A 72,089-nucleotide genomic window follows, 5' to 3' on the forward strand; every position below is an offset into this window, starting at 1 on the left:
CTTGTGAAAAGATATGATAGAATATTTAGGGTATTATTATCCTAGTATTATATATACATGTATTGAAGCCATTGTGATTAAGGAAATATACAGAAGTATTATTGATGATTTGTGCTTGGTTTAACATGGTATCAAGAGCCTAGTTAAGGTCTAATTTTTTTTTTTCTGTACGTTTAATTTTCATAATTAACGCACGATTATTTTTGAGAGTTTGTGAGAATATCTTCTCGTTCAATTTTTTTTCCACTTTAATTGAGTCGTGAGTGATGGCGGGTGACTCCGGTGCTGGCGGCTCTGGTGGTGATGGTGGTGGAAAAATTAAGGTGGACATGGCTTATCACCTAGGTTCAAGTGATGGACCCGGGAACATTATTACTCCGGTTCAACTTCGGGGTGAGAATTATGATGAGTGGGCGAGGGCTATTCGAACCTCATTGAAGGCTAAGCGCAAATATGGTTTTGTTGATGGAAGTATCAAGAAACCTCAAGACGATGATAAACTGGAAGACTGGGAGGCTATTCATTCGATGTTGGTCTCGTGGATTACAAATACGTTGGACCCTTCGATAAGGACAACGATTGGGGAGTATGACGATGCTCATCTCTTGTGGAACAATTTGAAAAGCCGCTTTTGTGTGGTGAGTGGCACTCGAATTTGTCAGTTGAAGATGTCCTTGGGTGAATGCAAGCAAGGAAAGATTGACTCGGTGGCTGCGTATTTTGGCAGAATTGCAAAGATTTGGGATGAATTACACACGTATATTACCGTACCTTCTTGTTCATGTGGTGCGTGTAAGTGTAATATTGTGGCTCAAGTTGAGAAATTAAGGCAGGAAGACTTCCTTCATCAGTTTTTAATTGGGTTAGATGACCCTTATGGCTCGATTAGGGGTCAATTGTTGGCTCAGGACCCTTTACCGTCAGTTGATAAGGCGTATCAACAAGTTATTCAAGCCGAGCGCTTAAGAGGGGGTGAGGTTCGTGAGAGTTCAGCAGTGGCTTTCAAACTTCAACATGACACCCCTGCTAAACCGCAACGCTCAACGAGTGGCTCCGATAAATTGTACAACCATTGCAATCGAGCAGGACATGATGAGACGGACTGTTATCAGCTCAATGGCTATCCACCTTGGTGGGGAGACCGTCCTCGTGGAGGTAGGGGTCGGGGTCGTGGTGACTCGGCCTCTGGCAGAGGGGGAGGCAGAGCAGGGGGTCGAGGCGCTGCTGGCCAGCAGGTGCACGCCAACAAGACAGTTGGGCAGTCGTCCTCCAACTCCACCCAAGGCGGCGGTGCTACGGTTTCTTCTACCCAAATTCAGCAACTTATTGACCATTTGAACAATATGAAACCAAAATTGCAGGGTAAGGATGAATTGGGTTGGATCGTTGATACCGGCGCATCCAACCATGTGACTTGTGACTTGACTTTGATGACGAATGTGGTTAATGTGCAACATTGTCCGGTTGGTCGGTCTTCCGGATGGGAAGAGTGCTAATGCATCTAAGATTGGCACGGTTATTTTACAAGGGGGATTGAAAATTAATAATGTTTTATTTGTGCCCCAATTGAATTGCAATCTGATTTTTGCAACTCAATTATGTGATGAATTGAATTGCACTTTGCAATTTACTAACAAAATTTGTGTTATACAGGACCTCATGACGAGGAAGGTGATTGGAGCGGGTGAACGCGTGGATGGACTTTATTATTTCCGTGGTGTTCCTGAGGTGAAGGCTTTGAGGATAGATGGTGTTCAGTCGACAGAGTTGTGGCATCAACGAATGGGACATCCGTCGGAAAAAGTATTGCAACATCTTCCGGTTGTGAGTAGTTCTACTAAAAGTTCTAAAAATAAATCTTGTGATGTATGCCCTAGAGCAAAACAACATAGGAGTAGTTTTCCCATTAGCAATAATAAAGCTAGTCGTATTTTTGAACTTATTCATATTGATTTATGGGGTCCTTACAAGACTCAATCGACTTGTGGCTCTCATTATTTTTTAACTATGGTTGATGATTTTTCAAGAGGTGTGTGGACGTATTTAATACGGAATAAAACTGAGGTTGAATACATGTTTCTCAATTTTGTTGCTTTGGTAAAACGTCAATTTGATTGTGAAATTAAAGTGGTCCGTAGTGATAATGGCACAGAGTTTAACTCCTTGAAAAATTATTTTTTGTCTAATGGGATCATATTTGAGACTTCTTGTGTGGGTACGCCTCAACAAAATGGGCGTGTTGAACGGAAACATCAACATATTCTTAATGTAGCTCGTGCCTTGCGGTTTCAAGCTAATTTACCTCGAAAATTTTGGGGGGAATGTGTGCAAGCGGCATGTTATTTGATCAATAGAACTCCCTCTAGATTGCTTGATTACAAAACCCCGTTTGAGATCTTGTTTGGTAAACAACCTTTATATGACTCCATTAAAGTATTTGGGTGTTTGTGTTATGCTCACAATCAACAAAGCAAGGGTGACAAGTTTGCTAGTAGGAGTAGAAGGTGTGTATTCTTGGGATATCCGTTTGGGAAGAAAGGTTGGAAGGTGTATGATTTGGAGACTAAGGAGAGTTTTGTTTCACGTGATGTGCAATTTGTTGAGGGTGAATTTCCGTGGTCTAATCTTGCTCTTGACAATACCCGAGGCTACACTCATGTGCAAGCTTCGGAGTTTGTGGGAATTGATAGTGCAGGGGGCAGTGATGTGGACAGCGTGTGTGAGGAGCATGATGAGCAGCCCCGGGCAGAGGAGGCCACAGGTGGCTTGCGGCAACAGCAGCAGCACCGCAGCCAGCTTGTGGCAGGGTCTGCCGAGGCTGCCCAGGGCGCTGGGAACCCAACAGCAGCTGGGTGCGAGGAGCCCAGCACTGCCAAGGCTGCTGGAATTCCAGTGGCAGCTGGGTGCGAGGAGCCCAGCACTGCCAAGGCTGCTGGAATTCCAGTGGCAGCTGGGTGCGAGGAGCCCAGCACTGCCCAGGCTGCTGGAATTCCAGCGGCAGCTGGGGTTGACCCTCATGGCAGCGAGCAGGCAGCAGCTCCGGAGGGTACGAGTGCGAGTGATCTTGAGATTCTCGAGCATGCTGAAAATACAGAAAATATGGGTAAAGGCAAGCGACAAAAATTCAAGTCGAGCAAATACCGTGATTTTGTGACACACACCATTCGGAATAAAAGTCCATCTCCACCTCATCGTTCACCTGCGACATCTTCCTCAGGTACTGTTTATCCCATAACACATTTTGTTGATTCTCACCGGTTTTCTGTGAAACATAGAAAATACATTGCAGCAATTACAGGTGGCAATGAGCCAAAAAATTTTAAAGAAGCTATGAAGCATGAAGGTTGGAAGAAGGCAATGGCCGATGAGATTCGAGCACTTGAAGAGCAAGGCACCTGGGTTTTGGAAGATTTACCTCGTGGTAAAAAGGCACTTGGGAATAAATGGGTCTACAAAGAGAAGTACGACGAGCATGGGAATCTCGTAAGATTGAAGGCTAGACTTGTGATATTTGGCAACCATCAAGTTGAAGGTCTAGATTACAACGAGACATTTGCTCCCGTGGCAAAAATGGTGACTGTTAGAACATTTCTTGCGGTTGCAGCAGTGAAGAATTGGGAAGTTCATCAAATGGACGTTCATAATGCCTTTTTACACGGTGACTTGGAGGAAGAGGTGTACATGCGAATTCCACCTGGTTTTGACAAAAATAATTCCGGAAAAGTATTCAGAATGAAGAAGTCGTTGTATGGCTTGAAGCAAGTTGGGCATATATGATCCGTATGCTCCAACTTGAGGGGGGTATTGGGGATATTCTAGTATATCTAGGATATTATTGTTATGATATTATTGTGCATATTTTAGGAAACATATCTTGTGAAAAGATATGATAGAATATTTAGGGTGTTATTATCCTAGTATTATATATACATGTATTGAAGCCATTGTGATTAAGGAAATATACAGAAAGTATTATTGATGATTTGTGCTTGGTTTAACAAAATCACCAAGGGGAAACACCTCTACATAGAGCAATACGAAATCAAGATATATACTTGACAGAAACATTGCTCAACATTGACAAGATAATATATTACATCAAGGACGAACAAGATGTAACTGCCATGGATCTGCTGGCACATCTATGCAAGGAAGATAGAGCATGGGTATGTTTTTTCTCTTTTCCATAACTTCTCTAAATTGACAAGCATATATGTATTTAGAATGAAATGAGGAGTATCCACCATTGCACCAAGGATGTTAATCAAAGAAGGAAGGAAAATTTGCAAATTACAGCCATTTAAAACATGTATTTTGCAAATTGCAGCCATTAAAAAAAAATTGCAAATTGCAGCCCAAAAGTTGTTATAAATTGTAAATTATAGCCTAATTCAATTTTTCATCGGTTTGCGTGTCAAAAAATGTTCGTTTAAGATTTTAGGGGTCATTTTAGCTCTTAAGGGTCCGAATTGAGCTCAGAATCAGCAAAAAAATAACGTAAGTGCCTCGTTTTGTGTAACAAAAATGTATCGATTCATGGGCAACTATTTTTTCCTTGTAAAAACGAGGCACTTACGCTTTTTTTGCCAATTCCGAGCTCTATTTGGATCTTTAAGGACTAAAATTTCCCCTAAAACCTTAAACGAATATTTTTCGACACGTAAACCAATGAAAAATGGAATTAGGCTGCAATTACAATTTATAACAACTTTTGGGCTGCAATTTGTAATTTTTTTTTAAATGGCTGCAATTTGCAAAATACGTATTTTAAATAGCTGCAATTTGCAAATTTTCCAAGAAGGAATAATGTAAATACCTAATCTACATAAGTAGGTATAAAATCACCAATACATATATGTGTCATTTTACTAAAACATGCATGTATTTCCTCCCTTTTTTATATGCACCACTTGTTAATATATTTTTCTCTCTATCTTTCTCATATCACATTGGTCCTCTTTATTTTTTCTATCCATGTCTCTCTACTCCAAAAAATTGCATAGTAGTCCATGAATTAAAAAGTGATGCATCTTTAAAAAGTGATGCATCTTTTTCATATCACATTGGGCCTCTTTATTTTTTCTCATGTCTCTCATATCAAGGTTTATTCAAGGTATAAGACCTTTTACATGCATGAACATGATCTGATCTAATGGTGGTAATTGATTCAAAAAGACATTATTGCTTAATTTGTGCAAATTGTTATTACAGGACCTCATGTGCAAAAGAAACGGAATTGATCCAAGTATAAAAACAACATATAAGACAAATCTGTTAGATGTGCGAACATCATTGTTTGTGGTAGCAGCTCTAGTGACCACCATTACATTTACCGCTGGATTCACTCTCCCAGGTGGATTCAATCAAAATACGGGGGAAGCAATTTTGGGGAAGAAGGCATCTTTTATTGTGTTTTTGATATCAGATACATTAGCCTTGTGTTTTTCAATGTTGGTGCTAAGTTGTCTCACATTGTCCATGGTCTACGAACCTAGTAACTCGTTTATATTGATAGATCGAAGCATGGCGTTACTACTCAGGATGGCACTCAACTTCACCTTAGTCGCATTTATGACTGGAGTATATTTTGTTAAGTCCCCGAAGTCATTGCGGGCAACCATCCTTATTATCTTCATCACAAGTTCTCTTATAATAATTTCAATCGACAAGAATGTGTTGTTCAAAGTCATGGACAAGTTCTTCCCTGCTGCAAATAAGGAGTGCAAAGATCCAATGCGATTGGTCGAACTGGTAAGTACTAATGTCCTTTTTTTTGTTTTATATTGTATTGAAATCACTTGTTTCAGTTGATGATCTGATTTAAGGCTGTGTATAGTATTTTGTACGGAATATGTGAAAGGTTAATCTCTGAATTTTGTGAAATTCACTTTTTTTTGTGTTTTTTTTTTTTTGGGGGACAAGTGAAATTCACATAATTTGATGTGTTTTTTTTTTTTTTTTTTTTTTTTGGTGTTCTACCCGTTTCACCTTTTGGACTAATTCAGATTCGGGATCAATTTAGGGTGGTTAGATTCCAATCCCCTCCCAATTGTTATTGCGGGGGATCGAACACGGGTTTTCCCTACCAAGTGTAGTCTCAATCACCACACCTACCGTCAATTAGTACTTAATTTGATATGTGACACTGACAATGTGTGATTTGATTGCAGGGGTACAGGAGTCATCAGGAATAGCAGGATTCCCTTCTCGCTATTCATAGTGAGCATGCGTAATACAACCCAAAGCATAGAGCCTCAAGCCGATCAACTTTAAGATCTACTTAATCTAAGCTTGTGTGATGCACATTTTAAGACTTTTTTTTGAAAAAAAAAATAATTGTGTTGAGATCTACTGGATTTAAGCTTGTGAGATTGTATTCATGGCCATGCCATTGCTAGGAAGGCTATCTTTTAGTCATAATTATTTCAACCTTAATTCATTTTAGATATAGTCCTATCACCCTCATCGTTGTTTGTCCTCGAGTAAAGCTATAGGCCTGTAGTAGGTTCACGCTTGCATGTTCTTGACTAAGCTGCAGTGATCACACTGTTGACTTAGTGTTCGACCACTTGCTTATCCATATTACCACATTGTAACATAGTTGCTACCAATGACTTATTTAGCACTCTTAGTTTCGAAGGGCACTTATCAATACAAAAAAACTATATAGACAATAAAACTACTTTAGGAGGCATTATATACTATACTCCGTATTATCTTACCTATGTACATCCCTCCCCCCCTGTTGGGTTTGAGAAGTGTGGAGAACGGTTTAAGGCGGCTAAGGGGTTGCACAGTTTTGGTGTTAAGCTATGGATTGTTTGCTTGGTGCAAAGCAACAATGAAAAGTAGCATCTGACTTCAAATGGGCATATCTCAAGATCTAGAAGTGATATTGAGATGATTCAAGTTGGAGGTGATAGCTCGTCTCAAGAGCTTTCAAAGGTTCGATCGAACCTGTTGTAGAAATTCATTTGCAACTGCTACTGCCTCGAAGGTTTGAACAAACCTCTGGAGGGTTGACCAAACCACTCTTGGTTCGGTCGAACATGGGGTAGGTTCGGTCGAACCTCGTATGTGCCCTGTTTTTTACGATTTTGCGACTTAAGCGATGTGGCTTATTTAAGACCGTAGGATTGTTTTATTTAGCCTAGCACTATATATACTCATGATTTGTCATTGTAATAGGATTGGAGTAAGAGGATGAAGGGAAAAGATTTAGAGTGAGAAAGCCTCATGTAAACCCAAACACTTAGGGTTTGAGTGTTTGGGAGGGTGAGTTTGGGGTGGGAGCTTTAATGGTGATTGAAGCTTGTAAACTACATTATTCTTCATCAAATTGTTACTCCATAGTGGATTGGTGGGTTTTTCTCCCGGTTCTCGGGTTTCCCACGGTAAATTCTCCTTGTCTCGTTTATTACTTGTTTTTCCGTTTTTATTATTGTTAATTGTCGTTAATCGCAAACTAGCTAGCACATTCGTAATCCCTTTCACCCCCCTCCCTCCTTATAACTGTTGGTTAGTCTAATAAGGAAAACTATTGAATTTCATAGGAGTAATATTGATATTCTCAATTTTCCACATTTTTTTTTCCATTAATTTTGAAGGGAAAAGTATGAAAGTTAAGTGATACAATTGTAAGGATTTACTTACATCTGAAATTTTAAACATTTCCACACTTTTGCTTACTTTCCTAGTTCTTATGTTACCTCATTATTAAAGAGCAGCAAACCATATTTGATCATTGAAATTCTTTGGTACTGTAACCTTCACTTGCAAAAATGTAATCCCTGGTCTTCAAATGCATTGAACAATGATACCAAAATTACAAGTACAAAATTTAATTTGGTCACACTTTACCAGGATTATGCAGCACTGTAAACCATTGTTGCTTCCTAATTTCGCCTTTTACTCTTGGATAACGCATGCAATCGCCTTTCTAAAGTAACAGGAGCTAATGTTTCTCTGTCAAAACCCCTAGTACAAATATAACCTGAAACATTCCAAAAACATCAGACAGAATACATTATTAACATGCAATTTACCCATTAAGCATAAGAACATGCAATGCACCTTCATTGAAAAGGCTCTTGACCTCATCCGCTGATAAACCTGACAAGACAACACTTTCAATTAGCCATTTGATTCAAGTTCAAACATCGAATTTTCCATCCCACACCCAATTTGGGATGCCATTGATGAACAAATAATGTTATAACTTCTAAGTACAGCTCGTATGGTATAAATTATTTACTTTTATGCAGTACATTGTAGATAAACCAAGTCATCAAACAGGCTAATTATAAAGGGGTCATTTATCCAGGCAGTTGCCTTATGAAACAGATAACAGAATCAAACATGTTTCACCTTTGACAATATTAGATAAATCTCTTCCACAATACAGTATCTTCCTCGGGAGTTGCTGCAATGTCTTGCAGCGAACATCTATTGGCATTTGGCTGGTCTTCTGATCAGCAAAAACCTACATCACAACAGAATTCCACTTTGGTAGGTGAAAATTTGCTGCTAAAAATCTTTACAAACTTCCAATGACTGCACCTCATTTATCTGAAAATAAGTTCCATTTAGCGGAAAGGAGCCCCTCAACGCTGTTCTGCATGGGATCTGTGGGTTTATATGTAAGTTTTAGAAACACAAACTTGTTTATATAACCAGGTTTTAATTTAGAAATCATTAGCTAGCATCTCTCTTACCATAACTGTTCCCAGTACTGTCTGAGACCCTGCTATGTGGCTAACACCCACAGACAGCATACTATTGGCCAACGGAGGTACTGATGTATCAAAGTCATGCAATTAGCACTTAAATCTGTCATTTTTGTCTAGGATTAAACATTTAAACAAGTTGACATACCTGATTCCCATGTAATAAGAAGATATGGGGATGGATCATCAGGGTCCCGGTCATCAAACTATAACATTGCATTTAACAGTCATGATGACATAATGAAACATGTTGCCTATAATCATAGCTTGCAAATTGCCAAACAAGGTAAGATCACTCACCTGTTCTAATATTGGATGCCAATCTGGAAGTTCATAGCTGCATTGATGAGTCAATTAGTTAGAAAAGATCATCAGATAGGATGATTTGTGTGTAAAATCAAGGTAAATGAGAGTTTCAAACCACCAACTTACACAAAGTGTTGTGTTCTTGTTCGGATTTTTTTGGGTTGTTTTACAACTAAAGAAGTAGCTTTTGAGTAATATTGTCCTTTCTGTCTCATTTTCCGGGGTGGTTGATCTTTCACTGGAGTTTTAGGAGCTTCAACATTACCTTCATGGTAGAACTGTTTATGATCAATTTCCAGACCTTTCTGTTTTTCATTTTTTGATTTCAACACTTGCTGCTGCTTAGCTTTCACCGACTTTTTTTGAGTCTTAGCCCGACCCATGACACCAATGTCTTCTATGTTGATTTCAGCATAATACTTGCACTCCTTTCTCATGGGACATTCAGTACAGCTAGGTTTCTGCTTTGTACAGAAGACCTGTGCTAATTATAAACGAGACGCAGTTACTTCAAAACCTTATATTCAAGTGAACAAGAAATTCATAACCTCAATAACACAAGTTACTAAAATTACCTTCCCAAATGTAATCATGTGATAATGGAGTTCGTACCTAAAGACAAATAAGCGTAAAGTATAAGAAAGTATTGAGTCTATTATTGGCATGAAATTCATAGTTAAAGAATATCTTACAAGGTCTTTGGGTCAAGTTTGCATAACCGAGGAAAAAGATAATGATTAATCAAATCATGTAACTTGGAATCCCTACAAGCAGCACATTTAAAGTTTGTTATCAAAGCAATCAGTGGTGTTTCAACAAAGAAATAAGAGCAGAGTATTCTTACTCTTCCAAAACAGACATCTGAAGCATATCACTAGTATTTGGCGGGGCAGGAACCCACCCCAGACGCACTGTCACACGAGCAACATTCACATCAACCTTGAAAAAAAAAATGTCATCAAATTTATATTCAAAGTTCATAAAATGATCCCATCAAAACAGATTCCCTAGTAAAAAATAATCACATTGTATAAATCATACAGGAAATGCAGGTTGTTTGAGTGTTAGAAGTTGGACACAATGTGCACTCTTCAGCCCCAATCCGTATATGCTTAGAAGAAACTCCCTAGAAATAAGAAATTTGTGAGCAAGCAGCACAAAAATAACAGCATAAGAAAGCTTCGGAGAGGTTATGCAACAGTAAGTGGCAGTGATGCTTACTTCGCTTGAAGAGGGGGAACATTTCGTACCCATTCAAGGTCCAAATTTCCATGATCCTTCAATAGTCGGTCCAGAAACTCCTACATTGTTACAATCATTTTCCATTAACTTGCACTAATAACAGAAGTAGACATTTATATTTTTACTTTATTAAAAAAAAAAAAAAAAAAAAAAAAAAAAAACTTATAAGGTATTTTAAGAACTAAGTTAACCTTGATGCGCTTAGCGAGTTTCTTGTTCATGCCTCTCAATTCAATAGCATTGGATATCTCCACCATATCTGCTCGCCTGACAGCATGCCAGTCAACATAGTCTACTGCATCAATGCTTCTTTCTGTCTCCGTGTTGCTAGAATATTGTGTCTTCAAGGTTTCCCAATCAGGCTTAATTTTTTCCATAATTGCAGCCTTTCCTTTTCTCAAGGTCTCCTTTTTCTTCTCATCTAATGGTTTCTGGCTTTCAGGCCCCAACTTCAAATGTCCCCCCTTCAAATCCTGCTTTTGGCAAGAAAAGCCACCTATTGATCTCTTTTCTCTCAGCATTCTATGGTGTCGGCTATAAGTATCACAATCACGATACTGGGGAAAGCTCACACCAAGTGACATAAAAGCCGAACTGCATTGAGAATTCAAAAGGTTAGTGCTGCCACCCATCTTCACATTGGTTTCTGAAAGTACAGTTAAATATAAGCATACCTCGAATAGTTGTCACTGACCCTCTGAGTCAAAAATGCACCAATAACCGAGTCCAAAACTGATCCTTTCCATGGAAAGTATACTCTTTTCCCTGTGTTAAAAGTAAGAAACGCTGACATTGCATTACAAGAAGCATTTGGTGGTAAGCAGAACAGCTAATTAATGCTTACTAAACTATCATAAATCAGTATCTTGTTATAAAACGCTCTACTGATGAAAGAATAACATCAAGCAGTAAAATTAAAATTCTAAAATGTAATCACTCACCCTGAAAGGCGCCAACTTTACTTGCGAATAAATGCACCTTTTCATGGAAAAGCTGCAATTCATCATCCACTATGCTCTCATCTTTTTCCATCAATATCTCGCAGCTTTCAGCAACAGCTTTCTTCAGTAACTCTTTCCATGCTCTGTTTGTCTCCTTGAAGTTTTTCTGATATGGCTTTTTCTTACCTTCAATAGAGACCCTTCGGCCATGCCCTTTTAGTCCAGCACTTGTACTACTCGCTCCTTGAACTTCAACCAATTTAAATGCATTTGACACTTGTTGATTGATTGAGCGGGTGAAATAGACTGATTTCTCAGCTAATTCTGAAATTTTTCGCAACTTATCTTCCTCAAGATTAATCACAGCTTTTGATATTGATCGGCTTCGTTTGTTGGTCAGGGAGCCTCCTCTACGTGAAACACGCTTTTTCATTGAAGGCAACGGCGTCTGTGGCCCAACCACCGCAGACTTACTAATGCTTTCTTCATCCTTTGACTCATCTTGCTCCTCATTGTTTAAAGTTCCTGTAAAACACTTTTTTCAATCAATCCCAATTTGTACATATATATCATGCATTCTTTCAGTTGAAAAATACTAAGGTATATAAGGTTACGGATTAACTACATTCTGTACTATAATCTACAACATCACAAATACATTATATTATGTTTTGGAAAATACGTCATTCCTTTATGAGTCGCCAAAGAAAGAGGTAGCAGCTCGATATTAAGCAATACACTTACTTGACAACAATTACCAGTAGCTAGAAGCCTAGAAGGCATCATATACTGGTGTTTAAATGATCAAGCAATTATTTCAGAAGAAGAGATGGGAGAATAAAAGGTTTGTTCCTGATTTGTTCTGAATTCTGATAGTTGTTTTACAAAAATATAATCCCGGTCTGTTGTAAATCTTAATCCATCATGAAAACCAGAACACATCAAATTCTGCCAAAGCTCTTGCTTGAAAGTATTACCTAATTACTGCCGAAAAATGAAATGCTGAAAAGCCAAAATGGCCCAAAACCACAATAGTATATTCATTAAACCATGCTTTATGTAATGTTAGTCCTTGTGTTTATATCCAGATTTTTAGTCCGTCTTATATTTAATTCACACATGCTTGAAGCAAGCTACTGAGTGTAAAATGTACGCGCATACAAGTACTATGAGCTAAATTGCTAATGCCATGTTATATTGAGCTATAAGATCAGTAGCATACATCCATGTCATCTTATTACCAACAAAGAAGGTTTCAATATAGGTAACTACTTTAGTCCATTATAAGTTTTATTAAATTAAACACCCAAAGGAAAGTTTACATACTAGGAACTGGTAAATTTTTCAGGATCTTGTGTGCACTTGAACCTTCGCCAGCCACAGTCATTTGTGGCACCAATACTACTACATCAGCTCGACTTTTTTTGCTGATCAAGGGTGTGTCATCATCAAAAACGAGGCGTCTTTTGCAATGAAGAAGCAAAGAACGGGCCCTTCGTGGCACTGGCACATCCCAAAGACTTGCTGAAGTTGAGGACATGATTGCAGTTTTCTGTAGAAGACCTGTAAATTCCTGTAAACAAAACGCCAGCTATAAGGACAGTATCATTGAGCTATATTTTCAAAATTATGCACTAGTAACAAATATAATCATCCCACTAATCCAACACAGCATAAACTTGTCTTACTAATCAGAAAACAAAAAACATAAACAGAATTTTGATTCAAAGAGAACTCAATTTTCCCACTAATAATATGAACACAGCTTTAAATTGTTCTTCACACTTTACACTACTACACTAGTCCATCATATTTTGCTTTGCTATCCATATTATTTAATATCAGTGCCTAAAATCAATAATCTAATTCATTACTGCTCAATATTCAAGAATATTTGTTATGTCACAATGTCATTTACAACGAGCATCGAAGTATTAATTTTAATTTTATACTCCCTCTGATCCATCTACAACGAATAATGGTTACATGATCTGATCTACTCTGATATAATCCGTTATGATCTTATTAAATTTTGAAATTTAACCAAACATTGAACTTATTTGTATTTTGTAATACTAATCTTTAAAATAAAAACTTACGGAGTATCAAATGAGATATCATTAGATTCATATTAATATGTACTTTTCACATATGAAATTTTCATATATACTACATCCGTTTCATATTATTTACAACGATTTAACATGAAACTAGTGTGTGGCAAGGGCGATGCCCCGGGTTGCTAGTTTGTACTTGTTGATTTCGAGTTTAAGTCTTACTATAAACATTTTCTAGTTGCCAAACTCAATCATTACATAATGAAAACAAATAACATAATAAAACACCAATTAACTTATCTAAGTTAACTATAAATTTGTTGGATAAAAAAACACAATTAATAAATGGCTAAAATGGTAAGACTTGCAACTTAAGACTTGTTGGTCTTGAGTTCAAGTACATGTCATGTTTATAGTGACATGAAGCCCGTATTGCTGACATGTCGAACTTAAAAAGGGTGACACGTGAAACATATTCTGTTTTAGGAACGCTTTAATGGAGATAATAATGAGATAAAAGATATTCAACTTGGGAAATCTAAATGCAAATAAAAAGATAAGATATGATCTGATTATAGACTAATTGTCACATTAAATTTGAACTAATTATAACTATCTATCTGGAATATTTAACATGAATATTGATCACAAGTTTAAGTCATTTATTTTAAAGAACCCAATTTAAAGTTCCTTTAAAGTTTGATTAAAACGGAATTTTCTTCAAAATATTAAAATCACCATTTCAAAATAGTGTGAGACAAGAGTATTAGTGAGTAAAACTAATTTTAAAAGGTCATCTAAAACTTAAGATAATTCTTTCCAAAAAAAAATCACAAGCTTGTATAATAAATAAACAAACCAGCAAAAAAAATATCAGTAAAATAAAGAAAATAAACAACCTCAAAATATAAAAATACATAACAATACTCTCTACTTCAACAACACAAATTTTTTACTCTACCCATAAAGAGTAGTCTCAATGTCAACTTGCTTAGTTAGTTAAAATACGATTTTAAATTGGTATTTTTATGATCAAATTTCGTCTATATCATTTCCATTATGACTCTCTCTATACCAAAAAAATCAATTAAAAAAACAAATAGTAGTGCTAAAATCATTTTCCAAAAAACTTGAGGAATAATGTGTAGAATTTCAATTACTTTAATCCATTGAAGTACAATAAACAAAAATAAAAACCTTTTTCTTTCACAACAATTGAACACAAATTTCGATCAACACTAAGTATGTGCAAGAATATCATCATAATCATCATTTTTTCAAAAAGAAAAAATAAAAATATCATCAAAATCATCACGTTATCATACATGCAATTTGATAATTAAGCAAATAATTATCCTTAAATTTACCAACTATAGTTTGTAGAAATTTACTTGTTTGAAAGAAAGGCACTGCAATTTTCTTCCCTATGCGTCTCTTTAACTCTTTGGTTTTCTCTCTCTTCTACAGCAGTGAAGTGACAATGGTAGGAGATCGTCAGTCATGTAGCCTTTCCTTTCATTTTATACATCGAGAAACTCAATTCAGTTGACTACTCCAACTTTAGACCATCAACTAGTGTAATATTCGTGCAATTGTATGGTCTTTTAAATGAAGCTCCGGTTTAACTTTGTGATAAATTAAAAAAATATTTATCTAGTGATTAGTGGCATTTTTATAAATAAATCAAATTAAAATTTCAGTTAGTATGACATTTTTGTAAATAAATTAATATTATTGTATATAAATTTAATAAAAAGTTGCTAATTTATTTAAAGAATGTCATTAGACAAACTTTTTCAATTTATCATGAATATAAATTTGTATATACTCGATTTTTCAGGTCACAATGATGATCATGATGTGGTATGTTTGTAGTACAACTCTACAAAAGAATATTGTCTCGTGGTACGGAGTACATATACATTCTAAAGAATGTTTTTAGTGTGAAGTAAATTACTACTCCCTTGGTGTTTTAATTTAATAAGTGTTACACTTATCAAATCCGGCCGTCTTTTAATAAGTGTTACACTTCATTTTTTAGCAAAAAGTTACGTTAAAATAATCTCTCTCCACTCATGATCCCCACCCAAATCCATTATTTTTTTATTATATTTTTCTCCTCACATTCATTACTTTTCAATAAACTATTAACCTCACTATTTTTTTTACAATTTTTTTAATACTTCAACTACCCCACTAACCTCTTATTTTATTTAAGTCAATTAGATTGCCTAAAACTATGTGCCGGTCAAACTGTAACACTTAAAAAAATACAGAGGGAGTATATGAAGCATATTATAAATTAAAGATATACGGAGTATATATACATTCTTACGACTTTTTTTTTTTTGAAACAAAACAATTCATAATAAAAAGTCATCCGGCATCTACAAATGAAATCTAAATTAACAAATACATAAACTTCATCAAAGCTACGATCGTTGAAACGATCTTGTACTGTGGTACATTTCTCGCACACATCGTTGAAATATACAGTCTTTTCGGAGAGACCGTCTAACGATTTGTTGTAGCCGTGTAAGGATGATTTTCTTCTGATTCGCTTGAACGCATTTGAAAACTTGACAACCATTGTGATTCCAAACAAATCTTTAGCAACGAACTGACAATAGGGAAAAATATGATACCTTTTTGATAAACCCTAACACACTAACAAATCCTAAATATAAACAAACAACTAAATTAACAAAAACTAACGACTCTAATGATCAATTACTCCCTTTGTTTTGTAATAATCGCAACATTTTGACTTTTACATTATTCATATGCTTACTTTGATTTTACATTTTACCAATAAATAAAGAAATAAATAAATAACATAAGATGTCATGTAACATATTTTCAACGCGTTTTGTGCGGCTAGCCACACCATGTGGTCAGACAAAGTAACCCCAATAACACTAACCAAGTAAACCTTGTAACACTGATTGAGCAACCCCTAACAGTCACCAAGTAACCCCTATAACATTGATGAAGTAACCCCTCGAGCTAAGTAACCCCTCTAACACTAACAAAGTAATCCTCATAGTGGTTGGTCACACGGTGTGGCCAACCACATATTAAAGTTTGTGAAATATTTTAGATTAGTTTTTAAGTATATTATCATTTTATTAACCTTTTTATCCTTCTTAATAATACATAATTACAAATATTAATGGTCAAGTGAGTACTAACATATGCATTCCTCTTACTTTTTCTTTTGAATTGATATTTTAGTCCCTTCTTTATCTTCTTATTCGGAGGCAAAATTTGGCATAATTTCACAATATCCCCTTCTGATAGTGTGTATACATTCTGAAAAAATAGGTTGCTATCCTTTTGGATTGAGAGCTCTCATTATGAAGTACGTACGAATGGTTGCTCCCCTGTTTAACCTTTACACTATTTACATGTACCACTTTAAGTAGAGGTGTCAAAAGTTGTTCTAACCCAGTCTAACCCAAAAAAAAAAACTCAATTCAGATTTCGACTCACATGGACACAACGGCTTAGCATGACTTAGGGCCCATTCATATTTACTTAATTTCAGTTCAATTCAGTTCACTTCATCTCCTATCATTTCAGTTCAGTTCAGTACAACTCCTAATTTCCTTCTCTCATAAAATATTCATTTCATTTCAGTTCAGCTCCAATCAGTTCAATTCAGTTCAGTTCAGCTCAGTTCAGTAAATGTGAACAGACCCTTAACTTTGAAATACACCTGATCGATCTAATATACCCAAACCCAACTGGGTACCTGAATTGTCACCTCTAACTTTGACCTTCGTTATTTCTTTATTTTTGACAAGGAATAAATATAGTCAAATTGGTAGTATTTAGAATAATCATGAATGTATTTTCATATATTAATTTTTATATTTCTAATGAAACTTAAGGATAATTTTAGTCAAAGTTCCGAGTTGACAAACGTGTCAGTCAAACTACGCCATTTATAAGAGTGTCTAGTATTCTGTTTGGATTTATGACAAATTTGATTTGATCTGAAATATAATATGACTGTTAATCTTATAATCTATTTCGTTATGAATTTTCATCCAATCCTATCCGATCCATCCTCAATTAGAATTCGATTATTTGTATCTATTTAGAAAATCCAAATTAAGTTACATTGCAAATTTTTTAGCCTTTTATTGACAAAATTCATTTAAAAAAAATAAAAATACGATTTAAAAAAATATTGGTTCAAGCTTTTAATATCTATACAAGTCTTGAAACTTCAGTTTTACATGATTTTCATTTTAAAATTTCAAGTAAACACTTTATGAATAGTGTGTAGTGGACATTAAAAAGTGTGTTAATTATTAAAAAAAAATAAAAATGAAGGGAGTATTAAATAGGATTATGAGAATATTGGAAGAATTAAATCTAATCAAATTTGTTATTATGAAAATTGGATATGAAGCAATACTTTTCTTTTACAAGAAAAAAGTAACTACACATCTTAATTTTAGTACTATATTTCATATGAATAAAGACAATTAGAAAAGATAAATTGACGCAAGGCCATGTTCTCTTCACCTTAATATAATACTATTCAGTAAAAATAATTTATGTTCAGTAAAAATAGTTTCAGTTAAGTAAGAATAAGTTCAGTTTAACAAAAATAATTTCAGTTTAGTAAAATAATTTAGAAAAATCAGTTTTAAAAAACAAATATAACTAGAAATTAGTAAAAAAAAAAAAAAATCAGTTCAATAAAAATTATTTAAATTTAGCAAAAATAATTTAAATTCAATACAACAAAAATGATTTCATATCATTATAAATATTTTCAATTTAGCAAAAATAAGTTGAAGAGAACAAGACCTATGTTTGGGAAATGAATGGATTAACTTATACTACGTAGTATTATTTTTCGAAAACAATTGTAAAGTAAAATCTTAAAACTGCTATTTAATGACTTATTATTATGCTCATAATATATCTTTAGTATTCATAAATTATTGTTCTTTTGATTACAAAATCCGATCAAAACTAAAAGTTATTTTAAAAAAAAACAATAATTTTTGCAAGACATGAGCTTAAAGTTCATATATATATATATATATATATATATATATATATATATATATATATATATATATATATATATATATATATATATATATATATATATATATATATATATATATATATATATATATATATATATATATATATGTACTTTTGAAAAATTTATTTATTCAACCCATTTATGAACTTCGACTCTTAATATTGTTTGGATAAAAAGAAATTAGAGAGTAAGGGAGGGAAGGGAAAAGAAAGGGAACAAATTCCTTTTATTGAGATAGGAACGTATATTGTGATATGATATTATGAGAATAATATCATATAAGATATTATTGTGAAAAGATATAATATGTGATATATTATGATAGGTTTAGGAAGTTAAGATAATGAGGATATATTAGGGTTAGATATTCCTATTATCTATATATATCGTAATGTGGCCGAATATTATAAATGGGAAAATACAATGGAAATATAGAGAGAATTATTTTCCCCATAATTTAACACCTTTGTTTGGATAAAGAGATGTGATCCATTTTTTCTCCCTCTTCAACTAATATGGAGGGAAGTGAAGCTCCATATCTCATCAGCTTCCCCCCTTTCCTTCCCTTCTTCCTCTTTTCCCATTCCCTTCCTTTTCTCTTTCGAGTGCATTTTCATTTGTATTGGTTCGAGCGCATTTCACCAATCTGATACATTAATTAACGTTTTATTTAATAGCAATGAGTTCAATTAGAAGGTGTCTTTCATTAATGGTAGAGGTAACAACACTATCAGCAATTGTGAGAAGAAGTTGCAATAACTATATTATATCAACCATACTTTCACGAGTAGAAATATCAATGAGGTGAGGGCATAGTAGATGTTGATTTTCCTATCCCCATCCCCGTAATGGGTTCACCGCCCTAGCCAGTACAAAGCTAAAACTGTTCCACCCTTCCCCTAGCTACTTGGATATCCACACCGCCTAATCTCTAATTTCTTGGCCCAGGCCACCAACCCACCTAATCCCCAACACCAGAGGCCAAAACCCAACACTCTTCGCCTCCAAAACACAATAGTAATACATTCGATACTAATACTTAGACTTGGCAATCCTGACCCAGACCTGATAACCAGACCCGAATGACCCAATCTATGACTCGAAATCGACCTGAAACCAGTGACCTGAAATTGACCCATAACCCGAATTAACCCGACTCGACCCATACCCGATTCGAAGTGGAACTAACCCGACCTTGACCCGAAACCCGAAACGACCCAACCCGAAACGACCCAACCCGAAACGACCTGACCCGAAGTTGACTCGAGACCCGAAACGACCGGACCCGAAGTTGACCCGAGACCCAAAACGACCCGACCCGAAGTTTACCCGAGACCCAAAGTTCACCCGACCCGAAGTTGACCCGACCTTTAACTTGAATTAATTGACCTAAATAGACTTGAAACCCAAAGTGACCTGAACTAAAATTATCTTATACCTGAAATGACCAGAATCTATTTAAGCTAAAAACTTGAACTTAGCAAACTAAAATAGAAAAAAATTGCCATCAAATTGACTTAATTTTTTTAAATGATAGTAATGTGTAATATTGTAAGTAATTTACATATTTTGAGCATTACTTTTCTCGATTTCTTCGGCCTTTTATCTCTATAAGTTATTAAAAATTCATAATAACTAAAATAGACCCAACAACATCTTACATGACTACATTGACTTTCATATAATAGCTAAAAAAATGGTCAAAGTGAGATGTGTGAATAGTGCAAAATGTCAAATTGTTGTGAGTAATATGGGACGGAGGGAGTATAAGAATAATACAAAGAAATTATTACAATAATGACAATGATAATAAGAGTATTGAAACTAAGATCAATAAGAGAGTGAGGTATAACTCAATTAGTTAGAGCAACCCTCTTAGTTTCAGGAGATCCTAAAATTGATTCTCAATCTAAACACAAAAAAAGAACAAGGTTAATAAAAGTCAAACAATTACTATATTCCATGAAAAAAGTAGTCTTAATAAATATAGTGAATTTTTCGTCAATAAATAAATAAATATATATATACAAAGTTGAATTTAACCCAATGTATCACCCGAATATGACCTAACTCGAAGTTGACCCGAAAATTGGACCTGAAAATTGACCTGACCCGACACGAAAATTGACCCGAACAGATCCGACCCAAACTCGACCCGAAGTGTTGACCCGATACTCGACCCGACCCGATTATTAGTCGACTCGAAATCAACCCGAACCCGAAATGACCCGACTCGATAACCTTTTGACCCGAGCTTGACCCGACTCGACCCGAAATGACCCGACCCGAATGACCCATTTGCCAAGTCTACTAATAATACTCCACATACAATAAAATAAACACTAAACATTGAACAATTGTTTTTCTTCAACATACAATTAGGCCCTGTTCACTTCACGTTAAAAAAATAATATTACGTAAAAATAATTTCAATTCAGTAAAAATAATTCAGTTCAGTAAAATTAATTTCAGTTCAGTAAAAATAAGTTCAGTTTAGTAAAATTCAGTTTTCTTAAAGAAGAATTATAATAGAAAATCAGTAAAAATAATTTCAGTTCAGCAAAAATAATTCACTTCACTAAAATTAATTTAAGTTCAGTAAAAATAATTTAAGTTTAGCAAATATAATTTTGTTTCAGTAAAAATAATTTCAGTTCAGCAAAAATAAGGTGAAGTCAACGAGGCCTTAGTCTATTATTATCTTCACTAATATATATTATACTTAAGATTTTTTTGGATACATATACTTAAATTTTTATTTTAAAGATAAATACTTGTACAAAAATATATAACTATATAGTTTAAAATTCATGGAAGTAGGTATGAAGTGGAGCAAGTCTTATATTTGACCCGCCCCACTAATATCCCTATGCACGGCACAACTTACTTTGTACTCCCTCCGTTATATATGTGTCCAATTCGACCGATACACTTCTCAATCCATAATTTTAACTGATGATTTTTTTAATTATTAATAAGTATAAAATATTAAAAGTTGATATTTAAAAGCTATGTTATAAGACGATTCCAACAAATACTCACTGATTATATTTTTATATTACGTACAAAGTTCAAAATTTGATCAAAGTGATACACATGAATAGTGCAAAAGTCAAAATGGGGCACTTTATATAAGAACACAGTACTCCCTCCGTGTTTTAATAAGTGTTACACTTATTAAATCCGGCCGTGTTTTAATAAGTGTTACACTTCTTTTTTGGCAAAAAGCTATATTAAAATATTATATCTTTCTCCTCTCATAGTCCCCACCCAAACCCACTATTACTTTTTTTTTTTAATTATTATATCTTTCTTCTCACATTCATTACTTTTCAATAAACCCCACTATCTTTCGTTTACAATTTTTTAATACTCCAACTACTCTACTTGCATTTTATTTTATTAAAGTCAATTAAATTGTCTAAAACTATATGCTGGTTAAAAGTGTAACACTTAAAAAAACACGGAGGAAGTATTTCATTTTAGTGCAGAAATGACGTTACTACCCTGGGACAATGAACCTAATCCTAGGTAGCTGTCTATCATCTCCTCAAAAATCAAGCATATGCCTTTATTTTATGTGGATTCCATTTTTGTTTTAACAAAAGCATCCCCTTATTGTATATCTGAAAAAATAGTCATTAATTTTCCCCCCTATTAAAAATTGACACTTTTCCTTTTTTTTTTTTTATAAAAATTGACACTTTTCTTAGTTTAACAAGTACTTGCAATTCTAGCATTCTCCAAATGATGGGCCCCATGTCAGAAGTTGAACGTATTGATGCCTTGATGGCTCAAATGGCAAATAGACGGGCAGGTGGGATTAGAATTTTTAATTTTTTTTTTTTACAAAAATACGTCGTTTTTATTTGATTTAATTTAATTTCTTTTTCTGCCTCTCATTTTTATGTGATTGATCAAAGAAAAGTAAAAGGAGATCGCAAACTTTGCAGAAATAAAATAAGAGGAAGAACAACCCAATTACAAAAATTCAAAGAAAAATTAGCTTCTGTAACTTCTGGTCAACTATTTTCCATTTTTTTTTCTTGTAAAGAAGTTCATTATTTTGCTTTTCTCAAAAATTTTAAGCTAGGTTTGTTAGATTTCGATCATAATTCCAACAAATTGATTTTTTTTTTTTTTTGGAAATTTGGGTTGCTTAGGGTGTGGGATTGAATTATTAGAGAAGAAGCTGAAATTTAATCTGGGGTTTGTGTATTTTAGAGGATCATGATACATGGTCAATCAAAATCGTTGTTGTTTTGATTATTATTGTGATTGTTGTTGTTTTGGGAAGCAATGTATAGCAGTAATTTGAAGGGGGTGATATTGGCATGTGTGTCAAGTGCCTTCATTGGGTCTAGTTTCATCATCAAGAAGAAGGGTCTTAAGCGGGCCGGTGTCGCGGGCCCTCGGGCTGGTGATTTTCTCTACTATGTGATTATATTGGTCAATTTGGTGAAAACCCTTTTCCGCTTTTTACCTAATTATGCCTAAAATGTGTGTTAATTGTGTTTTGTTTGATAAATTTTAGGAAATGGTGGGTATGGCTACTTGATGGAGCCCCTTTGGTGGGTGGGAATGGGCACTAGTAAGCCACTCTTCCTTTATATTTTTATTGTTCAATGTTGTAAATTTGTCGAATTTCGTTTTGTGCTGTTGAATTTATGAAAAATGACATTCTAAAGGTGGTATGATGATGGCATTGTTGAACACAAGCTACCAATTTTGTGTTCTTTATTGTATAGAACTATGGATTGGATTGTTTTGAGTGCATTTTCATTTGTGGGCATAGATAGTACAATGGTATCATGTGATTCATGTCACATTGATTATGGAATGGAATTGATTGTTATCTTGTTCGATTATGTGCATTTAATAATTTTGTTGGCGTTAGTTTAAGTTCTTAGAGTTTTTTGCAACTTCGAATTGCAAGTAATCACTTATAGTTCCTATATTATATACTAAAAAAAAAACCCATTTGGTTATGCTGTTCAATTTGTTGTACTTTAATTATAATGCTGTAGTAATTATTGTGTCTGTTTCCACAAACCAAATTCAATTAATTTTGTGTTTAGGAGTGTTCTTTGGGGAGAATTGGTGATTGTTGGAGAAATAACCAATCTGCAGATGGCTTTTTGTTTTGTTTCCCAAGTTTCAATGTACTCATTTCTGCATTTTGGGGTTTTATATTTGGGCAGTGATTGTTGGAGAAATTGCTAATTTTGTTGCTTACATTTATGCACCTGCTGTGCTGGTGACACCACTTGGTGCATTGAGTATAATTGTTAGGTAAGTTTAAGCTGAATGTGCTGGTAATTCATCTGTTTTTCTATCCATTGCAATACAATTGTGTTTGAACTAGTGCAACTGATTTTGGGAATTGGTTCAGTGCGGTGTTAGCCCATTGTATATTAGACGAAAAACTGCAGAAGATGGGGATGCTTGGGTGTCTTCTCTGCATAGTAGGCTCTGTTGTCATTGTGCTTCATGCACCAGGGGAACGTTCAATGGATTCTGTTGATAAGATATGGGCATTAGCTATTCAACCAGGTCTGTTCATATATTCAAACATCCACATTTATGATCTTTAGAGCGTCATGATTAATTTTTGCTTATGATTGTCCACACAGCATTTTTGTTATATACGGCATCAATTGTAGCCGTGGCATTGGTACTGATCATGTATTGTGCTCCTCGATATGGTCAAACCAATATATTGATTTATATAGGCATATGTTCGATTATTGGATCTCTGACAGTAAGTATATTGCTTTGTAGTGTGTAACTTTGGTGTTTGTACGCTATATCTATTTTACTATATCTAAGTTCTTCAGTTCATATTATGTCGTGTACTTTGCAGGTAATGAGTGTGAAGGCCATTGGTATTGCAATAAAACTTACTTTGGATGGAGCTAATCAATTCAGATACTTACATGCATGGATTTTTGCGATGGTTTCAGTTACGTGTATCATTATACAGTTAAATTATCTCAACATGGTAGGCATTCCTTCAAAATCAGTAGAAATTTTATGAAGCATCTTCCTATTTAGTTATTTAGTTTCTGTGAGCACCTGGCCTCCTCCTAGAAAAGGAGAGCCATTGTTTGCATTTATGTGGTATTAGACACAATTTGAATGTAATTAAAATCCCCCTACATTGTTACAAAAAAGCTCTATCCGTCACCCTGAACTTGATACATCGTTCAAAGGAAAAATGGGGATGGGGGAGTGCCTAACACTGCAGCCGTATGCCTTCTGGCAAAGAAATCTGAATATCTTCCCTTCTTTCCAATACCTTCTTTCCTTGAAATTGGCATTTTAGTCATCCCTTAAGTTAACCCAAGTTGATTGCATCTTATTGGATTCTCTGTATCCTCCCTTCCCCTCGACCTTTGGGTGAAATCGAAAGATAACTGATACTTTGTGGCTTTGTGCTAGAAACCCCCTTCCCAAAATAATAAACAGAAAGTGAAGATCTACGTCTTGCTTAGAAATGTAAAATGCTATGTGGAACCAAGGACTCCCCTATAGGAAATCTATGTGTTCAAGCAAAAATTTACCCACCAGCGAGTTTTTTCAAGCAAAAATAGGCATGGGAGAGATATGTGGTCATGGATAAATCTATGTGTTCAAGTAAAATTTGCCCACCACCAAGTTTTTTCATGCAAAAATTTGCCCGGCCACATATCTCTCTCATGCTGTATTTATCCATGACCATGTACTTGAAAAATCCATCTATGCCATATTTACATGGAGTCGCAGTGTTGAACCTGTTGATATTGATGCTGAGTTGTGAGTAGCTGCAAAAGGATGCTTTATTATTTTGTTTAAGTAATGGGGAAATGATAGTACTAGCTTGATTTTGTAAATATTTTTGATGAGTTCAGTTGTGTTTTTCCATACTGAAATCCTGCTAGTGTAGATTTCTAGAAACATCAAAGTATCAAACATTTTTGTGCTCTGCAGATCCACAACTATCTTGAAATCCCATGTTTACTACAGTAACAGATGTAGAACAGTCGTATACTACGATTGTTATTTCATTCAAATGTCACTAATTTATTTTAGAACCTGGCACACTTCAGACAGCCAATACCTATTCATCGTTAATCTGATTTCCATTGGAAATGAATACAGGCACTTGATACATTCAATGCGGCATTGGTCTCTCCTATCTATTATGCACTGTTCACATCATTTACGATTCTTGCTAGTGCAATTATGTTCCAGGTATGTCCTTTGTACTTTCATTAGCCTATATTTAATACATGCAGACTTGATTGTTCAAAGATGCATCGATTATATCATGTCATTCTTAATTTGGCTCCGATCTATAGGATTATTATGGTCAAAGTATAAGCAGCATTGCATCCGAGCTTTGTGGATTTATCACTGTGCTATCAGGAACTGCAATCTTACATAGTACAAGAGAGCCTGATCAGCCATTCATTACAGGTATGGTTTTTCTGTTTTATTTGATGTTGGTGTTTAATTCTATTGTATGAGTGCTGAAAACTTGTATGATAACCAATTGAAGTGTAAGAAACAAAATGTTTATATTTTATTTCAATGCTACTTATCAATATAGGAGGAGTAACGGTATTTCAGCTGTAGTCTGTAGAGTACATGAAAGTTTATAATAAGGCATTTTGTCTTGGAACTTGATCCTTATAATATTGTTTGAGAAAGTATGTAACTATAAAACCATTGACAGCCGATATTTATAAACTCGGAAGACTTCTGTGCACCTGAGTCCTGAGGACAGTATCATATGAAAAGTGGTACAGAAACAGTAGTGCTAACAGTACATATTTCAAAAGTGTATCAAATCTACTGAAAGTGTTATTAAAAACTACTTTATAGCTATTTCCTGTGCAATTACATAACTTTGTAATTTTCTTTATATTGGCGGGTTAGTTATGAACTTAATGTCTATGTGCTCTCAGTTTTGTGTGCCCACTTTACTTTAAGTGTAATGGGTAATTTGTTTCGAGATGATGGACAAGTTGTTCAATAACATTAATTAAAAATTGGTTAAATTTATAGTTCTGCCAAACATAGTTTGTTGGTTACACCAGAATATTCAATTGCTGACCTGTTCTTGGTTAAATTGTGAAGCTAAGGGTTCCTTATTAATGAAACATAAGTTATTTATTACAGAATTTTTCGTTTAAATGATTCTTCAGTGTATCTTTGCCTTGGAACAGAACATTTAGTATGTTTTCAAGTGTTCTTCCATGACCATTGAATGAGTCACTTATCCTTCATCTCTATCATTAAGCTTATATGAAAGTAAAATGAGTTTTACAATGGACCAGGGCTAGTTGACACTAATGTAACATTTGCGTGTCCCTAAAAGCAATGTGTCTAGCAATTAGTACCATAATAATACATGAGCATAGTGTTGAGGTTTCATGACAGTATATATACAATTTCATCCAAGCTGTAGTGCTGTACTATTGTCTCAGGGCTCAGGGTATCTCGGTTCATAGAAGAGTGAGCAATGCAAACTTCATAGGGACTTTATTAGGCTGCATATGATAGCTGCCCCTACCTGTTCAATTATGAAAATTTGAAAGGATTAGCTGGAGTTAGGTCAGAAAAATGTTTTAAAGTTGAAATCAGTTTTATCAAGAAATAAGATATAAATAAAAAAGGTTAAAAAAAAAAAACCCTTAATTTACAATTCAAACTAATTATTTGGGGTGAATATTTGATGAGCCTATAGAAGCCTTATCCTACTTGTTGAATGTTGGAGGATTGTGGTGTCCTATAGAACTGGTGCAATCAAATGATAGGAAGAAAGGGTTGCAAAATGAGCATAGGAAGGGGATTAATTAAGTAAAGGGAGGGAATCAGGGAAAAGGAGGGAAAAAAGTGCGATCTCAGTAGATGCTCCTCTGGCAGCAAGGTGGTTTTGTTGCTGAAATTCAACTTGCAATAGTGAACCACCTGCCCATCTTTTTTTGACCTTTTTTATTTATTTTTTTTATTTTAATATATAGTTTTTATACCTGAAAAGAAGTTGCATAAGATCCTAAGCGGACATTGTGTGTGGAATACTCACTTCGTCCCACATTAGTTTTGGCACGTATCAATGCACATAGTTTAGGTGATAATTTGTTATTTGGTTAATTTGGAGAAGTTGATGTGAAAGGAGACACTGGAGCATTATTTTATCGAAAAAATAGATTTGATAAAGGATAAGTGGGTTGTTCTTATATTTAATGTAAGAAAGTGTGAAACCCTAGCTGTTTAGTCGTGGAAAGAGAGAAATGTTACTCCATTTAAAAAAAAAAAAGAGTTATTTCCTAAACTAGAAGCAAGAACACTAGCTTGGGACAAATGAAGAAGGAAAGTGTACTAATCTGGAATGGGTGAATAGCGGCTTGTAAGCTGTAGCCAGTAGTGATGGCATGGTATTGATTGAGTGTAGCCTGAATGATAAAGGTACACTAAGTGAGTGAAAGGAAAAAAAGTTAAATTAAATAATTCTTCTAGACATTGATCCTGGTATCTCAAGGTGGTTTGATTTTAACTATAGTTTGATTTAAGTTATTACTTCATTCTAGTGTACGTAAGGGAGTGTTTGGTTTGATGTAAAATGTTATCATGAAAAATGATTTTCCCATTTGCGCTCATTTTCCTTTGTTTGATTTGTGAAGGGGTGGAAAACAAATTTCCAAATGGTGGTAAACATTTTCCTTTACAAGAGAAGGGAAGCCACCTTTCTTCCCTCCTCCTTGCCTCGTTTTTGTTTTTCTTTCCTCTCATCCATCCTCACCTTTCCACTCCCATTTATATTCGTGTATAACTTTTCTTGTAAGGAAATAAACTAAAGGAAAACTAATTTGCTAATGTTCCTTGAAAAAATGTATTCCATGAAGTCATTTTTCATTAAAAATGTTTTTTGTCAAACCAAACAGAGCCTTAGTGAGTCATGTGATCCATATATGTTCAATAGTGTAGGGAATGGGTGTATTTTTTCTCGGAATAATATGCTCAAAATCAGGCTACTACAATCTAGCCAGTTGCTTTAGTTGAATGATATCAACTTTGTGAACATGTATACTTTCAAAGTCCAGATTTGACTATTACAGTATGAGCTGAATAGTTGATTGTAATTTTTCTTCCCTTCTTTAATGTTTGAGGCTCTGTAATACCGTGTTAAAGTGATACACGGGGTATCCATCTTTCGTAAGATAAAAACATGGGAGTCTATTTGAGTTTGACTTGGGTAGTCTATTTTCTTATCTGCCTTTTGTCTAACTTGTCAGTTTCTCTCTTTTCCTTTTGATGCTCAATCTGCCCATGGCCTCGGCTTATAACTGAGATGATGTAGTCACGTTATTTTCCTCTTACCCAAAACTGAATAGAAAACTGAAAACTCAAATGCATATGTGGATGTAATTAGTTGTTAGTTTCCTACTATAAAGAATTAAATATAATTGCATATACCTTTTTGATTTGTTTTTCCCTACCCCTGTGATTTCTCTTGTGCATCAAGATAGCTCTTTTATGAAAACAGTAAGGCTTTTGTTATCCCAAGAATCGATGGACTTATTTCTGTACAACAGTAATGTTAAACACAATTTAGGCCTTTTACAAAACTGGATCTAGTGACTGATGAAATTCATTGACACAATTTGACTCCGTAGATTTGGTCCCTATATCAGTTATTTGTTTAATGTTTCTTGATATTCTAGTAATGCTTGGAATAATCTTCCCTTCACTTCCTTATCCTCATTACTTAACACCTTGTTTTTTACTGTCTCAGATTTATATACGCCACTCTCTCCAAAAGTATCATGGCATCTGCAAAGTAATGGAGAGCTCTGGAAGCAAAGGGATGAAGATGATCCACCTTCTAACTGTATCTCAATCATCCGGCAAGATTACTTCAATTAGGTTGAATGTTGTTGAAAAACGTTTTGCATTTACGGGTTGTCCCACCCCTCAGAGATGCAGCTTCCCTGTACAGGAAGCATAACGCGTGATTTTGGAGAACCTCCGACGAGGCATGTAATGCAGTTTGATCATATACATGCTTGTGCCAGTTGTATAAGGTGCAGAGCTATGATACTGGTTTGAGCTCAAATATTTTCACAAGCTGCTCTTCTCGGCGGGTCAATGTATTCTCTCTTGTGCAAATAGCTTACTAACTAATTATTTATACTGTTTAATTATGGCTTGTCCACCAAATTAGCGTTAGTCCATGGTGGTACGCCCTTGTAAAATTTGATTGTGCTATATTTTGGGGGTAAAAGCAAAAGTTTACCCCTTTATTCTTTCTACAAACCGTTTTTGGTGCATATTGTACTTTTTTTTTTTTTTTTTTTTTTTTTTTTTTTTTGACGTAACACAACAAAATTTGTTAGCATAGTAAATAATCAATTTGATGTGAGGAACTTCATTCGATGAATTTTGGACAATTTTCCATGGTACCCTGACTTTCAATTTAATTACTCGTTTCGACTAAATAATCACACTTGCTTTTAAAACATCGATCCACCAATATTTTAACGAGCATCACTTCACACCACCAACGTCAAGGTCTCAGACTCTCTATAGTCGTGCAAACCTTTGTGTTGTGATTAGATCGTGACGGGGTGAGTGTCTTATCCTAACCACTAAATTGTCTGTTACCGTGTTACGAGAATTCGGTCCGGAAAATTATACTCGTACCAATTTCCATGTTCAAGTTCAACAGTCAACCCTCATAGGCCATAAGTAATATGCCCCACTTCCACCCTAACAATCCACCCACCATAAAAACAAGGACAAATTCTCTAACTGCTCAGTACATTTGCCTTCTCAATTCTTAAATGTAACCGACCATTTAAATTCTTATTCTTATTCCAATTAATTTTCATTAATTCGACTGTTTATTATTCCTTAAAAAGTAGTTCAAAATTGGAAATTCTGGTTGATCTTGGCCATTTTCGTGTAAATTGTTGACATAGAAGAGAGAGAATGGGTCATGGAAGTTCGAAAGATTCATCACCATCATCATCTCATAGTCGCAGAGCAAAGTTGCGGCAAAAACTGCGGCGTGTTGTGCGGCGTGATAGTCGATCGAAGCAATCTGGGAATGGATTCAAGTTGGTTTCCGCAGATGACTTCGCCGGGATTGCTCTTCTCACTCTCATCTCTGTATGTTTTTAATTTCTTTTGACTTTTTATTATTTTATTGCTTTACGTAATTTGTACTTTTATACTATTCACGTACTCATACCTACCTGTCATCGTGAGTATATTACGGAGTATTTATGTTTTTGTTTTACTAGATTTGCGTTTAGGTCCTTTTATGTTTATTTGTTTTTTCTAAACTTCTTAATATATCATTTGAGCTAAAATAAAAAAAAAAAAAAAAAAGGTTGTATTATTGCCTTATTGTATCTTAAAATGAGTATTAGAAAAATATAAGTGGCTTAGTTAGACTTTTTATACTATTCTCATACTTTACGAGTTCATGTTGACCCACAATGACTAATGTGATTTATACAACACTTTGCAACGAGCCGAACGAGGGGTCAGATGTTATTTGTTAGAGAGCTGGTTTGAATAGTTGATTGTAAGAGTTAGTTTGATTAGTTGATTGTATTAGCAGTTTGTATAAAATGTTTTGTGAATAGTAACTAAAGCTACTTTATTGTGTAAAATGACTAATAAAGATATATGTATAATGTATTCATATTTTCAACAATGTTGGTAAAGAGCAATAAGTTGATCAACTTTAAGGCTCCATTTAACATTTTTAATGAAAAATTAGATTTTAAGAAAAAGTACAATTGCAAATTAGTTTTCCTTTATTTAGTTGCATGCAAGTAAAGTTTAAGAATAAAAAATAGAAGTGAAAATACGAGGATGGATGCGAGGGAGGTAAAATGGAGGTAAGAACGAGGTAGGAAAATGTGGCTTCCCTTGTTTCGTAAATAAAAATGTTTTTCCATTAAGAATGTAATTTTCCACCATTGAGAAAATTGTTTTCCACCCCCTTTACAAACCAAACAAAGGAAAATTGGAAAAAAAAAGGAAAAATCATTTTCCATGAAAACATTTACATCAAATCAAATAGGGCCTAAGATAGAAGAGTCATTTTCCCTCAACTGCTACAAACCCTTCTCACCAAAAAGCTCCTATTACAAATCTTTCTGAAATTGCTCTTTCGGATTCAAACCCTCTCTCAAATTTCTCTTTTTCCCCAAACCTTGCCTTTTGCCTAAAACCTCTGCAAACCAAACACCCCATAAGGAATCAAATACATAGTCATGTGAGTACATATTACAATCATCTCTTGACAATGTATAGTTTTCCTATACTTCTTCCATTTTTTAGTTGCATCTCTTTGCAAATTGCGGACTCCTAGGCAATTTTTGAAGATGACAGAGATAGATGAGAGAGATGGAGAGAATAAAAAATATGGACTCATGTGATAGGAGAGAGATAAATAGGGTTTATTAACTTAAAAGGAGTATATTAACTAATACTCCCTCCGTTTTTAAATGCTTGCTCCATTTCTCCATTCGCGGAGTTTTAGGAGAAATTGGAAAAAGTAATAAAATATAGATGTAGTGGGGTTAGTGGAAGGTAACTTGGAGGAGAGAGAATTTAAAAGTAATAAAATTAGGTCCCACTAGTTAAGAGAAATGAATTAAATGTTATAAAAACTTTCCAAATAAGGAAATAGAGCAAAAATTTAAAAACGGCCGCAAAAGGAAAGTGGAGCAACTATTTAAAAACGGAGGGAGTAGTTGATTGTACTCGTACCTGTCATTGTGAGTATATTACGAAGTATTTTTTTTGTTTTACTCCCTTCGCGTTTAGGTTCTTTTATGTTTTTTTGTTCAAAATTTTCTTAATTTATTACGGATTATTCGATCGGAAAATAAAATAAAATTGGAGTAGTGCATATTCAAAATTCAACATATTTATATTCTCCCTTTTATTTTTAAGTGGTCCGGTTAAACATTTTGCACCAGTCTCATACTTTATGACTCTACGATGACCCTCATTGGATATTTTTTTGTTATGCATTACTAACTCAGTATTTCAAGCAAATTAAAGAAACTTACAGAGTACAAATAATTTGTGTTAAGAACTTTTTGGTTTCAAATTTTAAGGATATAATTACTATTTGATATTCTCTATTAATAGTGGTGGATGTCATTCCTTAACAATCTTTCACTTGAAGACTGATCATAATCTGTCTTCACGCCTTGCTCCATGCAGCATAACTCTCTCGTATGTAACTTAAGCCTGCCAACTAAAGTTGAACACAACTTTAGTTTGTCAACAATTATGTCTTTGTTAAGATATCTATGCCAGATTCTTAGTTCCTTGAATTTTCTCTACTGTTAGTACTTCATCTTTTAATAGAGATCTTAATGATATCAAAGTCCGATATGCTTAGTTCTAGAATGTGATGCTGAATTTATTGCCAAGTGTATTGCACTACGACTCTCATCGTACAATACATTATTTCTTACTAGAATCCCACCATGAAGCTGTATCATCTACTTATCGTTGTATTTCCAACTTTGAATATATAACCTATGGTGCTTTTATGGTTGTACTTTTAATTCACCTTTTAAGTACAAACACTTATCATGGTACCTCGTTGATACTTTATATCCATTCCACTGCTTCTTAATGAACTTTTCCTTGATTTGACATATGAAGTAGCAAACAACTCCCACTACATGTTTAATATCTGGTTTTGTACAAACCTCGGCGTATTTGCATACATCAAACTCCCAATGGCCGGGCATAAGGAACCTTAGCCATATATTCTTTATCTTCTTCTTCTTCCGCATGAGGAGACTGATCCTTGTATAATCAAAAGTGACTTGCGTAGTTGCATGCTGTTTGGCTTAACGTTACTCATATTAAATCTTTGTGAACACGTTTTTTGCTTATCTCTCGTAATTTGCAATATGAAAATCTTCTTTTTTGACCTAAGTCCTTCATGTCAAACTCCTTTGACAATTGCTGTTTCAACCATCTTTTATCATCCATGTACAATACTAACATATCATCGACATAAAGTAGTAAGATGATATAACTTGACCGATATCTCTTAATGTAGCAGTAGTGGTCAGCGTTGCACTTCTCTTAGGCCATACAAACTTGTTTTAAGTTAGCACACCATATTTCCTTCCCACTTTCTAAGAAACCTTCTGGTCAATGCGTGTATATTTCTTCATCCAAATCGCTGTGAAGAAATGTAGTTTTAATGCCTAATTGCCCATGATGAAGATCTGCAATGGCAATAGTATTCAACACTGTTCTAGTGGTATTGAGTTTCAGAAGAGGTGCAAACTTCGTTGTAGTCAACTCCTTTTTGTTGGAATCCTATGACTACTAATCGAGCTTTTTATCTCTTAGAACCATCATGCTCTTTGTTCACTTGATATACCCATTTATTGTGAAGTGCCTTTTTTACCCATAGGTTACTAGGCTACTTTTCATGTCTAGCTTGAAATAAAAAGATTTCATCTCATCTTTCATTGCAAGGTCCCGCTTGCCATTCAGATTGTCCTTAATCAATCAATACATATAATTCATGTATTTTATGTTAGGATCATGAGGCCAAGAAATCCTTCTCACGACTAGGAGATTGCAGTATAATGGAATGTGTTGTATTGCTTTGTCTAACGTGTTCTTGTTGAGGTTATCTTACAATTAACTCTTTCATCATATTGTGTGGGACATAATCTTCATCTACAAATGTTAGCCTACTATGTTTGTGAGTTTTATGTCTATCCTTGACAATGTATAAAAAAGCTCTAGACGCGCTGAAGCGATAAGGGTTATGCAGCGCTTTGGTGCACCTGGGGTCTCTTTGAGGTAAGGCGCACTATATAAACAATTAAAAAAAAATTGGCAAAGGTGTGCCTCATGTGCGCTTTGGGTGCGCCTAATCGATGCCTAAACAAAAACGTCTCGCGAAACCAAGCTAAGCACTTACCTCATATCACCTTGCGCCTAGGCGCGCTTTTTCAAACACTGATCCATGATTCTTTGTACATGATTGTTTCGTTGAAAATCATATCTCTAGTAAAAATCACCTTTTTATTATCATCAGCTCTGATGCGATATCCAGTGTTTGAAAGAGAGCACCTAGGCGCTGAGGCGTAAGGCATTAAGGGTCATGCGCCTTTTGTGGTCTAGGCAAAGTGATTATGATGAGGCACAACTAAGGCACACCAATAAGCTTAAGGATCTGAGGCGCGCAAAGATTTTTTAGAATTTTTATATTGTTTATTATATGCGCCTCACTTCAATGAGGTGCATTGAGGCGTGCTTTGGTGCGCCTTGAGCCTTTTTATACATTGATCCAAACTCATCCTCATCATAGCTAAATTGCCAATTGTGGCAAAAGAAAATGGGACAACAAATAGAAAATAGAGTGAATACTTGTTTAAGAGCTTGGTATCCTCTTGCCTTTATGCAACATTTCCTCTACTAGGATTTGCATTTGATTGTTTGATGAAGAGGGAAACCGATACTATATACCGTATAGGTTTATTGTTACCCTCAATTTTGAAATAAGCATAGGAGAAGTAAAGGGGGGGGGGGGGATGGATTGGCTTTTAATAAGTTTAAAAACTGAAATTTCTTTTGTTGAGAAATTTATTTTGTAACATGATTAGCATGTAACTTAAAGTAATAAATTTTTATGACTTTTATATATATAGGCAAAGATGACTTTTAAAGACAAATGGTTGGCCTGTGTTACGCTTGGAGAACAGACATTCCGCACAGACATCACCGATCAGTTAGTATTCTTTGTTTAACACTTAACTTTGTTGTATCTAATAGTTTCTCTTTTGTTATTTTATGTAAGCCGGTCTCTTTATGTGCTATACTAAATATAATGACAATCATGTTCTATTTTGTGTATGAAATTTAAAGGAGTGTATCTTGAAAATACTGTTGGATTGGGAATTAGCTTACTCTGTAAACCATCTTTTACATATAATGTACTATCATCTGTCATTTCAGAATACTGGTATAATATTACTGCAAGGTATGAGTATGTAATATCAGAGAGCCCTTTGTGTTTGGACAAAACATTCTAATGGAATGTACTAAGGAATGGAGGTAGTACATATAATTGCTAGAGATTTTTCAGTGATTAATTTTGTTCATTTTTTTTTTTTTTTTGAGTTTTGGCCAATTATATGTCTTAGACATCCCATAGCTTAGCCTATTGGCTATTTTCACAAGAAAGTTTCATGGGAACTCTTTTGTACACAACATCTTTAACTAGTAAGACTGAAGTGTTCATCTATATTTTGTCACTATTTTTTATATCCATTATTATTGTGTTTACAATCAATTTTTTTTTAAAACTTGTGTAGTATGGGGTGAGGATGGGGATGGTTTAAGACTTTTAGAGGTGGTTTGCCAGGTTGAGGAGAAGGTGCAAAACAAGGTCATGGAAAAAATGGTTGAGTGGAAGTTTGATGATTGAAATGAATAAAATGGATTTTACTAGTGAGCACTTATGTTGTCATTTGTCAACAATAAAATTAATTGGGAAATTCTATACTATAACCCTCTAGTATTGACTTTTCCAAGTTGTGCCCCCTGCTTTTAAAAGTTACACATTGTAACCTTAAATTACAATTATGTATCAATAGTGACTTTGCCTGGGGCCCACTTTGCACTTTTAATATTTTTTTCTCGATTTGCGTGCTAATTTCACAAAACCTAATATCAGACAATATGGACAAGTGACAATGTGTTTATGAATGTGGTCATAATGGCCTGTAATCCCATGTACTACCACATGGCCATAAGGTCTCCTTGTATGTGTTGTTGTTGGGCTCCAAGTCCTACAGTCCATAATTGTTCCAATTTATTGTTTTGTATCATTGTATGTGACTCGATTAGCTTAGTCACGATTAGCTGCATGCCCAATTCCTAAAATTGTACTTGCAGTTAGTAATCTGATTTTTAAAGAACAAAAGCCTTAATCTGTTTTTTTTTTTAATTTTTTTTAAAATCTTTATAGTCTATGCATGAATCTTCCTAATTGCTTCTACTTCTTCATAATTAGTTCTCTTTATTGTTTGAGAGTTGATGGTGATTACTACAATGCGTGGGAGTTGCCCTTCTATTTTCAGTTGCAAAATATTCTCTACTGTAATCTCTGATCTTTCAAGATGTTCTTTCCTTTTTAAATTAACTTGTGTTATTTATATTTGTGCAGAACAGAAGAGCCTGTGTGGAACTCTGTAAGCAACTTCAACTTATATCTTTTTGGCTTTTTGCTGTATTTTAATTTTAATTTGGTGCCTTAATGTTCGGTTTCTTGGAAAATGTTATTTTGAATGTTAGGCATGGTAGAACCAATTTATCCGTTTATTTGATTGGATGATTTGTGTTCTGTTTGTTTATCACTTATCATCTGGGTCTAAAATCTGCTCATGTTTGTTAGTGTAGAATTGTAGATTATGGATTTTACATGTTTTCTCTTCTTAATGCAAGGGACTGGGATGTGTTGCCTTTTGGTTTCAAGGCTTCAAGCTGCTCTCTTTGGTTCTTTTTGTGATTTTCTGTAACTAACTACGCTGTAATAATGTAGCTTGTCTTTGAATAAATTTTGTTTCATTACAGTGAGTTCCTTCTTTTGCTCAACTGAAGGAATGTATGACAAAGGGTATTATGATTCTATATGGGGCCATTGAGAAGCAGATCTTTGTTAGATTTGTTCACTGGCATTATGCTGCAAGTACAAAAAGGTTTTGCTGGTAATACATGATAATAGGATTCCCATCTCCAAAAGCTAACTTAAGGGGTGGAGACTGGAGAGCCCTTCATCCTTTCTAAATCCTACATAATTCCCCATACTTAAGTCCCATTCCTAGCAATGGACCATAACACACCACGCCTCCCGAGGATCAAAGGAGGAGTAGTAGATATCATTGATACTAGATGACAGGATAACCATTCTCTAAAGCTAGCTAAAGGGGAGGAGAGCCCATTGTCCTATATAAACCCCACATAAGGCCTAATATGACCAATGTGGGGGGGACTCAAGTCCCAAACTTAGCAATGAAGCATAGCAGCGGGAATCATGTACTTCACATGAAAATATGAAATTTAGGTGCAAAGCCTAACCCTATATTGTCTGGAGGGATATTCAAATGTTGTTATTGGAAGTAGAAGAATCTTATTACACAATTACTAGTCATAAATAACATAATGATCTTGAGATTATCTATTATTGATGAAGCCTTCTATTTTGGAGTTTTGCATCCATTGCAGTTTTCCAAATGAAATTGTTTAGGCAGGCTCTAATTATCCTTAATGAGATTTTCTCTAGATACACATTGTAGTACAGTAAGCTGTTAGGCATTAGGTATAATGTCTTGTGCTTCAGCTGTATTATTTCTCTTGAGCTGCAGTATCATGGTAATTTAGATGGAGAATGGTTTGATGCTTATATGTTGCACTCTGTCCATGAAATGATTAGGCATAAGATATCTATCTTTAAAAGTAGATGTCTAACTGTAAATTGAAAATCATAAGATGTCATAATTGCATAGCTATTGGCATGGTTAGTGAAATAACTAACTGTAGGCAAGGTGTCAAATACTAGAGCAGTGGTGAACTGAGGGAGTGTAATTGCTGTTGAGTTAATGCAGTTACAACAAAATTTAAATTATCATTTATTGTGATTGAACATATGCAGTATACCCATGAGCAATAGTTCTAATTGTGAATTTGCTACTTTGTATGGCATAGGCTTTTCTTAGGTAATAGAGATAAATTTGTCCAGTTTCTATGTCATCCACTTGTAGCTTGCTAGTTTCCTTACATGGGTTTTGGAAATCATAAGGTGCAGGGCATCCTGAAGCATTAGCATTGGGGGATTTTATCTTAGGAAATAGTTTTAAGTCTATCTTGGTGTAGAACCTCTCACAAGCCTTCTTGTTGAGTAGAACTGTGTTATTATTTTATGATTTTGTTTGGACTTACTTGCTCCTGACCCTCTTTGCAATTGTCATTATGACAATCTAATTTACCCCGGACCCTCTTATAATGTAAAGCTCAATCTCCACTTTAGCGAACTTTTTCCCTTACCTTGCTTAAATTTTTTTATTGTGGCCACTTATAATTTTATCATGGGCTTTTATTTTTATGTTTATTTATTTATTTGTATCTTTTATTAACATGTCAGCATGGCAGCATCTGCTATGACTGCCGTCAGCATCAATAATTTCATTATTACTATCAGACCATCTATAAAGTTTTATCCAGTGCAAAGTTAGAAAACTTTATAGCACTATACTTTTACTTTCAGTTCCCCATGTTTCATGAACGTTCTAAGATTTGTTCAGGTTAGGAAACTGATTTGGACAAATATCACTGCAGCGTAAATATATGTAATCATGTTGTCTTGTTTTTTTACAAAGTGAAGTTTGATGTGAATGTGAAATTTCTGGGATGATGGCTGCTTTAATGTGGATTTTTTATATGAATGTAGTTTGTTTTTGGTGACCTTACTGCTAAATTTGTTTAGTAATTGAAACGAAAAGTACTGGATTTGAGTTTTCACTTTCATTGTTATGGTGCTTTTGTGCTATGGTGCATCAGCATGCCCCCACTTTCCCCTTTTATTGACTTTTATGTTTTCTTCCCCTTTTCTCCTTTATGGATATTCTTTCAGTTATTTATTCTCTAATTATGATCCCTTGCTGTACTCCTCTCCTGAACAAATGTCAAATCTGTTTCTTCTTGCAGGAAAAGAAACTTCTTCTAGAAAGTAATGGGCCTCATATTGCAAGAGTAACTGTTTATGAGGTGTGGACATCTTCTGCTTCAGCCATATAAAGTATTATTATTGATGTATACGCATTATGCTGTCATTCTAAAGAGAAGACTACTTGGTAGCTTTTAAAAATATGTATGTATTCTGACATAATTTTTTTCTTTGTATATTGCAGACCAACTTATTGAAGAAGAACAATCTCATAGGTTATTGTGACATTAACCTGTTTGTTTTTCTAACTCAGGTGCGTTATCTAATTAGTTTCTCTACTAACAAAGCCTTAGACTATCTCAATTATTAAATTTGGTCATTTTCAAGTAAAGGAGTGTAAAATTTATTAGGAAAAACTGACAGTACCAGTTTTAACTATGAGTGGTCTTCCTGTAAAAGGTCTAAACTTTTGGTTAACTAAGGAAAGCTCCTATTTTAGGGTTTCTTCTCTAATTAGTCCTCAACCTATCTCATAAGTTCAGTAGATAAGTGCGACATGCCAACATTCATCCTCAGCTGCATCTGCCAAGCCACTAGAGCCCCATCCTCACTTTACCCATCCACTCAACTACAATTTCCCTTTCTAGAACCACCGTGCCCTCTCCAAGCCCCATCCTCACCTTTCTCATCAAAAAGTGAATTTTATAATTTTAGATAATACAGAATTTGAGATATGAACGATTAAATAGTGCGCTGAAAAATGTGAAAAAGCGATGGTACAGTTAGTAATTTAGGGTATGTAGGCTATTAAGGTATCTTGTTGTATTGATTTGTTGTGTTGAATGGTTGATGCCTTACACATGGTTATGGCCTCTACATTACTAACATCATGCTCTTCGTCGCTCTCATAGATGCTGAATTGGGATAAGGGAGGGGAGTGCTGTTGGGCTAGAGGGGCAGAGCTTGATGATGGAGTGAGGGAGAAGGTGAGGCAAACTTGGAAACTCACAATTGAAATTAACTTTAGAAAGATTGTAATTGACCTATTTATCTGGTTAAAAGTCACATAATGTAATTAGAGAAGAAACACCCGATAGTTTGGATTGTCCTGGGTTATCCAAAGTTGGGACCATTTAAAGAAGCCCGACCATATTTGAGACTGATAGTGTCAAATGTCAATTGTGATCCTTTTTGATTTTTGCTGTCTGGTATATAGAGTTTAAATCCTCTCGGTCTTGCAAATATCTTGACAGAGGTAAAATAATAATATTGTGTTTGAGATTATTCATGCATGTGAACTAGTATCATTTTGCAGGATTTGGAGTCTGATTTTGTCGAAGTTGATCTCTTGGATCCATCCTCAACTGACGTGGTTGGCAAACTATCTTTTTCTTGTTATGTTGAGGTATGTATTATATAGGTAGTGTTTGATTGAATTTTCAGTCTTATTTGGACTATTGGTTAGTTGCTGTCTCTTGTAGGATCCAGAAGAAACAGAGAAGGATTTTGCACGGCGCATATTGTCTATTGTGGTATGTCGTTCAATACTGTGTTTGTTTGACAAGTAATTATTGTCAAGGTATTTGTTCAATTAAATCTCCTCATTTCTACAGTTAAGTCACCTCTTTTTAGTCCTGTTCAATGATCTAGTTGATGATTTTTCATGACATAAGTAATTCAGGGCCTCTTTTGGATCACATGTGTAGAAACTCTAGAAAGTTAACAAAATGGATCAGCAAATCGAGTATATCAATTGGTTTAGTTAATAGTTAGTACTCTATACTAGAATTGCAAACTTATCCAGAAATCATATATTTAATTTGTCAACTCTCCTTACTACCTTGGAATAAAGAGGGGGAGGCCGTTATATGCACCTGAACTCTACAGAAGACTTTCATGACTTTCATGTGTGTAAGAGACTATTTCTTATATTGGAATGTTGTGCTACCAGGATCTTGAGAATCTTTGCACGATTTTATCCATTTGGAAGAGCTTTACATTTGGTTGTAGTGTTTGATACTTTGATGTATGAACTATGAAGTATAGAAGTCCTTTGTTAGCTTTGACCTTTTTCCCTAGCGTGCCAACATTTTTTTATCCTTCTCGTTGTCTACACATGATTCATCCAGCTTTGATTGATTCTCTTGACCAATTCAGCAACCCAGATTTTCTTCATTTTGTATTTCCAAGCAGAATTGGGTGTTGCTCGGATCTTTGCCATGCATACTATGATGTACTTTAGTGCTCTGCTCCTGTCAAAATGATCTTTTGCTTTGAATTATCAATATAAAGTCTATGGTATTTACTAGCTCGTTTTCCATTTCTGATGTCATCAGAATCTTCATCACTAACACTTTTACATACATACTGAAACAAGTTTCTAAAATTTAAGATTGGATATTATCCCTACTTGTAAAATTTTGAGCAATTTTAACAATGGCTTTCATTCTTTGGAAGTTGGATATTGTATTGCTGTTGTCATATTATTTGTTTATTACCACCATAGGCTGGAATTACGAGAGGTGTTACAAAGAAAGGAGTGACACTTCTTTTGTGCTAAGCTTAATAATTGCTGTTGCTATTTTATTTTAGTTTATGTTTGCCTTTTCCTTTACTTTAAATGAACATTATAAATATATCCAAAGTCTGAAATTTTTATTTCTTTGTAGGACTATAATGAAGATGGCTGTCTTTCTTTCTCTGAATTCTCTCAGTTGATTGATGCATTTGGCAACCAAGCTGCAGCTGACAAGGTCTGTTATATTTTTTAATTTTCAAAATGAATATGTATAGTGCTAGAATGTTTGGTTGTATCTTTATTATGTTTCTGAGGAACTATATTTTATTCCGTTCTTTGTAGAAAGACGAGCTTTTCAGGGATGCAGATAAAAACGGGGATGGAGTTGTTAGCATCGACGAATTGGCTTCCCTCCTTTCCTATCATCAAGAAAAGTATGTTGTGTAAGAGCTTGATTAAATTAGCCTAAGAAATATAATTGGGATCTCATTATCGATTCATGGGTAGATTTTTAAATTATGATATTAACTTTTTATACATGAATTTCCTCAATATAATGTGGGTTTAGATTATTATCAGCTTAGTTGCCCGGTACTTAGTTTGATTAAAAAAAAATAATAATAAAATAAAATAAAATTGCTAGAATGAAATATGGTAGTAATGAAAAATGTTATGATACTTGTAAGAGAAGACATTATTGATGTAAATAATTTAAGTATTAGTAGAAGGTGAGCTATGCAAGACTTTAATGGAGTTTGGATTATATCAATATTATTTTTAAAGTCACCACCACGGTCTCTTAGAGGTTAGGGCTTATGTCAACTTAAGATAATTGTTTTTTTTTTTTTTACTTGTAAGCTTCTCTAATATAGCTAGGAATCAGTGCCAACAGAATGATCAGGTTGTTTCTTTAAAAACATGCTGGTGATTCCTAAATCCAATATCCACTATAGTCAACTAGTCAATGTCACTCTTGGTTGTTGTAAGACGAATTTGCTGCCACATATACTAAAGAAAAAGGTGAGAGGATTACTCAGTGAATGAACAATTGCAATTTGTAGTGATGGAGGATTTGAAGATTGAATTACCCACGTGGTGATTTCCTATACCATGACTCTCCATCCCCCCATGGTGCTTCCATTCCCTTTCTTGCAACCACAACAGTCCAACCACTGCCACATTCATCATCATTACCACCACCACCACTACCTTCATCTCCACCACCACAAGCAATACCACCACCCATAACAAAACAAACCACACCCCAACCACCTAAAATCACCATTACCACCTCGTAACCACCCCCCCACCCACCTCGAAACTCACCCCCCTTGAAAACCCACCCCCTTCCACAAAAAAAATTACCAAAAACCCACAACCAAAATTTGAAAAAAAAAAAAAGAATAAAAATGAGGAATTACCTTTTCTTATCTTAAGTTATAGCTTTGAAAGGTCAAATTTGACCATGAAAACTGTAGATGCAGAGTTTCCTTATTCAAAATTGACCATTAAAACCTGAAATTTGAGCTTCAATGGCGGTGATGAAACAAAAAAAGGAGAGAAAGGGTTGCAGTGTTGGCAAGGTGAAGGGGAAGGGGGGACGACGGTGGTGGGGAGGCGGCAAGGAAGGGTGGTAGTGACATATAAACAAGGGTTAAGGTGGTGGTGCAGTGGTGAGAGGAGAAAGAGTTTTGAATGACCAAATATTACCAAACAACAATTTAAATCAAAGGGTTTTTCTTTCAATTCTCTCTTACCCTTTCTATATTCCATTTCATTTACTCCGTTTGAATCAAAGACCCCTGTGCTTTTGTAAGCATTATTGTGAAATTGTGTTCTTTGGTCAGCTATGATTTGTGAGTTTCTTATATTTTGAGCATCTGATTTATTATTAACTGGTTGTTTTACAGGGAACCCCTCATTAACTCTTGTCCAGTTTGTGGTGAGCTCCTTGACGCTTCCAATCAGGTTGGTAGCATGGTTCATATGACCTTGTGTTTCAATGAAGGGACAGGAAACAATGCCATGAGTGGGGGATTTTTAACAGATAAGCAGGCTTCATATGGGTAAGAATACCTCACAGATTCAAGTTTTAGTACTCTGGTTATTAATAAATTAATTAAATGCTGAATCTCACAGCCTACACTCCAAGTCCAAGGCTCTTAGCCCCTGGGTCGCCGTATAAAAAAAATGTGCTGGACGAGGTTGAATTAAATATAAAAGAAATGGTCCGATCTCCAAGTTGAAAAGTATAATACATGGCCTTTGGTTTGGTCTGGTCCGGTCCGGTCCGGTTCAAAATCCTTTAAAAATCAGTCTTGGACTAGACCAATTTTTTGTTACAAAATATACATTTAAGCCTTGAAATTGATTGATTTTCTCCTTAAATATGTGGGGAGGATTTTAATGTATATTATGAGACATTCAATATTATACTTTCAAAAAATTCGTTGAACTATCAATTTTCTCCCTCTATTCATTATGATCTATTCAATATTATGTAAGTGGGCTTTGTTAAGTCATAAGTAAAAAATAATGTAAAAGTTATAGTGGGTGAATAGTTTATGTAAGGTAAGGGATGTGAGGGAAGGGAATGATTAAAGAGAGTGTGGGTGGGGTATGAGTGGGGACCATGTGAAGAGAGAGATTATAAAATAGTTAATAGTATTTCCATTTTAGGAAGTGTTGCAATAAAAAACAGGGTTGTTTATAGGAAGTTTTTTTTCCTCTTCTGTTCTATTATGTAATAAAATAACACAAAGTATAAAAACATACAATATGTCTAAAAACTGGACTGAATTGATCTGGCCTAGGTTTTAGACTGGTTGTAACAGTCTTGTGTAGTCTGTTCTTGTCTGGTCCTAGCGTAATTGTTCTGATTTACGGAATCTTGCTGGTCTTCGGTCCAATATAGTCCGGTCTTGAACTGGTGAACAGCCCAATAGTATTTTTGTTACCCCTCATATTTTCAGTATAGCTTTGAAACTTAGCTTTTGCTGTTTTTCTTGAAGTCTTTATTAGATTTATAATAATATTCATTTTTTATTTCTGTTTTTCTGTATTTAGATGGCTACTCAAACTGAGTGAGTGGGCACAGTACTCTTCTTATGGCATTGGCTTGAACTCAGGCTCAAAGGCAGGACATATTCTGGTATGGAAAGAGGAAGGTCTTTTTGAGCTTTATTTCACTAATTACCACTCTCCTCCTTATATGCTGAGACAGCTTGTTCTTTTTTACCTCCTGGAACTGCTGCTTTGCTATTCTGTTCTTCTGAGAAGGATAGTGGATTCTTTTGAGTTTCATCATTGACCAGGAAGGATGGGAGTTTTATGTTGGGTCCTTCAATCTGGAGATTAGAGTAGTTCTTCTGGCTGTAACTAAATGTGAACCATTAACTTTCCTCATACAAATATAAAGCCATTATCTTTGGAACTAAATCCATCAATTCATATAACATACTTCGTATATTATAACCTTAAATATCTCATTAAGAAATGAATATATTTGAGATTCTAATGTATTTAACTTCCATTATAATTCAATCACATAACAAGTAAAAAAGGGATCAATATGATCATGATATGTCTGTGAATTATTTGAATACATATACTCCCTCCATCTTTTTTTGAGTTCCCAATTCACATCCCCCAAGTCTGCCTTTCATTAATATCTAAAGTACGTTATGTGGGCTGTATCCTGGGTATGCAGGAAATGTTAGTTATGCTGGCATCAATTATTATATTATATTGCCTTAATTACTATAAGTTTCTGGAGTACACATCGTGTTTTCTGATAAATTGGCATCTCAAATTATACACTTATTATTCAGTTCTGTTGATAAAATGTAATGTTGATGCTCTAGGTTTTTGATCGTACAACAAAGAGGCTGGTGGAAGAACTGATTGATGGAAAGATTATTTTGGCAATGAGATCCTTGTATCAAAATAAACCGGGGATTTACTTTCTCGGAAAAGGTACAATCAATTAAGTTTTAATAAATTTAATAAGAAAAGGCTTTGCTTGTATCTGATCTTATTTTTCAGCTTTGCCAACTTGTCAGATACTTATAAGTTATAGTCAGATGTCCTTATGTCTGGTCTGTTTTTTATTTCTTATGTTGTCATGCTGTTTTGGAACTTTCAACAGCTCTACACCTATCTTAATATGTTGCTCTTGCTAACAAGTTTTACAGAGAATATGTAATTCATAGAAACTTTTTTTCTTTTTAATACTCTATGACGAGTTCATTGTACTCCCTCCATTTGTATAATTTTTTTACTTTTTTTATTTATTTATTTTTTTTTTTTTTTTTTTGGGTTCTAGTCCTTATCTGTTCTCATCCATTGTGTTATACCTACTATCACTTTAATCTTATAGCTAAATATATTTTCCCCTTTTGCCTTCCCTTGTTACTACATAGGACCCATTTAAACCTATTATTCATACCTTATTCTCTCCCTGTCCTCTAAACAATAGAAATACATGGATGTCTTTCCTCCTCTCTTCTACTTGATCTTTGTATCCATAGTAATTGGGTAGAACAAATAAACATGAGAGTAGTATTCTAGTATTCTTTCATAGATTGTTTTGGTCTTTTAGATTAGTTAATCTCACGAATTATGGTACTTGTCAATTTCAAGAGTGTATCAACAGTGCTCCTTTACAGCTTGAATAATTTATATGAATTTTAAGCTTGCATTGTGCTACATTTTTCAATTGTATAATTTGACTTTTATAGCTTAAGTTTCCATGTCTTCTTCTTCTTCTTCATCTTTTTCCCCCCATTTTGTTAGAAATTAATAGATTATATTGTAATTGCATTTATTTTTATATTTGTATGTAAACTGTATTTTACTCATGATTGTGGCGCAGGAGGCAAAGAAATTATGCAAAAACTCTCTGAAAAGCAAGGAGAAAAAATGAACTCGGCTGATTCTACAAAAGAGATACCAAAATTTATTGAACTTTTCAAGGTATGGTACTAATGTTCTCCCTTTATTGGTGGTTTGGTGATGATGACAACTGTCCTCTTCCTTTATACAATCAAATTCTTTTAGCTGTGCTGTTTAGAGAGGCCAATTTTTATTCAATCAATTATCTTGCTAGACACTTTTTTCCTTTCGAACGGTTTCTTATGACGATTCATGTTAGCTGACCCCAAATCATTTTGAGACTAAGGCTTTGTTGTTGTTATTGGGAAAAGGGGGTGTTTCTTTCTTATGGTCCAATATTTGCATTTATGGTTTTGTCTAATTATTCCCGCTATTTCCTTTTCTCTGTGTTTAAATATATAAAATAATAACACTACCATTTTAGCTGGTAGATTGTGAAGATATTATCAATTTTCTTATGGCCCAATAATAAATTGATTAATATGCACCATGCAAGTAAAACAGTGATAATCAATTTTATTTTATTTTGGGTTCTCCTTGATCAGTAAAACAGTAGATTTTTGATATGGTGTGTTGGGATTTATATTGGATGGGATGAGCTAAGATTGTGTATACAGAATATCTTAGCTGCTGTATGGATTCATACATCCAATATTTTATTTACCTGAGGAAGAGCTAACTAGAAGACCTTCACTAGACATCTAGATCAAACAACAAAAAGGTGTTCATTAGAGAGCTCAAATTCATTACTTGTTTCCATGTAAACTACCGGATTAATTAAAAATTATTCAAATACTGTGTTATGCCATTTAAAAGAATTTAAATTACTGATTATAACATAGAATATGACTACCTATCTCTACTATTCTTATAATTTTAGTTCCCCTTCAATTTTCTGATGTGCAAAGAAAAGTGATATTTCGCTCATTAGTAACAAATACTCTTTAGTGGTATGTCAATCATACCTCATATGTTCTTAATATATTATGCTGAATAGTAAAAATTTTTTATATGCACTTTATATTTTGCAGGATCAGCTGAACTTATCTGAAACAAAATATCCTCTGGATCACTTCAAGGTATGAATAGTTGAACTTATATGGTTTGATTTCATCTTTACATGACACTCCTATTGTAGGATGTCCTTTAGTCATGATTTGGTGAAGACTTTTTTTTTGGGTCTTCATTGTTCATTTATTATCAAAATGGGATTAAACCTTATGTCATTTTCTCACAATCAATTAACCACTTTTGATTGCACAGACCTTTAATGAATTTTTCATTCGGGAACTAAAGGCTGGTGCAAGACCCATTGCCTTCATGGATCGTGATGATATTGCAGTGTGCGGAGCAGATTCTCGTCTAACGGCTTTTAAAAATGTGGAAGACAGCACCAGATTCTGGATCAAGGTACTATATACCATTTGTATATTTAAAGGAAAAAACAGTATTTTGTGAAACTAGTCTCAATACAAGTTGATCTTTGCATTTGAACAATGAAATGTTCGAGGAAACTTTCTTCCTCATACTTTGCTGTACAAAACATGACAGCTTGACAGCAGAAAGAGTTATCCTACTTGTTTTGTTTCAATGACCATCGATACAGTATCACCACCATCTTTTTATTTGATTTATTACATCTCAATATCTAAGAGCTTCTACTTGCCAAACATTTTAGTTAATAACTCTCTGCTTATGGTTTCGAATGAGAGAATGTACATTGAGCTGAAGATATTGATCTGGGGACTGTCATTGTTTTAGGATTACTGCTGTATCATACGGTTATACTTGCTTCTGGATGGGTGCTGCAAACTATTGAGTACATTGTATTGCCTTAAATCTATATGAATTGATCATAATTTTACTGAAGAAGTATCTTGTATATGGCGTGATAAGCAACAGATTAATAAATTAAATATAGTTAGGTCTCTTAAGACCTCGCCCCTATAGCTTACCTAGACCTCTGTCTTCTGTAGTCTTTTATCCTATAGGGGGCTTCTAGAGAACACTAAATATTCGGTGGGTCCTTATGGGGCAAGCTTTGGCTCTTGCTATAGAAAAATTGGCCATACCATAATGCTTGAAAATTTAGAGTATATAAACTACGAAGTATAAAAGAACAATGATCAGTGGTATGCTAGTTGTTTGATTAAATCTAGAGTTTTGCCACCTTGCTGAAATAATATAATTATGTAGGGTCGGAAATTCTCTATTCAAGGCCTATTGGGAAATGATGTTTCTGCTAGTCATTTCATTGGTGGAGCATTGGTGATATTTCGGTTAGCTCCTCAGGTAATTAGTAAAGTTTTCTTAATTAGATTCTTTTAACCAGCCAGCATCCTTTTCCACCATTTAGACATAATTATAATCTAACTATTATTGCAGGATTATCATCGTTTTCACTTACCAGTTTCGGGGACTGTTGAGCGATTTGTTCATTTACCTGGGTGCTTATACACTGTATGAACTATTGAAACTTTTAAGTGATTAGAATCAGACATTCTTATCTCTTTTTACCCATATTTTTTTTTGCCTTTTGTTTCTCATTTTCAATTTCCCCTTTTCCGGTTATGAGGCAGGTTAATCCTATTGCTGTAAACAGCCATTGTGATGTCTTTACTGAGAATAAAAGAGCTGTGTCTATCATTTCAACTTCATGTTTTGGAAAGGTTAGAGTTGCTATAAGCTTCTTTCAGGAATATGGTTTTATAAATGTTACCAGCGGAATACCTACTTGAATATTTTGAGGTCAAAGTTTCTGAGCTCTTTATTTCACTAGTATCAAAGTTGATGCTGGACTTTGTTGTTAATAAGTAGCTTCTTTTGTTACACACCTTTACTTGTTTTTCGTGCTCACGGCATAGTCCATTTCTTTTAAATTAATCAATCAATGGGACTGATTTTACTTCATTTTTCCCTTTGTATGAGGTAGAAATATAAAATTATATATTACTTTTGTGTGAATTATTTATTAACAAAATTGCAATTTAAGTACTTAGCCCTTTATACTTATCCACTGCTAAGTAAGCATTAGTAAACTCCGTAAGAAACAGAATGGCTTGAAATGGCAAGGTAATATAGGTAGTAGAACTCTTCAATTCCACCTATATGCTGCTGAATCTCATTCCTTTGAAACCTGACAGTCTTTAGAAGTCATAATGAAGCATTCCCAGATTTGCCACAATGGCTGTATATCTGAATGACTGCTGGTGTATTGCTTAGACCAGTCATCTTAGTGTCCCCACTTCCCAAGGAAAAGAAGCTGTTCTTTTTCATTAAGCTATCATCAATCTGGTTGCAGGTAGCTTTTGTTGCGATTGGAGCAACAATGGTTGGCAGCATTACATTTACTAGGAAAAAAGGTGACTATGTTCAGAAGGGCGAGGAGGTTGGGACTTCCTGAATTTTACTTGGTGAATGTTGTGCCTATTTTCTCCATTTACAATCTCCTTGACAACAATTGTTTTTTTACTGATGTTGCAGTTTGGGTACTTCTCATTTGGTGGAAGCACTGTAATTTGTGTGTTTGAGAAGGTATTTCACTTGCAAATTTACGTTCAAATTTATTTTTTATTTTTTCTAGACATACAATAATTTTGAATAAAAATAAATTGATGTATAAGAAAGACACCTAGGATTTTCACAGTTAAAAAGGGAGGGCTGAAGACAAAAATACTCATGCCCTTGAGCGTCATGATGCATTTTATTTACAAACTAAAAACGCCAAGTATCACTCAGAACTTAATATTTGACTTTAGATGCAAAAGCTTTATGTAATAGTACTTTTTTCTTTATAAAGGGAAGTTATACTCTCAAAATCCGTTAGTTTCTTTCATGTGTATTACCAAACTATCAACTAACAATTATACTTAACGGCAAGCTAAGTTTTATTCTAGTATTATCTCAGTCTTAGATTAAATGCATAATTCTAGTTAGCAATATGATGGTCCACATAAAGGCTCAAGCTGAAATTGTTAATAAGTTTTTAGTAACAATCATTTTATTCTCTGCAGAAAGTCTTATCAATTTTCCTCTGCTTTTTACTTATTCTCCTTGCATAACTTTTTGAAGATTGTCAGTAAGAAAAAATGCCATGTTTGGAGGTGCCCTGATTCTGCTCTCTTGCAAGCATTAGTTATCAGATCACTCTCTTTGTTAAGAGTCATGTCTGACAATTAATTTTGGAAATATGCTCTTATTCACACTGCTACTGTTGTCAAAGATATTGTTAGAAATGCACGCCAATCAATTTGGAAGACTAGAAGGCCTTAAACATAAAACAGAGGAAATAGATGTTTATGTCAATCATACTATAAAGTATAAATTAAGAGGAACCCATGTAGATAGAAATGAATAAGCAAACTAGGTCAAGAAAAATTAACTTGGTAGAACTGAATAATGCTCTCCAAGAATCATACTCTGTATTTTGCATTCGTATTATTAGAACGATAGTGCTAATCTAAATTTATTAGAAGAAGTTGATTCTTGGGAGATAGATGACATGCTCTATTGATTTTTTTTTTTTCCTTTGCAGGGCGCAATAAAACTGGACGAGGACCTCCTAGATAATAGTGCCCGATCACTTGAGACTTTGGTTCGTGTTGGAATGACGCTGGGTGTATCTACCAAAACAAATATACAATAAAGCTACCTGCTACAATTTGGTGCAGTGCAATAGTTCATTGCACTCCGTATCATGAACCTGTGTGTTGCATCTCTCTTGCCATTTTTTTTCTTTTTCCTTTCTCAGTTTCCCACTTTTGTCAACATAGTTATCAAGTTTCAACTGTTTTTGTCTGCATATGAACTAGTGACGTTAAATCCCTCTCCTTACAATCGCCACTCTTATAGAATAGGGATTTGAGTTTTGTCATGCTTGCCAACATCCAAGTAGTTGATGATAATGACGAGACAATGATGAACAAACTTACTTGTTAGACGCATAACTTGTCCCATTGTATAGATAATAATGATTCCATCTTAGTTTAGTGCATGATGAAGTGTGATCAAAGTCTGATGTTTCAATTGATCAGTTTCTAGATATTATATAGACAATTAGTCTTTGTAATTGTGGTAGTGTACCAGTAACAGAAGAATTGTCTATGGCAGAATCTTTCTTGTTAGATTGTTTAATTGAAGATTTTGATATGAACTAGACTGCAAAATAGGTTTGGCCTTTTCTTCGTGTCTGAAATATAGAATAACTCAGTAGATTATTATTTTTGTTCATGCTGACTGTTGTGTGTTCTGTAATGTAAGATTTCCCTCTTTAATATTGCCCTTCATCACCAGTTTTTTATCACATCGTTTGCAACTACGTGTTCTCTCTCTGTAAGTGTATAGAAAGGAGTTCAGTAATTCTCAGTTACCTAGTCTCTCTTTGATCCCCAGTAGAGTACTGAAAGTGGCACTTTTTCTGGTCACAAATTGGTTAGTACGTGAATAGTCTAACTAACTAACTATGTTGTCAAAATGTCAAGTACCGCTTATTATCATTAGACTGCTTACCATTAGTGTTCGAGATTGACTACTCACAAACCTTGGTGTTTATAATGAACTTCACTACTACAAGCTTTAAATTACAGAGGTTGTCATTCTTACAACAAATACCTTAATTCCTACTGCAAATGTTCTATTGTATTTGTATACATTTCAGCATCAATATCGGTAATGATAGGTATTATATCCATGGCCATAACCTCCCATGTTAGTTGGCATTTGTTGTATGTTTGGCAGTGCAGCATGGCCCTGCATACCATCCCTGTGATATTGTTGCCACATAAGTTGTTCCTCAATCAACCGTCTTTGTTTCTTCTCTAACTCTGAGATTTGCACATAAGGTGGTGGGGCGACTGCCAATGATGCTGCAAATGGGTCTACGACAGGCGAATAGAAGCCTGAAGACGATGATGGAGCTGGTAATGCTAGCATGTTGGAGTTTCCAAGGGATCCTGGAGCCACACTGCTAGCACTCCCTGTACCGCCCATGCGATTAGCAGCTAAAGCTGCATTAGTTGCCCCTTGTGCATACATGCCATTTAATAGCATTGTGTCAAAGCCACCCCCAAGGGAAGCCTTTTGGTGAGGCAAATGGCTAGCTGATTGGACTAGTGTCTCCCAATTTGATGTGTCATTGAAGACCTCCCACAGTGGAGGTGGGGTTAGGCCGTCGCCTGTTGCTCCATCAAATAATGCTAAGGCAACGTTATCCTCATGCTCTTCATTTGTTGGAGCATCATCTCCCAAGTTTATTAGATCAGTCTCTTTGGATTGAGGTTCATCTTTCTTCGTTGGCTCTTGTTCCTTCTCTTCCTCTGGAGGGAAACCTTCTGCTGGAGGAAGTGCCTTTATTGTATTCATATCTTCGATGATTTCTTCTTCTTTCTCCTCTAGTGAGGCAGGTTCTTTCTCCTCTTTGTTTCTGTCCATGTTAGCCAATTTATTTACAATACTAGCTGCTTTTTCTCTTATGAATTCGTCCATAAGATCAAGCTTCTTTGGGGTGATTTTCTCTACTTCAGGGTATTCGGATGAGCGTACCACTCCTATGTCTTTACACCAGGCATAGTATGAATCGAGCTCGTCAAATTGATTTGAAATTCGACAAAGAATCTCATGTACTTTGATACATTCAGGGATATCCAACTCCATAAACTGATCGATCAGAATAGCTAGTATGTCTGTAATGTCATAATATATTTGGAAGCTGTCTCTCACAATCGAATACAGAGCTACTATTACGATACGATTGTGCTTTGCAGAACCTATAATTTCAACCAAGAAAAGACGATTCGTTAGTACCAGCATGAAAATAGCCAAGGGTACAAATGTTTTGTATATACTTGGAATAGTAAGAAGAACAGGGAGGTGAAGAACCTGATGGTTTGGTTGCAAGAAATCTTTCAAGAAGTTGTTGCAAATGGTGAATCTTTGACAATACTTGTTCAGTGGAAAGGTCAGTAGTTGCTACTGTCCATGGAGAAGAACCTGAAACCGAAACATTATTACTTGAGTCACGGTATTGCTCTTCCGGCTGCTGCAGTTTGTAGGAGGACGAATAGGAGCGTGTTCTATGGTGATGATTTCTCCTCTTTCCCTGTACCTTGAATTCAAGTCTTTCGTCCAAGTACAAGGCGAACATCCTTACAAATGCCGAGTAGTCCCAACAATTAGACCGTGAGTCTCGGAAATCTGACATGTTGAGCATGCGAGTCCCAGGCCTTGTCGAGTAGAATATCTCTTGCTCAAAGGCAGGGTCTCCTTCTGATAACAGCTTTTGGATTAGCATTAGTGTCTTCAATGCTACTACCTGTATGTTTAAGAGTAAGAAACTATTGCGACACATATATGTGAGCGTTATCTTTATTTGGTTACATTAGGTACAAGTGTGAATATGTTATGAGTATCGTCGTATTTAAACCCAGGTGAACTACTCCTATATATATGTCAATTGGTTATATGATGCACCTCGCTATATATGATCATAAAAGGCAAAGGAAGCTAATGTCTGCATATTAATTACTGCCTACTAACTTGGTAAATAACAAATCAAACAAAAGATTGAGCATTGTATCAAATCATAAGTATATAGTCGCATTACCCAGTTTTTGGTCTTGCTAAGGCGCCTAGAAATCGTACTAACACAAGATCCAATGAAGGCTCGAGAGTAGCAAGTCAAGCTATAGATCTCATCATAGTATTTCTCTTCAGCTGGATACTCGTCATGGCTGGTTGCCTTAACAATGGCTATATCTAAGTCCGATAACGAGGCGCTGCTTCCTACCTTTGCTAGCCCAATGGTAGTTTGATCCTTCACTGCCCCTATGGCTCTTCTAAATGCCATCAATTCTATTCAGTTTCTCAGGCTCTTTGTGGCTATCCAACTTTTTCTTGTATCTTCTTTTGGTGTTGTCTCTGGACTAACAAACATGCATGTAATGTATTAGCACGCAGGCCATGGTCTTATATGGGTGTATATTTAGTATAAAAAGTTGCCACATTGTTGACTTTTACGTGTTTTAAGATGACTTCATGACTAGAACAATGTATACAATACATCAACCCGTTATATACAAGTTTTTACCAAGTATTTATCTCGATTATGCAGAAAATTGTGAAAGGGAAAAAAAAAAGGTAATAATAAAGTCAGATAAGGAATAAATACCCGAACTCCCGGAGTATTTATAATTCACGAAAATAAACCTCACATGCATTTTTGTGATTATTTTATATGAATGTGCAAATGACTCTATTAAGAAACCAGAATAATCAATCTTACAAATTTGTTTTGCTCTCTTAAAAACAAATTTGTGATAGTTACATTCATAAGCATCTTTAAAACAAATGTGTAAGAGTAACAAATTGTTCTTCTAAATAACAAATGTATAAGACTTATGAATATGAGTTCTACCATTTTTTTTTTTTTGGTCAACATCTTATATTATATTAAGAACATTGAAAAGAAAACAATTCAATGAATTCTAAAATATGTTGAAGAATTATTACATTCACGAGCATGGAAATAAAATAAGATATAGTCTTAATTGACATAAAATTTATCGCAATTTAATCACAAAAATTAACAAATAATCCATGAACACAATAAGGAAAAAAAAAATGTAAGAAAATTTAATCTACCATTTTCTTGATTCCTAATAAAATAAAATTAAAAAAAAAAAAAAAGAATTTATATACTTACACAATTGTCAATCCAATGTCATAGGGTAATAACTTGATAATTTGTCGTTTGAAATTCAATTGGAATGATTAATCCCCTCGTTAATCTATAAAGTATTAAAAAAATATGCTATTATACAAATTAAATCAAGTTTGCACTAATGTTATGAATGATTGGAGAATAAAGGTGAGGAAATGAGAAGAAGATTATTTTCTTATCCTCATTCCCCCTTAATCAAAATTTTATTTTTCTCATTTGATTAATTGTTTTGGGATTTGGTATACAAATCTCAACAGCGTATGAGTCGGAAATAATTTCACAAGGCAACCATACAATATTCCTATATTTTAGGGTAAATATTCGACTCTAAACTTGTGCAAATAGCTGTAGTCTTAACTTTACTACTTTTTCCTTTAGTCTATTATTATTATTACTCCCTCTGTTTTTTTTTTTTTTTTTTTTAAATGCATCACTTGAGTTTTCACACTTGTCGAGACATAATTTTAACCATTAATATCTTTAATTAAATATTACTAAAAATTATAACAAAATTATATTATGATAACAGACATTGTAACAAATCCAACAATATATATGACCATGTTTATATATTATATAGTAGTGAAAAAAATAAGTCAAATGTAACATATGAATAATGCAAATTCTCAAGTGATGCATTTAAAAAAAAAAAACAGATGGAGTATTATTATTTTTTTTTTCCAAGATTCCTTAAGAAATTGTTATATACATACGGGTGTACAGTACACCCAACTAACACAAGATAAGTTTTTGTTCTTTAATTGATGATTAAATGAAAAACAATAATCAAAATGAGAACAAAATACTTATGCATGTACAATACACCCGAGTATATATAACAATCTCACAGATTCCTTTAGTATGCTCCGTATTATATTTGTGTACGTTGTTGTCAAAAAAAAAAAAAAATTATGTGTCGGTATATTATACGGGGTTTCAACAAAAAAAAATGGTATTCAAAATCAATCAATAACTTAATATTAAAACAAACATCGGGAGTGACACGTGTCACATCCTGGTGCTGTTTTTTCCCTCCAAAACTCCCTTTCTCTTTTTTTTTTTTTTTTTTTGGTTAACATTTAATTCTATAATATATAATTTCAAATATTTTATGACAACTTTTTTTTTTTGTTAATATTTGATTTTGATCCTATAATAATACCATTCCAATCAATCAATAACTTAATACTAAAACAGACACCGGGAGTAACACGTGTCACATTTTGGTGTTGTTTTCCCTCCAAAACTCCCCTTCTCTTTTTAAATTTTTTTTTTTGTTAACATTTGATTCTATAATATATAATATAATTCCAAATATTTTATGTTATCTTTATGACAACTTTTTTTTTTGTTAACATTTGATTTTGATTCTATAATATTATCATTCTAAATATTTTGTATTGTCTTTATGACAAATATATTCTTTTATTTTACTTGATGTTCATAATTTCTATACACATTTACCTAAATAATTATTCCAAATCCTTTTAATTGTCTTTCAAATGGAGTATTATTAAATTCTATCAAAAAAATAATAATAAATTGATTCATATAATAGATGTTAAGGAAATTACTTAAAAAAACACTTTTTTTTTCAATTTCAATATGACTATGTATTCAAATTAATTATAATTTTGTTTCTGAAGTTTAACTACTACGTGTGTGTGTGTGTGTGTGTGTATATTATATATATATATATATATATATATATATATATATATATATATATATATATATATATATATATATATATATTATATATATATATTTTACAAATTAAGGACTTATAAAGTATAGTATAACTATAAAATAAATGTTGTGTTAGACAATCAATAATAACTTAATACTAAAACAGACACCGGGGTGACACATGTCACATCCTGGTGCTGTTTTTTCCCTCCAAATTTCCCTTCCTTTTTAGTGAAAATCTTTTTTTTTTAGATCAAATATTTGTATAATATAACTATTATACTCCGTAATATTATTTCAAATCTTTCATATTATCTTTGTAATAAATATATAAATATGTATATATATATATTTTTAATTTAGTGTTCTTAATTATTCTATACACATTTATATAAAATATTATTCTAACTCTTTTTTATTTTTCTTTTAAAAGGATTATTATTATATTTTTTCCAAAAATATTAATAAAATTGATTATAAATGATTTTAACGAAATTACTTTAGCTTCACTTAAATTTTTTAGCATATTACACTATATAGCCGCTTGTAAAAGAGCAAAATAACTCTTATAACACCCTGACCGAGTAACCCTTACAACTATTTTTTTTAATCTAAAATATGATATTATATACTTCGTATTAATCGTTTGCTTTGCCTTTTTATATAGATTATTACAACATAATTTTCAATATATTGATGTGTATGTTGTATCAAATTTTATTTGTTAGATACAATTAATTTTTTTAAAAAAATTGAACTTATCGTGCATAGCACGGGGCCTAAGCTAGTATAAAGTAGGTTAAACCCCGTGCAATGTATAGTTAATAGATAATTTATTTATTTAGATAATTATAATAACAATAAATTTATAGAAAAAAAAGGTATAAAATAAAATGAATCAACTCACCAAGTATTAAAAAGCATGAAATGTATATATTAAAATTTAAATGTGAGAGAAGATAATAATTAACCATGTAATAGTTATAATTAACAATTTGATATTTTAGGAAGTTTATTTTAGATTTTATACAAACTTACAAAGTATATGATATTTTAACTTATAACTCTCGGAATTATGACCCTAAAAATTTCTCTCTCCTCTAAAAACACTCTGTTCTCTTTCTTTAAAAAAAAAAGCCCCTGAAACCTACAATTCACCGGAGTTCCAGCACTGCGGCCGGTTCTCCGGCGAGTTCTCTTCCTTTTTTTCTAGTTTTCTGTAGCTCGTTTTCGTGTGGTGAAGTTAAAGCTGAAACAAGCTCCTCGAAGAGCTTCGACCTCTATTTAGTGCTACCCTCTTCTCACCGGAAAGTTTAGATTGTTTCTGTTGGTTTTCCGCTAGTTAAGGAGATGAGAAAGCCTTGTTCCACCGGGAATTCTTGTCGCATAGAAAAAGGATCTAGGTTACAGATCCGTGTGTTCAGGGGACAAAATTGATGATTTAAGAGTCTTTATAACACCCCAATAATTCTCTCTTTTCCAAACCAATTAATTTAAATAAAAATAGAGGAGAACCATTGGCATGTTACCGCCACGTGTTAAAACGTTAAGGCTTTATCAAAGTATTGCAGCGGAAACCCAACTTAAATCTTAAAATGATATAATTTAGAAAACCAATAAGTCAAAGCTTACAAATTGGAACCATAAAGGCCCTTATTAAACCAAACTAATATTCAAAATCCCAAAACATAATTGAAATAGTAAAACATAGATAAGTTTAACACAAAGAACGAATACTCTCAATCACACCAATCCCTTGACAATGCGTATGTCAAATCCCCGAACTTCACATCATCAAGCTAGCCTGTGCAATACTGCTCCCCAATAATACAAGTGTAATAATTGGATCATCACAGGGTCATTGAAAGGTGAAGGCCATGACCAAAAGAAAACACACACAAAAGCACACAATCAGCAAAGCCGAGTACATACAAGCTACAACGTACCAAAACCTAACATGCTCAATTAATTAAAGTAAATAAACATACAAAACGAATTCATTAATCAAGACTCCACACTTAAACAATTCAATTGACTCAACATACTTAGTAACCAATTCCAAACACTTGACTCTTTATATTTTGTTTGATTAATTTAATTTGGAGTAAGCAATAGACGAGGTTGTCCAACCCACCAAATCATTTTGGTCCCAAATGACCATTTAAGATAAAAGTTTAGCACAATGCAAGAATGGGCGCGACTCCATTCTCACAAAGTTAGTCTAGGATCCCATCTAACTTTCATTATAAAATAAAAATGTAAATACCAAAGGAGAAGAGGACATGTTGATCAAACAAGCCTCGAAAAGCCACGGGCTACCATAGTGTACCCCAACCCATAATTGTCAATACTCTAGAAGTGCACACTTTTCAGAGTTTTATTGCTCATCCTTGTTTCACTTTACGTGATTACAATTTTAATTAATAGCCGACTCATTCAAGTAGACCATACATAACAATCATACATCAATTCACTTTTAATCTTATTTAGGACAATGGTGATCACATCACAAATTGACCTTTAATTCCTTTTAACTTCCAAATTATCCAAAATTGTTGAACATAGTCCACCCACCTAGCCATTTCGGCTTAATCCACTTTTACTCAACATACTAACAAGTCATGCTTGAGTAATAAATAAAATAATAATAACCTTGTGGAATAATTAATAAATTCATTCCACTTAAACCATTCAATTCCAATCCTTCAATAATCCAAATGTGGTTAATAAACCAATTCAATAAAAATGTGCTTGTATCAATATTCCATACAAACAATTAATCCAATATAATTCAACATGCTTGCATCCATAATTCCATACAAACATAATCAATTCACCAAAACATGTCTCATAAACATAAGCACATGAATTAATTAAATGTATAACCAAACAATTTCCATCCAAGAATTCTCTAAACATGAAACTAAGTTCTTTCTTTTTGGTACCTAAACATGACACTACTTACAACGAAGTAGACATGTACGTACCTCGTATAAACAATCCTTTGTGCCACTTTTAATCACTCAAAAGTCTCCTAAGGAATAATCACTTCCTAGAAAACAACCAATAACAATAAATTAATACTCAACCAAATTTTCAGCAATATAATTAGATTAAAAACTCCTTAAAACTTCGTTTAAAACATGTTTTTATGCTTAATTAATCAATAGAAATTGAATAGGAACAAAAGCCCCAAATTAATAGATTATTAGAACCCTAAAATCCCAATTTAAATAAATTAAAACCCTAGGTTTATAATTTATAAAATCTGAAAATTATAACAACAATTATAATCTGAAATTTATAATCTTATACTATCAAAATATAAATTTTCATACTAATTTAATCAATTTCAAACAATTTAATCAAAACCCAAAACAAATTGAATCAATTTAAGCAAAAAAAAAAAAAAAAAGAAAACAAAAGAGGAAAGAGGAAGGAGCAGCCACGGGTGGTGGCTGGGCTGGTGGTCGCCGGGGGCTGGGCGGCGGCGGCGGTAGGGTAGCGCCGGTGGTGGCAGCGGGCAGCCACAAGGAGGAGGAGAAAGAAAGAAAGAAAGAAAAAGAAAAGAAAGAAAAAGGAAAAAAAAAAGAAAAGAAAAATAAAGGGAAATAAAATAAAGAAATAAAATAAAGAGAGATAGAAAATAAGACTAACCTTTTGTGTGGGGAAAAGTTTGGGGATGTATGGGGTATTTATAGGGGAGAGAGTTGTAGGGTAAGTAGGAGTATTGAGCTTCATAAAATTAATGGGCCAATTAGGTAAATGAAATGGACTAGGCTTTGTTTGTATGACATAAATTGTAGAATGAAAGCTCATAAAATAATTTGTACTAAAATAATTTTCGACCCAAATTAATAATTTGAAACTTTTTAAAATAAAATCCGGAAAAATACAAATAAATATTATAAATAAAATAAATTTTCATTTATAAATATTTAAAAATACGGGGGATTACAGTCTTGGGCTAACTCTAACGCCGCCATCAGGAGATTGCCGGAAAAAAGGAAATCGCGGCGGTAATTGGTGAAGTTTGGGTTTGATTTCGTAGATTTGCGACCAATTTCGAATTTCTCTGTTCTGGTTTCTTCTTTGATTTTTGGTGCTCTGTTTTTGGCTCTGTAAGTCTTCATTCTCCTTAGCTCTTCTTTTTTTAAGCTAGTATGTTTGTTTTTAGTTTAAGTTTCTGCTCCTTGGTTGGATGTCTTCCCTTTTGGTTTTGTTGGATTGTTTTTCTCCTTGTTATGTGTCCCTGTCTGGTTTCTGGTTGGATGGCCATGGACCATGGTGGGCTTGTCCAATCTTGAAGAGGTAAGGGGAAGTAATTTTGGGTTAAACTCTAGGTTTTGGGTGGTGGGAGGATTATATGCCTTGCCCCTTGCCTTTGTTTCATGTCTAGGATTTGGAGAAGTTGGTCTTCTTATTGTAGTCAGTTTTGGCTTACACTTCCTTGGCAGTGGGTTGCCTTGAAGAACAAGTCGGGTGAAAGTCATTTGTTAATGGCTCTTCATCTGTTAGGTTTGCGAGTGTACAATTGGAAGGTTTGGTATTTAGTTTCGTCATTAGTTGGCTCTAATTTTTATAATTGGAGTTCTTTAAGTTTTTTCAAATTGGTTTTGTACTCACTACATTCAAAATTTCAAATCCGTGTGCTGCTCCCATATTATTGGGGTTCATAGTATGCTATCAATCATGAATTTCTTTCCTTTAAAAGAGAGAAATCAAGTTATTGGTTACCATGATATATATTACCTTCCTTTCATTTCTTGCTTTGGTTTTGTTTTTCAAACTCCACAAGTTACAAAGAGTTTCCACCGTGGTCAATTGCCAAGCTTCTCCCTTGGTGGAAAAAGGACACCGGAAATAACATGTGATGTAGGGTTCGACTCGCTTGATTCAAGGCGAGGCTACCTAGTACCTACACAGTGGTTCCAACACTCAAAGGATAACTATGAAAGTAGATTCTCTAAAGTTGCTTTGTTTTCTAGCGTTCATAAGAGCAAGTGTTGTTCGTAGCTTTGTTGTAAAGGTGTTAATAGGCCTAGTTCTTATTGTTTTAGTGTTAACTATTTCAATATATGCAAATTAATCCTTTGTTAAAAAAAAAAAAAAAAATCTTAATTTTCTTTTTTTTTAATGTATAAATTTCTTCAAGCAAGTAATTTTGGAGTGAAATGTTGTAATAATTTGTTGTCAAGTGTTTCTCTTAGTTTCGCCTTTAGTATATGTAATAGATAGATAGATTGTCAATCATATCTCTTTAAGTTTTTTTTTTTTTTTTTTTTTAAAAAAAAAGATATTAAGGTAACATCAATTATTTATATGGGATTCCTATTAAATTAAAAAAAATAAATAAATAAATAAAAAATCATGAGGGTAACCTTATTTTGTCTGTTAGATTAACTCCAACTTATTATATACTCCCTCCGTTTTTAAATACTTGTTCTATTTCTTCATGCGCGGAGATTTAGAAGAAGTTGGAGAAAGTAATAAAATATAGAGATAGTGGGGTTGGTGGAAGGTAAATTAGAGGAGAGATAATCTAAAAGTAATAAAATTGGGTCCCAGTACTTGAGAGAAATGAATTAAATATTATAAAAGTTTTTCAAATAAGGAAATGGAGCAAATATTTAAAAACGGCCACAAAAGAAAAGTGGAGCAAGTATTTAAAAACGGAAGGAGAATACAAGTAACATCAATTAATTTGAGTAACCCATTTTCTTTATTTTTGACTATTCTTAAATAATTTCACTTATTTTGAAGAGTTTCCTTATTTTTTCCATTGTGGTAACTAGGGGTGTTCAAAAACCGGTCCGAACCTGATCTTGAGAAAATTTTTAGAAAAGGTTTTAGATCACTTATGCTGACTTTTACCAGGTGAAATTTCTTAGTGATTACTTGTACAATTAATTAAAACTTGTTATAGCTCTCTCCTTATAATATGAATAAAACCTTTAAAATGTTGAATTTTACTTACATTCAATATGCTACAAACATTTTAATATAATGACTTGTTTTATTTTAGATGTTCAAAATAGGCATTTAATAATCATTTTCTTTATATTTATTTTTTCTTACTTTTCATAATATAATAATAACAATTAAAAAATATAGAAAAAATAATCGAAAATCGATCCAAACAGGTTCAATTTGGGTTTTTAAATTTAAAATTTCGGTCGACTGGTCCCAATCCAATCTTCGATTCTTGAATTTTAATATTCTGGTCATTGGGTGTACACCACTAGTGGTAACCCCTCATTCTCGAAAGTAACCTCATTTGTTGTTCACTCATTTAACTCTTCTACCTCTCTTCTCTCTTCTCTCTTTAAACCCCTCATTCTCGATTTTCTTTTTTCTTTTTTCCAATTAGCCACAAAGTGGCATGTAGCACCTTAACCTATTAAAACCAGTTACCAACAGATTAGGGACCAATAGTATAGAATGTTATATAAAGGTGGGATTATTAGATAATAATCTAAAGGTGAGATTATTAACAGCAAACCGGCCAAAGGTAGGACTATCAGAATCAATTTTTCCTAATGAATTATACAGACGTTCTATAACAGATGACATTGCAAGTTCAAATGATAACTCTGTTACATAACAGTTTACCATGGTTCCAGATTCTCCACACAAAATACAAAAACTTTTGATTTCGGCATAGTGTTCAGACCCCTAAAGCGCTCAAAATCAGGCCTAGAAGCAGTCATGCATTCACTCAGCCGTTTGCTTTATAGTTCATCAAAATTCCAATACAAAAAATCCTCTACCCTGCGGGATTAATTTTTGCAATTAGTAGTGTGGTCTCAGGAGCGTCATGGTGCACCCAGATTCCATCTTGCTTTCAAAAATAAGATCAGCATACTGAGATAAGTTAAGCCTAGGCATCTTGCTGGGTCCTGGTAGAGTAAATCTGTTAAATTAAAAGAGTAGCAGAGCAATATACAAGCGGGCAAGTGGCAACACAGCTTTAAAAACTGGTATACGAGAACATTTTTCCCCAATTCTCCTGAAGCTAGAATCTTTTCACAACTCCAGCAACATTGCTAGAGGCTTAGAGCAGTTGGTGTTCAGCAATATAGATACCGTTGTACGATACATCCCTAGAATACCACATTCCTAATTATAAACTTAGCCTCTGGAATGTATCGCTCGTGAGTTGTGACATTAAGAGCAAGAACTGGGTATTAGCATAAAACACCAAACTTTCTGTAGAAGTAGGGCTTTCTTACAGGCAGAAATCATTCTAAATATACATCTCCTATCCTTTTGGTAAAAGTATCACCAGCTTTCTTCCATGGAAATATTTAAGCAGACTAATGTGCTTAAATCCGGCTAAAAATGGTATCATCAATTATAATTCTTCCAATTATCATGAATTCTATTGACATCACCACCAGCATCTTGATGTTGCTAATTACCCAGAAGAAAGACTTAAGAGAAAAGGTAGCAGGTTTCTGGCTTGCTGCTTGACATAATTTTCCTTCAAATAAAGCTTAATTAAAGCTAATCATGGATGAGATGACACTTTGGGTCAATAAACATCAATCCAAACTTAGCCAAAATTGGGCTGAGACACTGTTCATTTCTAGCATATACATGGATACACCCTACTCTTCAACTTAAACACCAACCAAATGCCAAAAGCTTATACTCTGCTTATCTGACCGTGACATGAAAAATTCATGTATCCAAGAAAATAAACTTAAACTGCTTCAATAATTAATGCCTAAGAACTTCAAAGATCCAATTCACATACAGCTATACAAGTATAATAGCTAGCCATCTAGTCAAAAATCGTGAAATGAGTTTACCCAAACTAAGCCAAAATTGGGCCGGGACAATGTTAATTTGCTCTAGCAAAAGTGCACACTCCCTAATCTTCAACTTAAACTCCAATCCGATTTGCATAAGTCATTTACTCCGAATATCTGACCAACACATGGCAAATACATGTATCCAACAAAATAACATCAAATTGCTCGAATTAATCATAACTAAGAAATTTGAAGATCCAATTTACATACAACAGCTACCTATCAATGTCAAAGATTGTAAATTGAGTTTGTATACACTGAAATTACATTATCATCTCAAAAAACAACAACATTGTTCATTGTATGCATATTCTCAAACACAGTAAATACTTTCAATGAATTGAAAAGCATTATACCCTCTGAAAGGAAACAATTTATCACTCTCATCTACCACATTGCACAACAATTTCGAAACCTTAGTTCTAAAATTGTAAGAAATCACTTTACCAGGGATAGATATCACCAATGCCGAATCATCATCATCATCTTTGACATTATCACGAACAACAGCAAATATTGAGAATGCATAAAACCGCAATCCACGCCCAAACCTATCACTATGATCCTGAAACAGCTCGGCCTCGAACCCACGACCTAAAACATCAAGATTAACCCTGTACTTGACAAACCATTCAGCCTTACTCTTCCTATCCAACTCCAAGACATTGAATTCACTCACGCAATTCGTTCGAATCTCAATCAAATGTAGATGCCCACAAGATTCACCAAAGTACCTAAACCTCTCAATGTAAGCACCTTCAATAGCCTTTGGCAATGCCAACGACTCCACACATTCGGTCTCGAAATCGAAACATATCATAGTTTCAGTATGACTAAGCCAATACACCCTACCTTCCCAATAAACCCCACGATCAAACTCAAGATCGAACGGACCCTTAAAGGGATCAACCACACCCCTCCTCCATTTCCGTTTCCCAGAAGAATAAACATCAATCGAATACGAATCATCCTCAATCTTCGACACAGAAACACTAACAACCTGATAATGCGGAGACCTAGCAAGAACAAACCCTAAATTAAACCCCAAAAACGAAGAGCCACAATCACCCTCATCAATTCCAGCAGTAGGCAAATCAATGCAAACTTTCTGATTCAAAGTCGGATTCCAAACAAAAATGAGAACCCCAGAAGAACAAAGGAGGAGACCATTACAAGACTGAAGAATATGAAAAGGGGTAGGGTTAAGGAGAGAGAAAAAGGGTGGACGACATTGTTGCGAAGTGAAAGAGATGAAGTCGTAAGAAGGAGAGAGGATTTGGGTATGGTGGAGGACGAAGAGGGCGGAAGAAGGTGGGTAAAGATGGCGGTAACAATGGAGGAGAGAGAAACGGTGGTGGGAAATGACGGAGTTCCATTGTTCGTTGACGGATTTGAATCGGAGAAGGGGTTTAACGGGGATGTGAGAGAGGATTTCGGTGAGAAGGTCGTCGTTTCCGGCAACTATCTCCGGCGACGGTGACGGTGTTTGAGATGTTGACATGGGTGGATGATTTTTGTGGTTTATTATACGAGTAGTTTTTTTTTTTTTTTTTTTTTTTTTTTTTTTTTTTTTTTTTTTTCAGATTTCTATAACTATATAAAAAGAGAATGCATGGTTTGGGTGAAAAGGGTATATCTACAGTATTATCTTTTGAGTAAATTCCTTTTGTGTCCTTTAATTATTTATTTTTTTTTTTTTTGTGTGTGTGTTTTTTTGATAATATTAGGGCTGGCAAAAGCTGACCCGACCCGAAAACACGACCCGAATCCGACCTGAAAATAACGGGTTAGGGTTGAGGTTTTCGACCCGAAAACTTAAATGGGTTGACACGAACCCGACCTGAAATTTAAATGGGTTAGGTTAAGGTTGAAAATCTCAACCCGAAATTGACCCACATAACCCGAAAAAAATAAAAAAAGCCTACATAATTCATAAGCCCAGCCCAAATTCGAAATGAGCCCACCTTATAACATCAAAAACCCTAAACTCCTCTATTCTTTCTCACTTTCACTCAGCCGTTCTCAGTTCTCCTCCATTCTCTCTCTTAAATTTTCTCTCTCTTCATTCTCTAAAACCCTCTCCAACCTTTTTCAAACCCTTAATTTCTATTTAATCCTTGAATACTTTTCATCAATCTACACTTCCTCTTGTTATCTCAACCTCTCCTTCATCAATCCAAGGTATTTTTTTATTTTATGTATTAGTTTTCTAAAAATTACATTGTTGTTGCTGATTTCTTTTGTTAAATTTTGTTTTACATGTTTGTGGTAAATAATTGTTTGTGTAAAATAATGGTTGTGTAATTTTTAATGGCAGTAGTTGTGATAATCATCACGCTTTCTTAGCTTCATCATCCTCACCTCATCGTTGCCGCTCGATCGATCTAGCAACAGCAAGCATCAACCTCTCTGCCAATCATTGAAATTGGAGACATGTTTATGTTTTTTAATTTTAGATCTTATGTAATGTAATTTAGTTTGGTATTTTATTATCCAAGACTCTTTATGATCTACACTTTTAATTTGTGATGGTATCAATTTGATTATTTATCAATGATTTTCTTTATAAAATTAAGATTTAATATTTAAAATTGAAATGGGAAATATTAGATCTGAAATTTTAAGTAAATAAAAAATGATCCAAAAAAAATTAGGTCAGATTCGGGTTGACCCGAACCCGAAAAAATCAGGTTAGGGTTGAGCTTTTTGACCCGAAAAGTTAAATGGATCAGGTTCAGGTCAGGGGTATTCGACCCGAAATTGAACTGACCCGAACACGAACCCGACCCGACCTGATCCATTTGCCAGCCCTAGATAATATACGTTGAAGTAATTTCTTCTGATTTGTAGATAAGTATTACTTTCTCTAAAGTATTTCATTTAACATGTTTCATTGATTACGTTTGTCAATATATAAATTGTTCCGTTTCATTTATTTCATTTAACATGTTTCATTTATTACGTTTGTCACCTACTTCCTCCATTTTTTTTTAGTTGCAAAAGTTTGACTTTTACACTATTTATCTTTTTCACTTTGACTAGCTTTGATGATTTATAGCTATGCAAAAATATAGTCATGTGGAATCTTATTAGATTCATCTCGATTCATACTTTTTTAATATCTAATGTTTATAATTTTACATATTGATAGTTAAAGATATTAACGATTGAAATCATGCATCGGCAAGCGTGAAAAAAGAAGTGTTACAACTATAAAGAAACAGGGGAAGTATATTTTAAATTCATACTCTCTCCGTCCCCAAATGATAGTCCCTTATGGGCAAATTTTAGTCCCAAAATGTTCACCCCATTTGTTTTTTCCAACAACCATTAATATTAATTTTTTACCAAAATTCCCTCCAATTTACAACAATATTTGTGCAAATTTAAATTTCCCATGTAAATTTTGTTTTCCCGTATACTTTTGTTACTTTCTTTACTTTTTTGCATATCCAATGTCAATTTACTTTTTCAATATACTTTTACTATTTTTATTTATGTTTATTAATTCCCGTGAAAAATGCCCATGAGGGACTATCAATAGGGGACAGAGGGAGTAATAAGTAAAAATGATATATTAATTAATATAATGATAGAATTTATTGAGACGATTCAAACATATCTCATATTTTTCGTTAAGTATGAATTACAGAAGATTATCAAATGTAAGTATGTGAATAGTGCAAAAGTCAAACTAGGTCAAGTATATGAAGATAACACAGAAAGTGTAATTTTATAGATAGTTATAGGTATAGCATACACTGAAAACTCAATGTGTTGGTTTTTAATTAACATACTATATCCTTCGGCTCTTTTTAAATTACAACGTTTGAGAATATTTTTTAAAACAAACTTTTGTGATTTTATATTTCGTGTACTATTTACACACATTCCTTAGCTTTGACTGCAATTTGTGTTTTATACATACGTTATGAAAATTATACTCATGTGAGGTTCGTCTAGAATTCTACATTAGAGTACAAAAAGAAAATCAACGATTTGTAATTATGTTATAATTACTTCCTCATCCGATCCTTTCCTTTTGTTTTTAACCTCTTTGACTTTGTGTTATATAAATTACGTTGATTTCCATCATGCATATTCCTATCACTGTTAAAAAAAAAAAAAAAAAACAATTAGATTATAAAAAAAACACATTAAAAAAAAAACCATTTTGTATGTAATAGTGTTGCACAAATTTTAGAAAATTTATAAGGTGGGAACCTAAGGGAGAGTGTTATGTACTACAAAGTAATATAAAGTATAGTGTTGTAGCTATATTTTTTTGTTAGGAGGAGAAAAGAAATAACGAAAAAAGTAGTGTAAGTAAGGTTGGTTGGAGAGAGAATTAATGCTAAAAACCATCCACGTCAACCAACTTTTAAAACAATTACGGAGTAATACCTTACTCCTTTCATTCTATTATTAAGTGTTTGTATTCGTAATTTGGTGTAAAAAATCACTTATATAAATTCATCTATTTATATATTAAGTGTATATATTATTTTGAATAATTTGTCCATTTATATTGTTTAATTCATTCCTTGAAATATGTGTAAAGAAGGTATGTTGCATTTAAACAATCAATGCCATACTTGTACTCCATATCTCCTCTCTCCCCTCTCCTCTTTCTAAAAATCCTAGCCTTTACTGTTGAATTTGGAGGGGCTTTCGTTGGTTTTTTACCAGTGTTAAAGCCCAAAACTTTGTTTTTTTTTTTTTTTTTGTGTACCTTTCCTCTTATTTTAGTTTGTTCTAGATTTATAATAACTCTCCCTCTTTTAGGAAGAACGTTTCTCCCTCGAAAGAAAGGGTTTTTCTTTTTCTTTAAGAGGATTTTTCTCCTTCGAAAGAAAAATATATATTAATTAGAACATGTGAGTGAAATAGAAGAAGTATATTCATTAAAGTTATTGTTTGAATTTTTGTAATAAAAAATCTGTTTTTGTCATGTTAGACATTTCTACTATTCATACACATTAACTTTATTCATTTGTGACGTTAAGAAAATCATAGTCATGTTAATTTTGTGAACATCATCTCAATGCTTAGCTTCAAAATATTAGCGTTTTATGATATGTAAATAATTTTTTTTTTTAAATTTGATTTTGACAGCTGTAAATAAAGTTATAGTGACAAGTGAGTGTGAAACATCACAATTAAAAGATGACGGTAGGAGTATAAAGTTTTTAAATTGTCTACTCTCTCTGTGTTTTTGTAAGTGGTTACACAACTTACACTTACCTAATGCGGCCGTGTTTGTTGTAAGTGTTACATTTTCTTTTTTGACAAAAAACTACATTTTTATATTATATCTCTCTCTACTGATAGTCTCCACCCATACACACTACTAATTTTTTTTATTATCATTTCTTTCCATTCACATTCATTATATTATTTTCCACTAAACTATTAAGTCCACTATTTTTTTTTCAATTTTTTAATACTCCAACTACCCCACTTATCTTTTATTTTATTTAATAGTAACTAAATTTCTTTGCATTATGATATAAATTAGGTAGTAAAATAAATTAGAATTTAGTATTATACATGTTTTGTTAATTTTTTTAATTACTCTCTCTGTTTGTGTTTTTTAAGTGTCAGAATCTAATCAACACATAGTTTTAGACAATTTAATTGACTTAAATAAAATAAAAGGTAAGTGGGGTAGTTGGACTATTAAAAAATTGAAAAAAAAAATCGTGGACTTAATAGTTTAGTGGAAAATAATATAATGAATGTGAATGGAAAGAAATGATAATAAAAAAAAATTAGTAGTGTGTATGGGTGGAGACTATGAGTGGAGAGAGATATAATATAAAAATGTAGTTTTTTATCAAAAAAGAAAATATAACACTTACAACAAACACGGCCGCATTAGGTAAGTGTAAGTTGTGTAACCACTTACAAAAACACAGAGAAAGTAGACAATTTAAAAACTTTATACTCCTACTGTCATCTTTTAATTGTGATGCTTCACACTCACTTGTCACTATAACTTTATTTATAGATCTCAAAATTAAATTTTAAAAATAAAATTATTTACATATCATAAAACGCTAATATTTTGAAGCTAAGCATTGAGATGATGTTCACAAAATTAACATGACTATGATTTTCTTAACGTCACAAACGAATAAAGTTAATGTGTATGAATAGTGGAAATGTCTAACATGACAAAAACAGATTTTTTTTATTACAAAAATTCAAACAATAACTTTAATGAATATACTTCTTCTATTCCACTCACATGTTCTAATTAATATATATTTTTCTTTCAAAGGAGAAAAATCCTCTTACAGAAAAAGAAAAACCCTTTCTTTCGAGGAGAAACGTTCTTCCTAAAAGAGGGAGAATTATTTTAAATCTAGAACAAACTAAAACAAGAGGAAAGGCACACAAAAAAACAAAGTTTTGGGCTTTAACACTGGTAAAAACCAACGAAAGCCCCTCCAAATTCAACAGTAAAGACTAGGGTTTTTAGAAAGAGGAGAGGGGAGAGAGGAGATATGGAGTACAAGTACGTCATTGATTGTTTAAATGCAACATACCTTCTTTGCACATATTTTAAGGAATGAATTAAACAATGTAAACGGAAAATTATTCAAAATAATATATACACTTAATATATAAATAGATGAATTTATAAAAGTGATTTTTTACACCAAATTATGAATACAAACACTTAATAATAGAATGAAAGGAGTAAGGTATTACTCCGTATTTGTTTTAAAAGTTGGTTGACGCGTGCGTAGCACGCGGCGATCCAACTAGTTTATTGAAAACAAAATATTGATAACGAACTAACCCTTAGTGAATAGTGATTAGCTAAATGCTTGTGTTACATTCTCAGGTTCCAATGATTGGAGCTGTTATTGGGTGAGAAAGGACTAATGTCAAGGGTACTTAGCGCGAAATTTGGAGGATTCCTTACATGTGCAACCCTTGAGGGTAAAGAATCAATTTCAGACCATGAACAACCCACTACAAAAGACCTCTTGGACTTGTACAATTTCAGGCAAATACGGGTTGATACCAAAGTTCATGGCATGCTAGGAAATCCTATCTCTCGCAGCAAGAGTCCTCATCTATACAACGCGGCATTCAAATTTGTTGGTTTCAATGGCGTTTATTTTCCTTCGCCGGTGGATAGTGTTTCTGACTTTTTAGAGACTTATTCATCTCCTGACTTCGTTGGATATTGGTACATATATTGGACTATTAAGCTTGTACTATCGCGATTTATTATAACCATCATAGTAAGTGTATGTATCTTTAGTTGTCTAATTACTAGCTAGTTAAGCAAATAGAACTCATTCTGAGTATATTAAGCCCATGACATTCGTGTGCAGTTTCACAATTCCTCTCAAGATCGCGGGACTTACATGTTGTGA

At 33.8% G+C, this 72,089-nt stretch overlaps 4 protein-coding genes and 2 pseudogenes across 5 annotated transcripts; 3 read left to right on the forward strand and 3 right to left on the reverse strand.

Annotated features, from left to right (window-relative positions):
* Positions 1-7,895: 7,895 nt before the first annotated feature.
* Positions 7,896-15,862, reverse strand: LOC145575296 (DEMETER-like protein 2). Its single transcript, XM_081633183.1, has 17 exons — positions 15,767-15,862; positions 12,542-12,788; positions 11,216-11,740; positions 10,949-11,039; positions 10,466-10,868; positions 10,254-10,333; positions 10,074-10,158; positions 9,877-9,971; positions 9,725-9,796; positions 9,608-9,644; positions 9,159-9,511; positions 9,027-9,063; positions 8,875-8,932; positions 8,715-8,794; positions 8,545-8,625; positions 8,368-8,482; positions 7,896-7,993 (listed from the first exon to the last, which is right to left on the reverse strand). Exons 1-17 carry the CDS (start codon positions 15,860-15,862, stop codon positions 7,896-7,898), a joined length of 2,553 nt encoding a protein of 850 aa, XP_081489309.1.
* Positions 15,863-22,028: 6,166 nt separating this feature from the next.
* On the forward strand, positions 22,029-29,658 carry LOC145576404 (putative magnesium transporter NIPA6). The gene is made up of 9 exons (XM_081634173.1): positions 22,029-22,763; positions 22,878-22,934; positions 23,545-23,635; positions 23,736-23,896; positions 23,977-24,104; positions 24,207-24,344; positions 25,484-25,576; positions 25,684-25,801; positions 29,124-29,658. Exons 1-9 carry the CDS (start codon positions 22,643-22,645, stop codon positions 29,252-29,254), a joined length of 1,038 nt encoding a protein of 345 aa, XP_081490299.1. The 5' UTR covers positions 22,029-22,642; the 3' UTR covers positions 29,255-29,658.
* Positions 29,659-29,964: 306 nt separating this feature from the next.
* On the forward strand, positions 29,965-51,625 carry LOC145574644 (phosphatidylserine decarboxylase proenzyme 2-like). 2 transcript variants are annotated; one of them, XM_081632483.1, is made up of 22 exons: positions 29,965-30,499; positions 35,047-35,126; positions 36,567-36,591; positions 39,104-39,163; positions 39,307-39,375; positions 39,974-40,048; positions 40,378-40,467; positions 40,544-40,594; positions 41,732-41,815; positions 41,923-42,014; positions 43,491-43,646; positions 44,647-44,731; positions 45,444-45,555; positions 46,454-46,554; positions 47,505-47,552; positions 47,737-47,883; positions 48,670-48,765; positions 48,859-48,933; positions 49,053-49,142; positions 49,775-49,861; positions 49,957-50,007; positions 51,008-51,625. In XM_081632483.1, exons 1-22 carry the CDS (start codon positions 30,320-30,322, stop codon positions 51,116-51,118), a joined length of 1,965 nt encoding a protein of 654 aa, XP_081488609.1. In that variant the 5' UTR covers positions 29,965-30,319; the 3' UTR covers positions 51,119-51,625. The 2 variants fall into 2 exon arrangements, with proteins under 2 accessions (XP_081488609.1, XP_081488610.1); XM_081632484.1 differs by lacking the exon at positions 39,974-40,048 and having other exon boundaries at positions 29,967-30,499.
* A 506-nt stretch (positions 51,626-52,131) lies between these two features.
* LOC145575297 (putative clathrin assembly protein At1g03050 pseudogene) lies at positions 52,132-54,316 on the reverse strand (annotated as a pseudogene).
* A 10,642-nt stretch (positions 54,317-64,958) lies between these two features.
* Positions 64,959-66,259, reverse strand: LOC145576405 (F-box protein At5g07610-like). The gene has a single exon (XM_081634174.1). The coding sequence runs from the start codon at positions 66,194-66,196 to the stop codon at positions 65,009-65,011; it is 1,188 nt and encodes a 395-aa protein (XP_081490300.1). The 5' UTR covers positions 66,197-66,259; the 3' UTR covers positions 64,959-65,008.
* Positions 66,260-71,527: 5,268 nt separating this feature from the next.
* The window catches only part of LOC145575298 (bifunctional 3-dehydroquinate dehydratase/shikimate dehydrogenase, chloroplastic-like), a 2,502-nt pseudogene continuing 1,940 nt past the window's right edge, over positions 71,528-72,089 (forward strand).

Source organism: Chenopodium album, chromosome 13 (genome assembly GCF_948465745.1).
Source record: "Chenopodium album chromosome 13, dcCheAlbu1.1, whole genome shotgun sequence".
NCBI lineage: Eukaryota > Viridiplantae > Streptophyta > Magnoliopsida > Caryophyllales > Amaranthaceae > Chenopodium > Chenopodium album.

Excerpts from the sequence above, each read along its gene's own strand:
- LOC145575296 (XM_081633183.1), bottom strand. The coding sequence starts at position 15,862 with ATGGTTGTCAAGTTTTCAAATGCGTTCAAGCGAATCAGAAGAAAATCA. Across the intron at positions 11,741-12,541 it reads GAAAAATTTACCAGTTCCTA|GAACTTTAAACAATGAGGAG; the intron begins GTATGTAAACTT and ends AGTGTTTTACAG. Across the intron at positions 10,869-10,948 it reads GTCAGTGACAACTATTCGAG|TTCGGCTTTTATGTCACTTG; the intron begins GTATGCTTATAT and ends TTCTCAATGCAG.
- LOC145576404 (XM_081634173.1), top strand. The coding sequence starts at position 22,643 with ATGTATAGCAGTAATTTGAAGGGGGTGATATTGGCATGTGTGTCAAGT. Across the intron at positions 22,764-22,877 it reads TGTCGCGGGCCCTCGGGCTG|GAAATGGTGGGTATGGCTAC; the intron begins GTGATTTTCTCT and ends GATAAATTTTAG. Across the intron at positions 23,897-23,976 it reads GGCATTAGCTATTCAACCAG|CATTTTTGTTATATACGGCA; the intron begins GTCTGTTCATAT and ends TTGTCCACACAG.
- LOC145574644 (XM_081632483.1), top strand. The coding sequence starts at position 30,320 with ATGGGTCATGGAAGTTCGAAAGATTCATCACCATCATCATCTCATAGT. Across the intron at positions 30,500-35,046 it reads CTCTTCTCACTCTCATCTCT|GCAAAGATGACTTTTAAAGA; the intron begins GTATGTTTTTAA and ends TTATATATATAG. Across the intron at positions 44,732-45,443 it reads CAAAGGCAGGACATATTCTG|GTTTTTGATCGTACAACAAA; the intron begins GTATGGAAAGAG and ends TTGATGCTCTAG.
- LOC145576405 (XM_081634174.1), bottom strand. The coding sequence starts at position 66,196 with ATGTCAACATCTCAAACACCGTCACCGTCGCCGGAGATAGTTGCCGGA.